The sequence below is a fragment of the Convolutriloba macropyga genome, chromosome 5, assembly GCF_964194025.1.
Source record: "Convolutriloba macropyga chromosome 5, txConMacr16.3, whole genome shotgun sequence".
Taxonomy (NCBI): domain Eukaryota; kingdom Metazoa; phylum Xenacoelomorpha; order Acoela; family Convolutidae; genus Convolutriloba; species Convolutriloba macropyga.
Genome location: NC_134472.1, coordinates 53,604,971 through 53,677,059, shown reverse-complemented (window position 1 = coordinate 53,677,059; position 72,089 = coordinate 53,604,971). Strand labels below are relative to the sequence as shown.

Sequence of the window (72,089 nt, the reverse complement as noted above, 5' to 3'; positions counted from 1 at the left end):
AATGCTCACACGATACATGCTAGATTATGAATAATACGAGAACATTTTGCTAGATTATGAATAATACGAGAACATTTTGAAAACAGACCGAAGTAACAAAAAACACTACATCGTAAACTTTGAAAACAAAAAATAAGTTAAACAACTGAAGTACAAAAACCAAAAATCGGAGTTAGCATTTATGGCCCATAGAATTACATGCCCATTCTCTTGTCTAAACAAAAAAGTTGAAACGCTCAAAGAATCGAAACACAAAACAATTTGGAAAAAATGTTAAAATATTGTTAAATCTGCGTTTATGAAACAAATTTTTACTGAAATTCAATAAAAACGACAAAACAACTGTACATAACACAAAATCATAATCCTTGCCGGTGCACAGAAAAACTTTCTAGTAATTAAAATCAAAGCTCGCAAAAAAGGGACAAAAAAGTCGGATTGATATATGAAAAATTCTCTAAAACAAAAATAACTAAATTAAAAAGAAGAGCCTAATGAATGAATTGTCAAGAGAACGTTGCCCAATATGATTGTTTTCTAGAAGAATCTTCTCTCAAAGATTAAAAAATCAACGAAAAAATTCTCAAACTTAAATAAAAATTAGACAAATGTGCATATTTTGAACATGAGACGCATTAAATGCTCTCTTGTTTGTGATATCAAACTTTGTGATATCCACTTCACAGATCTACATATTGATTCAGCTTTGACGAAAAATTATTTATAAAAATCAAATTATAAACAGAAATTGAGCCAAATAGACAAAAAAAAACGGCCAAAACTGTTTTCCAAATGCGCGATTCTGAAACAATTTTTAAAGTCGAAATGTCATTCACTATATAGTGCTGGTCCATACTGTAGATACTTAAACAACGTGGTTAATCACAGGACCACATGTTTAACTTAAGAGTTCAACGACTAGCTCTACTCTTGGTATATAGTTGGGTTTTAAGAAGGTTAAAAGCAAATATGAACTAACATTTTATGTTAAACAGCATCAAATTTGAACCGAGCATGAAGAGATAGAATCGTTACATTAATTGAAGTGAATAAGAATGAAATAGCACAAGTAAGCACAAGTTGATTTATTCTATGTAAACTTAGATAGAATTAAGAGAAGTTAATATTTTATGAATTAGAGAGTTCTTGGTTCAGAAGTAGTCAAAAAATATTGTGAGTTAACAGTTACCTCAACAAGTTGAGATTTGAGCGAAGGGGGACGCTACGGGAGTATGCTTTAAAGCTGGAGTTATCGGGGTTTGATTTATCTGGAGTTTTAGTTCAAGTGTTGTTGGTTGAGCGTGCATCTCCTATTATACCTATTAAGTGTCTATCTAGTATTCTAATGGGCGGAGATAACAGCGACAACAGCATTATCAGTAAAAAAATTGGTATTCTTAGTGGCGTGATATCAAGTCATGGTAATCGCAACTCGAGTTTGTGATCTTAAAATAGTAGTTAGAAAAACTACTTAGTCATTTGTTCACGTGTTAAATTGGACTTTGTCCAAATTAGGTTTGTGCTTCATGCATTTCTCAAAATAGCACAAAGATTATCAAGCAGACTTTCAGGTTAGCTTTATCAGTAGCTAGCCAAGAAAAGAGCTAAGGAAAGAGAGAGAGAACGAAGGAGAGAGTGTAAGAGATGAAACGTGAACGAGAAAGAAGGAAAGACGCCCCAACCAACAGAGAGAGAGAGAGAACTAGGAATATTTTCTATAATGAGGTCCAAGTTTTCAACTTCTAGTCTTCTAGCCTTTTTAGTAATTGAATCATATAGAAACTCAAAGTTCAAAATTCAAAAGAAAAATTTCCACATGTCACAGTGAAAAAATTTTAAAAACCATTTTTTATCTCTGGAGTTCCGTCATGTACCGCAACTTTTGTTGGCCAGTAATGATCGTTAAACTCAGATTAACAAAATCTTGCTAAAATTCTTGATATAAAAAAATCCTTATTTCAAGTCCTAACTAGTTTCACTGATAAAGATGAATTTCAAAAAATTTCAGAAAAACTGAATTTTATATCAAAAAAATTGCTACGAATCGTGCGATTAAATTCTTGATAACCAATACATTACCTCTAGAGACTATACAACAGCTGATTATCAAACCTTGAGGTCACTGGTGCCAGAAAAAAATTAAATTCAAAACATCATTTCAGCAACCTATTATCAAACCCTAGAGGAGGTTCCTTGGCTCTTGAGACTGGAGAAACCTAAAAAATTACAATTTCTAAACTGAAAAAAAGAAAGGTCTTCTAAAAAATTGCTTAAATTAGTGATATTAAAATCTTGCAAAAACATTACAATAAATCTAGAAACCATGCAGTAACCTATTACCAAACCCTGGAGAAGGTTACTTGACTCTTGAGGTTGGAGAAACCTAAGAAATGACGAAAATTTTCAAAAAACTTTAAAACTGTTGCTAATATTTGTAATATTAGGAAGTTAAAACTAATCAAAGGCCAAACAAATTTTCAGTAACTTATTATCAAACACAAACGGAGATTTTCTGACCACTGAGGCTGGAAAAACCTGAATAATGACAAATATAAAAATAATTGAAAAACATCTGACCCCACCGGGATTCGCAGCACTGACCTCCCGATCCATAACCAAATGCACTTACTACTTGGCTATAAGTCCCTTGTTTTTGCTATGCTGTAACCGACTTTATACTAGCAAAAAAATTTACTTCGGAGTGAGAGCAATAGAGATAACTCAAAAAAGAAGAACGAAAGCGTGAAAAAGTCACTTGAGAAGTCAAAGAATGTTCTAGAAGAAAAGCGCAAAAAGGTCAAGCAGAAATTTTGCATAAAAAAGACCAACATGCTTACAATAACTGCTATGAACTTCGCTCAAGAGCAATTAAAAATTGCTAAAATTTGGAAGGCGCGTGAGGTGAGGGTAACAGATGATGACATCACGCCACATAACAGCAGCTGAACACGGTATCAACAAAAGAGTTAAGGAAAGAGACAGGGAGTGTGTGAGAGATAAAACTTGAACGAGAAGAAGAAGCAAAGAAACCCCAACCAACAGAGAGAGAGAGAGAGAGAGAGAGAGAGAGAGAGCTAGGAATATTTTCTACGATGAGGTCCGAGTCTTCAACTTCTAGTTTTCTAGCCTTGTTAGTAACTAAATCATATAGAAACTCAAAAGTTCACAATTCAAAGGAAAAATTTCCACATTTCGCAGTGAAAAATGTTCAAAATCATTTTTTGTCTCTGGAGTTCTGTGATGTACCCCATAAAAAAATGACACAAATTTTCAAAAAACATCAATGAAAAATTGCAACATATAGTTCTTAAAATGGTCATAAAAATACTTACGTCTTGCAAAAGACCTTTATGAACGTTAACCAGCTCAGATTTTAGACTGGTCCAACAAAAAATTCGTAAAACGAAAAAACACGAAACAACATTTTGGGCTCAAAACTCGACCCAATGACCTTTTAGCCTTAAACTACGGCCTCAGTAGATTCAACACACTAAGCACTTGAAGGACTATTAAACACGACTAAGGGCCTCTGATAAAACTTAATGTCCGCTGGGCGCCACCTCTTTATCCCGTTTTTTAAAGACGAAAATTCAAATGGGTCAGACGAAAATGGGTAAGATCGGCCAAGCGAAAAATCGCAATAAAAAGACCAACAGGATTAATATAATTGCTACAAACTTCGTTTAAGAGCAATTAAACATCGGCAAACGCTCCAAAACATCTATCTATTCTGTCCCCCCCCCCTCCCAACTTAGTAAGCATAAATTTTTTATGACCCCCAGACGTACGTGCTATTATCTTACATAGTAACGTGCTATATAACAACATAGAAATTGTAACTGGGGGTCATAAAAAACACTGGGGGGCCGAAACAGAATAGATCCCAAAATTCTAGAAGACACTCTGCACAATAAACTTCCACGAAAGACTATTTATTAGGCGCTGCGGTGCACCATACGTATCCAACTGGCACAACTGAGACCGAGTAAACGAATGGTTGCGCTCAATCTTGTGTCCGTCAGCAAAAACATTACGAACTGCTGTTCTGAAAATGACGAAGACCAACACGATGTTTCAATTGAAAAAAATCCAAGGCCATTAAGATTACAGTCCCAAAGGAAAGACCAGTGGATATTTAAGCTCATACATTGTTGGTTGAAACTTTATTCTATTCTGTTGCGAATCAGTCCAATCGTTTTGCTATCCGGGCACGATTTTCTTTTTAGATGAAGAGAGATAAAAGTGTCAAACCAGGATACAAAAAAGTCTATAAACTGCGAACGAAATAGTCGGCAAGAAAACAATTTGAGATCAGCTGTCAAAAACTGTAGCCCAAATTTTTAGAGTTACAATCACGGAATAAATAACGTCAAGATGAATTGACCGTTAAGTTATGCGATCAACCTGTGGATCCAAATAAAAGTTGCATTGCATTTAAACAATTTGGTTAAAAAATAGTATTTTATGAAAATTTTATTATTCATCAGACATTAATCTACAACATTAATCTACATTTGTGTAGCTTTTTATACGAAATTAGAAAATACATATAAACTTGATATAATTCAGTAGTTTTATGAGCTAATTATTGGCATAAACTCTCTAATAGTTGAACGACACACTGGACATTGAGGGGGTTCGAGGGGCGAAGAACTAGTCTGACTAGTCAGCGCAACACTACATTGAGAACATAGACAGAAATGTGTACAGGGTAGTATCACTATGGATCTCTCTTCTGTTAGACATACACAGCAAGTCTTTTGTTGATCTTGTTGTGACCCACTTTGGTTTCGTAAAGAAATGTTACCACGGCTTTCCACTGAATAGCCAAAACGGTACCCAAACTTCGATGACATGTTCCTGCAAGATACCAGAGCTAATTCAACCAAGGTTCCACCAAAAACAAGACATACGGTGAATAGACACAGAGTTAATGCAAAATTTCCATGTTGGTAAACTTCAACTAGAGATAAATAAAGTTGAAGGAAATTGTCAATAATAAGCATGCATAAACTATTCAAAACGCAAACTAAATCAACAAAAGGACGAGTAATAAACTTCCCAAAATGAAAAACATTCGAAAAAAGATTGAAGATATAGTTATTTGGGAAAATACTAATGACATATGAGGAGATTGAAACAGGAACGTCAATTATCAAATGCCACATGAAGTGAATACAGAGAGACAAAGATATGGAGAAGTTATCTGCTAAACTATTGAGTATGCTAAGAACGTCGTATATAAATTGAGCCAGATTAGCGACAAAGCTGATGACCATTTGAAGCGCAGACAGAATAATGCCGCCAATAAAGATTGCATCTTCCATTAATAGATGAGCTGCCTCTGAGACAAGTTCAAAACATGTCGTCGATTCCGTCAAATCGAGTGACATCTTTTGCAAATTTAACTGAAAATATTCATTCATTTTTCGATTATTAATCAGACATATTTTTAATATTTTAAATCTTCGAAGGTCTTCTCACGTAAAGTTTGCAAACAGAATTGGGGATAAAATATTGCTAACTTCTTTTTTTCATCATCATCATCATCAGTTTTTTTCTGTGAGCAGGTAGTCCACTTTTCACAGCTCTTATTTTCCTAGCAACTTCTTTTGTTACATGTATCTACTGCACGTTAGATGTTTTTCAATTTCAAACTTAAATATTTCGTTTTCCCAGAATTTGTCCAGTCTTGCTTTGAAAGAATTTACTTGGAATTATTTGGGACATTATTTTTCTCCATGTGGTTAATTAAGTGGTTAATTATTAGTAGCTAATCAGGGCGACACAGATAATTTAATCTATAGTTAGATTCATATACAGAATTCTAAAGCAAATGTCACTGGACATTGATTATGAAAACAACAAAACGCAATTTTTTTACCGGGATACTAGCAAATTTACTAGAGCTAATCTTAACAAAAAAATTGCATCCACGGATTGGAGTTTCATGTATCAACAAAACAATGCAAACTCAACTTTTGAAAAATTTTCAATTATGTTTGAAAATATTCTGAATAGTATAGCTCCCATCAAAATAGGAGAGCCATCATCAAAATCAACGAAAAAGAAATGGTTATCCAGAAAAATTCTGTATCTAATCAACGAAAAGCACAGGCTTTTCAATATTTGGAAGATAACAGCAGACGTTGACTCATATAACTCATACAAAAGAATAAGAAACCATACAAACAGACTACTTAGAAGAGCGAGCCACAATTATTCACAGAAATTGTTCGAAAGTCTTCCCGATTCAAAACAACAGTGGAAATTCATTAAAACAAAAATAAAACACGAGGATAAAAACGGCGAAATTTCTAGAATTCGGTTCAACCAAGATATCTTAAAAGACAAAAAAGAAATCGCTAACACAATTAATATTTGTTTTTCTAAACTAGGTTTATACGAAGGCGAGACAGAAAAGATTGAGCTACCGGACTTTGCTTTTGACAAAACTGAGTTTTCCTTCAGACATATAACGAGAAAAGAACTGTTTACTGTAATTGATCAATTACCACAAAACAAAGCAGCAGGTCCTGGATTACTCACTACATGGTCCTTCAAGCGTAGAAAAATGTCTATTGGAACACATCTACAGTTTGCAATAAACGAATGTATATCAAAAAACATTTTTCCTGACATACTTAAAAAAGCATGTAACTCCAATTTACAAAAAAGGGGATCCACTGGAAGCAAGAAACTACAGACCAATTTCAGTTACACCGACTCTTGCGAAGATTTTTGAAAAACTTTTGCTCCAACAAATGCTAGAACATGTTGAAAAGTATGAAATAATCAATAAAAATCAGTTTGGGTTTCTGAAAAGAAAATCTTTGAATGACACAGTAATATCTTTGACAGAATCAGTGAATAAATTGTTAGAAGAAAACGAAACCGTTGTTAGTATATTCTTGGATTTAGCCAAAGCTTTTAACTCAATATCTCACAAAATTTTTCTCTAAAAAATTACTAAATATGGATTTAGTACTGAATCAATTGCAATGCTAGAATCGTTTTTGTCTAACAGAAAACAATGCGTAAAGAACGGCGTAGAATATTCGAACTGGGTGACAATAAATCACGGAGTACTTCAAGGAACAGTTCTCGGACCTTTAATTTTTTTAATATATATCAACGACTTCCCTGAAAAAATGAAAAAAAGAGAGGACGTTTTACAGTTTGCAGATGACACATGCATTATTTGTCATTCCAAATCCGATGAAAATCTCTTATGCGAAATTAACAGTGTATTTGAAAGTACTGACAGTTATATGAGGCAAAATATGCTAACTTTAAACAGAGATAAAACAGAAATTGTGGTTTTTTCAAAAAATGGTGAATCAAAAATTGAACAATTTCATTATAATGGAATTTTCATAGAGCCAAAAACATAGAGCCAAAAACGACAATTTTCATTGTCGTTATTTATGTATAATGATTGATGACAATCTAAATTTTGACATTCAGCTGAACAAAACATTAACAAAAATGGCAAATGCTATTAGGTCAATTTACTTAGTAAGACATTTTCTACCACTAAAAGCAAGAATCGTTCTTTTTAAATCACTTGTTTTGTCCCATCTCAATTTCAGTGCAATTTTTTTTAATCGTTGTCGGTTATGTCACTTCAAATAGTTAATAAACAAATAAATTGGGGAATAAAGGTTTGCCACCTGCGCAAAAAGTTTGACAGTGAAAGAGATCTATTACTGAAAGACAATATTTTACCAGCAGAGCTTTTCATTAAAAAAGTTTGCCTTCTTAAATTTTTTGACCTCCTCTCACAATATAAACAGAGTAGTCGAAAAACCAAAAACTCCTCTTTCAGGATTCTTGAAAAGTACGAATTGACCAAAAACTACAGAACTGTCCAGTTTTTTCCAAAGAATAAGTGCCAATCCAAATGGAGTGACAGGTCACTGATCAGAAATTTTTCTAGGAAATGGAATAATTTGCCAATTGAAATCCGAAAAGAGAAAACTAAAAAAAAATTTAAGCATCGAAATGGTCAAACTGCATGAACGTGTTCCAATAGATAGACAAGTAACAGGCTTTAGGAAATTTTTCTACTGAAGTATAAAGACCAAACTATTCATATATTTACGAGGCGATTTTGAAAATGTAAATATTTAACCAAACGTTCTTGTTGTGGTTATAACTTTAAATTTACATTTTTGAAGATTAAAAAAAAGAATGATATCATGATGCGGTACAAACCAGAAAACGTCTGCACGTGGCAGATCTGTTGTGACTGTCAACACTGCAGAGGGATATGGACTAATTTTCTATAATTGTTTTGATCGGGAGAAATCCCTTCTGTATAGAAAATCCCCAACAACAACAACAATATAATAAACAACAGATTCTTTGTAGTTTCCTCCTCCTTGGCTAGTTTCATTTTCGTTGCTATGTTTTGTCGCAGTCTTCCCGGTAAACTAAGATGTGTTAGCATCTGAAAACAGGTTGCAACCTAAAATGCTATCGGAGCAATACCGAGATATGTCAAGCCCTGCTCGTAATTTGTTCTAAAAACGCCATTAGGGGTTGTTTTATTAAATTGCATTTGATGGCGGATGAGGATGGCTTGGTTAGGGAGCCAAAACAAACGATTCTATCAAAAAATTGGAAAGTAAGACGACTCCAATATGATACTCAAACCAGTCGACACAACTGTTCCAAAAGTACAGAACTGTCTTGCAAACACGTCCCTGGCAGTACTTTTCAAGGAATTCGGCTATTTTGTGAGAAAAAAGGTACATTAAGAAATGCCCCGCCCCAACAATGGTTGAGTATTGGCTGGTCCGGGGCCCTCCCAACACTAAGTCTTCATATAGCATTACGTATTGTTTAAATCTATCAATAAAATGATTATATATATGAACATCAGCTGAGGAAGTAAAACAAAAGACATACAGCATCCGAAAACAAGCAACTAATGACGAAAGTAGATGAGTCAAACTAACAGCCTCCCTTCCTCAACCACAACTCCCATCGAAGCATCAACAATTGCCTGCCGCCTAAGCGTCCTTGACCCGCCAATGCAGAGGATGGAACAACTCAGGAGAGCAAAGCTGATTTTTGTCCTTAGATATATGATATCAGCTATCTTCTTTTCGCGCATAGAGCTTTAATGCGTTTTTTCAGCGCTTTTGAAGCTGATGGGCTAGCTCCACCAGTGCATTCGAAGACAAGCGGACAAAATGTTGCTTTCTCAACCTCAAGTTATTCTTTGTTCGTACTTGTTCTTTTTGATAGATTCATGATACTTGTAGGGGTGACTTGTAAGAGAGCCGAAGTGAAAAGAGCCGACTGAAAGAGAGCCGAAAATTTATTTAAATTATTAGTCAATAAAATACGATAAACTTTGCAGCCAACTAATTTGCCTTCTGAAATGAAAATACCAGATTCTCAACCAAACATAACCGAGTATTTGAGAATGAAATTTTATTATTTTCCAAAAAAAGAAACTGAAAGCGAATTAATAAATAATTATTTTGAATTTATCGAGGGCCATCGCCATGCCTCATGGGACTTGATATAAAACTATCACAACCGAACATGAGACCAATTAATTCACTTAAGTAATTTTCTTGGTAATCAACTAACAATTTAGGGTAATTAAAAAATACCTTTTGCTTTCGACTCTTTTTAAATCAAGTCAGGTTTCTGCCCTCTCTAACGTCGGCTCTTTATAACGTCGGCTCTCTTGCACATATCCCTTGTAGGCTTCGCTACTGCTTTCAGGGCAACTTTTTGCCAGCGGTTTGAAAATTTTGACATCAAAATAGGTTTTGTTGGACATCGATTCCCAAAGACCATTGGCTTTGATATCTAATCTTGCATCATCATCAATTGTCGTTGATTTAAGAGCAAAGATCTCCCACCTGCAACGGCTGAAGATGAGGTTTGATCTCGACATCATGACAGACATCACTTAACAAGTTCGCAATGGAATCGCGGATATCATTATGTCTCATTCGCGTGTATCCTCCTTTCGGACTGTAGACGGCATGTGCATCTGTTAAGTTTCCATTGCATGCGCATAGTGAGGGCATCTTCACTGTTTCCCAGCCACTGTGAAGGGCAATGCAATCACGAAACTTGCTTTTTGTTAGATCAAAGAGATATCATTTCAATGGCAAAGCGTCTAACCAGCTTGATGCTCCCTTTTCACTAGAAAATGGTGTAAATTGGTGATTTGTTATCCCAAATCTTGTGTTTTGTTTATATATCTCAAGACTAATTCATTTCTCGAGTTCTCGAGTTAAAGTGCTTTTTATTTGAGTCTTCCTACCGACAAATTTGTTAAAATTTTCAAAATGTTAGCTTTTTTAAATCTCTGTTGCCAGTGTAATACCCGTGCACTGTAAACGGTAAGGGTTTGGGTTGGGGGGGTTCTTTCTTAAACATTTAAAACCGCGGGATTACGGATGAAAATTTTCTAAGTTTAAGACTTTAAATTAATTATGAAGATGTAATATTCAAACGTTTTGATACAGAGTTAGAATTATTGATTGGAATTCAAGAAGTTTCCAAAGATGAGGAGATGAAAAGATATTTAGAGAAAGGCAGCCCAATTAGATGGGGTTTTGTTTTTATTGTGTTCTTTGGTTTCGGTCTTATCAATGGTTGAATAATCTTATGTTTTTCACCCATCTTCTTTCATCTCTTTGGTATTTTCTCATAGTTATTTTCATCCGCACGGGTCCCTGTTAGTTAAACTAACAGATAACAGCTTTACCTGCCTGGCAAATCCCGTCAAGAAAAAACATTCCTTGGCATCTCCCGTCAAGATGAAATTCCGGTATGATTCCCATCATTTTTTTAAATCCTTTCTTTTTATTGTTAAAATCTGGTTTACTCTTAGTAACAATCTCTTTTTGATCTCCCATTCATTGAAAAAGTTTCTAAGAGTGCGTTCAATATGTATTTTATGAGCATGTCATAAATTAATTTTTATGGTTTATTACATAGGTCAAGTGAGCGAATCTCGCTCTTATCGAACTCGCTCTTAATTTTCGTCTTTGCTGATTTGATAGCAAGCTCTTTCTCCTTTTTTCTTCTTGTATGATCTGCTGCTGTTTTAATTGGCTGCTGCGGGCAAGGGGGGGGGGTTAAGGACTTGACAGTTGAACTATTCTGTCACATTTCTTACAGCGGTCTTCGGGTTTAAGGATGTTCAGGCCGCCCTTCCTTATCGGCAACGAGATGTTCCTGTATCTTTAGTCGTCCGCGGGATTCTTTAATAGATTATGTAGTGGCTCATCGTTGATTGAAATTTTACATTCATTTAAAAGGACTTCAATATTGAATGTTTTACGTGCCAAGAAGATCAATTTATGCTGAAACGATGAAGTGAACGATTAAAAAACATTTTGATGTGAAACATTAGCATGAGCTACTAGCTTTTTCAACAGCAATTTCTGATGTTTTAGTGATGCTTCTACGAATTTTTTTCTGCCTTATCAGAACCCGTTACACTACCAAGCACTCTACAACCATCAACTATTTCGACTTCATCGTTAACAAAAATCTGCTAAGTTTCACAAACAGAAGTTCTTCAGTAAAGATGTGGCATTTGGTAAGATGATAACCGAGAGCAGTACCATGTTTTTTCAATGATTCAAAAAATTTTTAAAGTTATCAAGAGAGCGAACACCGTTGCTATCCTCCGGATACCACTTTTGAACAGTGAAGCAATCGTCAAGAAATTCAATTAGGGGGATAAAGAAAAATCCAGATATCGAGATCGCAAGGGGATGGACTTGGAGTTTATTTTCATGAGAGAATATTGTTTGTTTGCTGATGATTAAATTTGATGGTTTACGATATGAATTACATATAGCAAACGCTATTTAATAAGTTTATCACAAAAAAGAGGTTTAGGAAAGGCTGTTAGTAAAAGTGAAAATATGATGCAAAAATCAGAAAACAAGTTAAAGGCTGAAAGAAAAAAAGGATTTGAAAAAGTTGCCACAATATTGTCTAATGAAACAATATCAAATAGAATGAAGGGAAAAAAATTGGAAATTAATTTAAATTCAGTTGAAAGTTGCAGCGGAAAAGCAATAGTCATTTCGAACTTAAAATGATTTCACAAAACTTCGTGCTGATACCCAGGTTTACTTGAAAAAGATTCACAACCGGATAAAATGATTTCCAAAGTATATGCAGTAGTCATTGAATGCATCCCTGAAATTCTAGGAATTAAAATCAATTAATGACAATTTTTTAAAAATAATTACAGTTAGATAATCAATTACAACAATTTGTTGGATATTGCATTCGCTCCGCTGGAAGATCAGGAGGTCAAAATTTCATGACAGATGTTGAATAAATGCTGCAATGAATGGTGATTCATCTGAATAACGACAATTTCTTTCCCCATTATTTTCTTGATTGAGCATTGGCTAACATTTTTGTTTGTTTGCAGAAGTCAAGCTTGAAAATATTAGTTGCTAATCAGGGCGACACAGATATAAATTAATCTATAATTAGAGTCCTTTAATTCAAAAGAGATTCTTTGTAGTTTCCTCCTCCTTGGCTAGTTTCCTTTTCGTTGCTATGTGTTGTTGCGGTCTTCACGGTAAATTAAGATGTGTCAGCAGGTGAAAACAAGTTGCAACTTAAAATGCTAGCGGAGCAAAAGCAAGATACGTCAATCTCTGCTCGCAATTTGCTCTAAAAACCGCATTAGGGGGTTGATATATTAAATTGCATTTGATGGCGGACGAGGATAGCTTGATTAGGCAGCCAAAACAAACAATTCTATCAAAAAATTATCGGGAAGTAAGACAGCTCCAAAGTGATACTTAAACCAGTCAATACAACTGTTCCATAAGCACAGAATTGCCTTGCAAAATAGTCACTAGCGATACTTTTTGAGAAAGAAATCTGTTATTTTTTTAGGAAAGGTGAAAAAATGATGCCAAAGCAGAAAAGAAAAGCTCTTTTAAAAGCTGAATAAAAGAAACGATTTGAAAAAATTGCCACAATATTGTCTAATTAAACAACATCCAATGGAACGAAGGAAATAAAAATAAGAAATTCACAGAATTTCAATTGAAAGGTGCAGCGAAAATGGAATAGACAATTTTAACTTAATTTGATTTCCTAAAACTTCGTCCTCATAACGCAGAATAATTGAAATTGATTCAAAATCGGAAAAATTGATTTACAAAGTATACACAGTTGTCATTGACAACATCCCTGAAAGTCTAGGAGTTGAGTTGAAACATTAACGAAACTTTTTTTAAGTACTTTCGGTTAGTGAACCATTTACAACAATTTTTTTACACTCAATACGCCCAATAAGTTGCAATTCGTAGTCCAGAGTCTTTGCAATTCCCAATGTTTTTGTTTGTGTTTCCTGAAGGTGTTTTTTAACTCATTTCTATTCTGTTCGTTCCCCTATTTGTTGGAATTGACCAAAATTTGATTTAAATTTACGCTAATAGATTTCGAAATTCCACTTTTTTGCATTTGAACAAATACTTCAATGTTGAATCCCAACCCCGGTACTCATTAAGCGTATTTAGTTGCGGTTTTTTATTTAAGTTTTTTCAATTGTCTTTATTTTTTCAAGCCTGAGACATGCATCGAAAATATCCGATTCAACGTTATGCGCTGTACGACAACATTCAACGAGGTGTTGTCACACCTGAGAATCTTTCTTTTGATGTTCAGAAAATCTAGTGATTACATGTTGGATTCTTTGATCAACATAGATGGAATTGCATCCATTACATTTAATCATGAATACCAAATGTGATTTCAATTTTCTACCAAAAGAGCAGGTTCCTAAGTTATTCGCTATGAAAATACTAAAATTTCACAGTTTTTCAGTGTCCTCGCAAATTTTTGAGTGATGTTTCTTTTGAATTGAAGAAAAAAAATCGAATGATTTACAATTTTTGAGATCATTGTGTCGTACTGCTCAGATGAATCGTTGCTTATTACAAGCATTTATTCAACTTCTGAGAAACAAACACACACACATATGTATATAATAATATATATATATATATATATATATATATATATATATATATATATATACATATATATATATATATATATATATATATATATATATATATATATATATAAAGCTGCTACTTGCCAAATATACATATATAAGCCATTATTTGAAACATGTGATTTCAACACAACAGAAGTTCCTCAATTATCATTACATTCACGCCTCTCATTTCAATGTCCAAATCAACCATCTAAACACGTCGGTCTGTCTCTCAGGCTTCCAGGTCGTTTACTCTCTACCTCATGCTCTGCCGTCGCATTAGATGCTTTTTTGTGTGCTTTCTCGAGCGTTCCGGATGCTTATTCGAAAATTTTGGGCTTTTCGACAGTAGAAACATCAAAATTCTCCAACTGCTGAACTGTAATGATTTCGTTCTGCAAATTTGATGTGATCATTGTTTCTTCCGAAACAACAGCTTGCTGCTCATTTAGTGAAGTGTCCCAAAAACATTTTGAGAATAACAAGTCTCAAGCAGAGACAGTGCTTTCGCGTACGTTGGGATATTGCAATTGGACAAAATTCTCGCTAATAGCGTCTGTTAATTTTACAGCCTACACAAGAGGATCAGATTTGCATCGTATAAAGTTTCTCAGGTACGCTGTTTTGCCTCTAAACAGCCAATCTGGGAAGTTAAAATTTCTATAGTCTTTCCGCTGTGCAAAAATAGGTAGTGAGGTTTTTCACTTGTGCTGGTACAAAGTAAACGTCTAATTGAAGAAAAATCTTCCTGGGAACAGCTTCCCAGTGATTCTGAGGAAGTTTTCTGGAATCCAAAATGCAGATAACAGCTTTCCCGATAACTCCATTGTAACGTTAGCTGTGCCCGTTGCCTTAACGGTGGTAGGCTATGTACGGTATTTGGCAATTCCTCTTTTTGAGCAGAAAATATTGAACTCTTGCTAATCCAGTTGTCCTACACGATCTGAGTGGATAAACTCTGGATTGCCAAACAAATCAGAAAATGCGAGAGGCGCCTAATAAAAGCCTTTGCTGTAGTAACTATGATGGGAAGGCAAAAGGAAATCAACTGAACTTGTCTATAATGGTGAGCACGAAGACGTTACCATCGTCAAGGTAAGGAACGTCCGTTCTAGCTTATTTCGGTCATTGAAATTGTCTATAACTCTCTGAAACGCAGGTGCCGCGTTAATTATCCCAAAAAATAGATGATTGATTTTGTAAGGTTCCCACCAACTTCAAAGTTAGAGGCTGTGAACTGCTTATCTTCTTCCATCAATGGTACCTGATGATGAGTGGTCTTTAATTTAACCTTCGGGAAAAATTGATTCTCAGATGTGTTGTTCAGCAGTTATTCCAAATTCGGAAACGGGTATGCATCAAGAATGGTAGAAAAAATTGACTGTCATGGAATAGTTGATTACCATGCGTCGTGTTTGGCCTTTTACAACAAATGCCTTAGCTCGCCATGGAGATCTTGAGCAACGAACCATTTCTTCCTTTCGTCTGTATTTTCGAAATTTCGTTCTGTATAAACTCAAAAGCATCTTTGTTTGAGTGTCTTGTTTTCATTGCGATGGTCTTAGCTTTACAGACTTTGTCTAAAACTGTCTTCCGGTCAATAACCTGAGTCAATAACCTGAGTCAATATCTTGGTCTAAACCCGGTACTTTCAATAATTCGTCACTTTATTAAACCCGTTACTCTGATAATTCCATTGATTGTTAGAACATCCACAGAGCATTGCTTCCATCAAGACCACTGCTCTTGAGTTGGCTCCACCGGAACATCAAAAGGTCAAAACTTCATGACAGATGTTGAATAAATGCTTGCAATGAGCGGTGTTTCATCTGAATAACGACAATTTCTTTCCACATTGTTTTCTTGATTGAGCACTGGCTAACTTTTTTGTTTGTTTGCAGAAGTCAGTTTTCAAATTATTAGTTGCTAATCAGGGCGGCACAGATATAATTTAATCCATAGTTAGAGTCATAAAATGTGCAACAGATTCTTTGTAGGTTTCTCCTCCATGGCTAGTTTCATTTTCGTTGCTATGGTTTGTCGTTGCTATGGTCTTCGCGTTAAATTAAGATGTTTTAGCAGCTGAAATCAGGTTGCAAATCAAAATGATATCAGAGCAATACCAAGATGAGTCAATCCCTGCTCGCAATTCTCTCTTAAAACTCCATAAGTGGTTGCTTTAATAAATTGCTTTTAATGGCGGATGAGGATAGCTTGGTTACAAAGCCAAAATAAACAATTATATCAAAAAAATTATTGGAAAATAAGAAATCTCCAAGATAGTACTCAAACCAGTCGATACAACTGTTACAAAAGCACAAAACTGCCTTGCAAACGTGTCGCTAGCAGTACATTTTGAAAAAAAAGTCTGTTATTTCATTTTGAAAGGTGAAAATATGATGCAAAAGCAGAAAACATTTTAAAGGCTGAATAGATGAAGCGATTTTGAAAAAACTGTCATAATAACGATTCAAAGAAACAACAACAAATGGAATGAAAGAAAAGAATAGGAAATTCTGTTATATTCAGTTGAAAGGTGCAGCGAAAAAAGAATAGTCAATTCGAACTTTATTTGGTTTCACAAAACTATGATCGCTCATACCCAGGTTTACTTGAAAATGAATCACAATCGGATAAAGTGATTTAGAAAGTATACACAATTGTTATTGACTACATCCCTGAATTTCCAGGAAATGACTTAAAATAATAGCGAACATTATTTTAGTTAGAAAATCATTTACAACAATTTGTTTTGATTCAATACACCCAATAAATTACAATTCGTAGTCCGGAGCCTTTGCAATTCCCAGGAATCTTTGCATCGAGCATATCCAACTCAACGTGATGCACTGTACGACAACATTCAACGAGATGTTGTCCCACCTGAGAGTCCTTCTTTTCACGTTCAGAAATTCTAGTGATAACATGTCGGATGGTTTGGCCAACAAGATGGAATTGCACCCCTTACATGCAATCATATATACCACATGAGGTTACAGAATTCTACCGTACGTTGATTTCAGGTAGGGCAAGCAGTTTCCTAATTTATTCCTTATGAAAATGTTTCAATTGTCAAAGTAGCAAATTTTTGAATGATGTTTCTTCTGAATTGAACGTAAAACTTCGACTGATTCACATTTTTGTTGAGATTATTGTGTCGTGTTTCTCAGATGAAACACCACTTATTGCAAGCTTTTATGTAACATCTGAAAAATAAACACGCAAAGATGTATATATATATATATATATATATATATATATATATATATATGTATATATATATATATATATATATATATATATATATATATATACTCATTATTTGGAACATGTGGTATCGAAACAACAGGAGGCACTCAGTCGTTTTAATATCCAAGGTAACCATCTAAATACGTGGCTCTGTCTCTCACGCTTCCAGTTCGTTTACTCTCCACCTCATGCTCTGCCGTCGCATTAGAAGCTTTTTTGTGTGCTTTCTCGAGCGTTCCGGGTGCTTATTCGGAAATTTTGGGCACTTCGCCAGTAGAAACATCTAAATTTTTCAACAACTGCACTGGAATGCTTTCCTTCTGCGAGATTGATGTGTTCATTATTTCTTCCGAAACACCAGCTTTCTGCTCATTTAGTGAAGTGCCCCAATAACATTCTGAGAATATTAGGTCTCGAGCAGAGACAGTGCTTTCGTGTCCGTTAGGATATTGAAATTGGACAACATTCTCACTAATAACGTCTGCTATTATTACAGCTTCCACAGCTTCCACAAGAAGATCAGATTTGTTTCGTATAAAGTTTCTCAGGTACGCTGTTTTGCCTATAAACAGCCAATCTGGGAAATTACAATTTTCATAGTTTTTCCAAGGGAATTGCAAAAACAGGCAGTGAGAGGTTTCACTTGTGCTGATACAAAATAAACCTCTAATTGAAGCAAACCGTCTCAAGAATAGCTTCCCAATGATTCTGCGGAAATTTTCTGGAATCCGAAATGCAGACAGCAGTTTTCACGATAACTCCAATATAGCCTTAGTTGTGCCCGTTACCTTGAGGGTGGTACGGCTATCTACGGCATTTAGCAATTTCTTTTTCTGAGCAAAATATTTTGAACTCTTGCTACTCCAGCTGTCCTCCGCGATCTTAGTGGATAAACTCGGGATTGCCAAACAAATCAGAAATTGCAAGAGGCGCCTAATAATAGTCTTTGCTTTAATATCGTTGCTGGGAAGGCAAAAAGAAATCAAATGAATTTGTCCATAATGGTGAGCACGAAGACGTTACCATCGTCAAGGTAAGAGTACGTCCGTTCTAGCTTGTTTCGGTCATTGACATTGTCTATAACTCTCTGAAACGCAGGTGCCGCGTTAATATCCCAAAAAATAGATGATTGATTTTTCAAGGTTTCCCCCAACTTCAAAGTTAGTGGCTGTGAACTGCTTACCTTCTTCCATCAATGGTACCTAATGATGAGCGGTCTTTAATTTAACCTTCGGGAAAAATTGATTCTCAGATGTGTTGTTCAGCAGTTATTCCAGATTCGGAAACGGGTATGCATCAAGAATGGCAGAAAAAATCGACTGTCATGGAATAGTTGATTACCATGCGTCGTGTTTTGCCTTTTACAACAAATGCCTAGCTCGCCATGGAAATCTTGGGCAACGAACTATTTCTTCCTTAAGCAGATCCAAAATTTCGATCTGTATAAACTCAATACCTTCTTTTTTTGAGCATCTGGATCTCGTTGCGATGGTTTTAGGTTTTGTAGACTTCGTCGGAAAACATCTTCGGTGTGTTTTATAACCTTTTTTATGAACTCGTTACTTTCAGAAAAAGCAGCCACATTAGAACGTCCAAATTATTCTTTTTTCCACCAAACTTAAGTAGTTTTATGTTATGAAAAAACATCCAGGCCAATGATTGCTTTAAAAATTCAGTAACTAACTGCAGAGAAGGAAACAGTATAGTAAAAGTTATTCATGCTCACTAAAGCACTACCAACTCCAAGCACTTCAAGAAATTCTTCTCCGCTTGCGCAACGATTTTTTGACTTCATTGGTTGTTTTGCTAATTGCAACTGATCACAAACATCAGCCGTTATAAACAAATGAGTGCAACCGGGATCAATAAGTATTCTAACAGAAAAAAGCAGTCTTGGCCAATAGAAATGTTTTCGTAGATTTAATTTAGAGACCTTGTCTTCACACTGCATAGTACAGAAGCTGCTTGCTCTTAGTCATCCGAAGCAACAGTTGCAGAGCTGACTTACACGCTGCTGCCCAATGTCCTTGTTTGCCGCATTTCAGACACGTATTTTGTCGCGCTGGGTATCTAGTCAGTGGATGATTCTCCAGACCACAAAACCCATATTTAAGATACGATGCCTTATAGGTTTGAGCTTTGAGCTCATCTTTTATTGACAGCAGCGATATTTCTCAAGGTTGCACTAGATGTAGATGGCTGAGTTGGCATTGAAAGAGCGGGAGACATCTGCAGATAATTCGATTGCATTAGCGAATGAAATGCATTTCTCAAGCTAAGCTTCTGAGTCCACCAGTTCCAAAAGTCGAACACGTATTGCATCAGATTTAAGACCAGATACCAAATCATCGCGAAAGAATATGTCCTTGTGTTGCTGCACGGTGAGGTCTGTGCATTCACAGCGCTCAACAGGAGTCCGTAGTCAGTGTAAAAACGCGGTTATGCATTCATCATTTCGCTGCTAGCACGAAAAGAATTGATGTCTGGCGTAAATAATTCTCGAAAGCTTCTTGAATTGAGCATCCGGAAAACCGATTGCGTCGTCGAAAGTAGTTGCTCTCGAGAGAATTGTAAAGACTTCCGCCCCTGCGTATGATCTGAGAATTGTCAGCTGATGAGAGTTTTGCATAAGTCCACTAATTGTTAGAACATCAACAGATAATCGCTTCCACCAAGAACATTCCTCTTGGGTCGGCTACGCCGGAAGATCAGGAGGTCAAAACTTCATGACAGATGTTGAATAAAAGGTTACAATAAGTGGGGTTTCATTCGAGCAACACATTCTTGATTAGTACTGGCTAATTTTGTTTGTTTGTTTGCAGAAGTCAATCTTCAAAACTTTTATAAACGGTTACAAGACAATAACTTTTTAAAAAAGTCAGCCAGTACACAATCAAGAAAACAATGTTGAATGGAATTGTCATGTTGATCAGGTGAACACCGCTTATTTCAGTCTTTTATTTAACAATTGAAACACAAAAACGAGCGCACACATATATATATATATATATATATATATATATATATATATATAAATATATTTATATATATATATATATATATTTATATAATTATAAGGAACATGTGATTACGATACAACACAGGGTGCTCAATTATCATTACTTTCACAACTGGTATTTAAATATCCGACTTAACCATCTAAATACGTCGGTCTATATCTCAGAATGTTGGACTTGAACAACATTCTCGCTAATATCGCCTGTTATTTTTACAGCTTCCACAAGAAGATCAGATTTGCTTCGTATAAAGTTTCAAAGGTACGCTGTACTGCCTCTAAACAGCCAATCTGGGCAATTGAAATTACCGTAGTATTTCCACAGGAATTGCAAAAGTAGACAGTCAGGAGCTTCAGTTGTGCTGTTTTGATCTTATGCTCTCTTCTCTAGCTTCAATTGACTTCAGTGCGTCATAACAACCATTCTCAAATTACTTTTCAGGAATTGTTCAAACTCCACTCATCAAAAACTAGAATTATTCACAATTGTAGTTGCTAAAACTCATCAATTAGTATGTCAGCGGGTAACCAATTCCTTTTTGCTGCGCTAAATTTTTTCAAATCAGCTTGAAGCCCGTGACTTCTTCTCATTTTGGCACTCTCAGATGAAACCCCGTTCTCTGTATCTATATCTACGAAGAACTAAACCCGGTAAGTAGCTGCATTTGCTTTAGTTTTCGCATACAACATATCTGTTATATGAAAGCGAGACAGTCAAAGGAAGAGTGGAAAGACATTGAACACTATCAGACTACTTGAAATTGAGACAAAACCAGAAAGAACTCTCGAGGACAATTGATCGGGAAAAGAGTCATGATATTTAGAAGTGTTAATTAACAAGCACTCACGACTATCAAAGTAACTAACGCTCTTCCAGCGGTGAAGAACCAAGCTTGTAGTTCTTCTTCGACACAAAGAATAGGCATACACTTACAATGATTTCGTCGGTTCTTTCAATAGTTGAAAAAATTACCAACGGCTTCTGCCGACGAATTCCGGTCATGTGTACGTCAATTAATGTAGTGGCTCCAACAGATTTTGTCAAGGCTCTCCCTTCAGCCTATTAGAATACCCTTGTTAGAGACAAATTAAACAAGCTATATTTTACTCGGATATTAAGTTAAGGGCTGTGACTTATAGCAGAGCAAATAAATAGGTCCATATTAATTATGTTTAAACAATGACACAAAAGTTGAATACTCGCAATTGCGGATTATAATAAATCGCCAAAAGTGAGCTTTGGTTGCACGATCCATGCGTATCTCTATCAACAAACCACGTGGACTCTCTATAAGCACAAAACTGCCTTGCAAACGTGTCCCTAGCAGTACATTTCGAGGAAGAATTCTGTTATTTGATTTTGAAAGGTGAAAATATGATGCAAAAGCAGAAAATATTTTAAAGGCTGAATAGATGAAGTGATTTTGAAAAAATTGCCATAATAATGTTTTAAAGAAACAACATCAAATGGAATGAAAGAAAAAAATAGGAAATTCTGTTATATTCAGTTGAAAGGTGCAGCGAAAAAAGAATAGTCAATTCGAACTTAATTTGATTTCACAAAACTATGATCGCTCATACCCAGGTTTACTTGAAATTGATTCACAATCGGATAAAGTGAATTAGAAAGTATACACAGTTGCCATTGATTACATCTCTGAAATTCCAGGAAATGACCTAAAATAATAACGAAAAGTTTTAAAATTATTTAGAGATAGCTAATCATTAACAACAATTTGTTTTGATTCAATACACCAAATAAATTACAATTCGTAGTCCTGAGTCTTTGCAAATTCCAGTAATCTTCCCAGGAGCATATCCAATTCAACGTGATGCACTGTACGACAACATTCAACGAGATGTTGTCCCACCTGACAGTCCTTCTTTTAACGTTCAGAAATTCTAGTGATAACATGTCAAATTTTTTCAAATATTTGGAAAGTTTAAATAAACTAATAAGCAAAGACATTCATATAGCGTTGCCATGATTACGACAAACAGTTCATAAATCGTGGAAAATTGTTCTGCAAGAATCCCTAGTCAGAAAATTTTGCCGCAATCTGATCGAAATTTGGAAAGAAAGATACTTTCAAAGTTATTGTCAGAGGATCAGTGAAGTCAAAATGCAAAATTAATTTGTCCATTCAGAAAAACGCTACTTTTCTAACCAGAAACCTCCGTTAGCTAGATGGACTCCACGAATTGATTAACTACGAGTGCCAGTTATCTCTTAAGAATTGCATGCTAACCAAGAAAGTGTCTGCAGAATTGTTAAAGGATGTTGAAAATTATTCAAATCGACAATACCAGCTTACAATATTTAAAAAAATTTGCCTGGATAACCAAATTGCCGATTCAGATGTTTTTTCTTAGTGGAACCCGTACTGTTATTGCACGCTGGATGGAGTGTTAATAGAAGCATCCTCTACAAAGTCGCATCTAGTATTTGATTTATCAAAAGACCGTTGCCAAAATTCGGATAAAAGTGTCGTCCAAATTGATTTAGCTGTGTTCATCATTTTCGTGTTTAGACGCATTTGTCCTTGAAGTTATATTGTGATCATTTTTTAATGGAAGCGATAAATTTACACAAAAAATTTGATCAAATTCTGCCTGTACCGTGAAAATATTCCAAGTTTGGAGCTTTATATTGTAGTTGACTTTAAACAGACCAATGCAGCTTTGGCATGTCTGTCCTTGTCCAGATCTTCAGATGTCAATTATTGGATTTTCTCAAAAAATTACATCTAAGGAATAAAACTATTGTAACTGTGCATGTTCTTGTGAACTGTTTTGATATTCTTCTCTCTTCTCTAGCTTCAATTGCCTTCAGTGCGTCATAACAACCATGCTCAAATTATTTTCAGTTTTATTTCACAAAATCCACTCATCAAAAACTAGAACTATTCACATTTGTAGTTACTACAACTCATCAATTAGTATGCAAGCGGCTAATCAATTCCTTTTTGCTGCACCAAATTGTTTCAAAACAGCTTGAAATTTGTGACTTCTTCTCAATTTGGTACTCTCAGCTGAAACCCCGTTCTCTGTATCTGCATGTACGAGGAACTAAACCCCGTAAGCAGCTACATTTGGATTAGTTTTCGCGAACAAATTATCTGTCAAATGAAAGCAAGACAATCAAAAGAAGAGTGGAAAGACCTTGAACATTATCAGAATACTTGAAATTGAGACAAAACCAGGAAGAACTTTCGAGGACAATAGATCGGGAAAAGAGTCACGGTATATAGAAATGTTAATTAACAAGCACTCACGACTACCAAAGAAACTAACGATCTTCCACCGGTGAAGAATTAAGATTGTGGTTCTTCTTCAACACAAAGAAAAATCAAACAATTTCAATTATTTCGTCAGTTCTTTCAATAGTTGAAAAATATACAAATTTATTCCGCCGCCCTCAGATGCGACCATAAAATTACATGAAATTACGTTCGGAGTTTTTGAAATGAAAAAAATCTTGGTCAAATATTATGTCAATTCCTGCATGAGGTCAGACCCAACACAATCTGCGAAATCTTAGCTCGAGCAGTAACGGCATTATTTCAAAATATCAAAAATACTCTTAGTACTCATCTGAAGAATAGCAAGCATCATTTATCAAACCACTTCACAAAAATGTTTTAACGGGTGACGATATATACTATCTTCCGATTAGCCACTTTCAAAGTTTTTTGAGAATTTTTTCCTCATTTTTTGTATCCAAAAATTAGTAATATAGCCACGGGTACTCAGCATGGTTTTATGAAGACACTTATTTCATCTTCTTCTTTTGTTTTCAACAATCTTGACGGCAAGGTAGCTTGTGTTAGCATTTTGATATCAGAAATGTTTGCTTTCGCTTCCGGTCCGCATCATAGATTACCGATAAAACTGGCAGCATTAGTTTTGATGTCGCGTTTTTTGAGCTTGATGACCAAATTGTCCGTAAAGGATCTTCTTTCTCCTGGCGTTTTGTTTTAACATCAGGGGTCACACAGGAAAGTTCCATGGACACCTTTTGTTTATTTTATACTTGGACGACATTGCTGACTTTCTGCAAACTCCTCATGAGTACCTGTATGCCGACTATACAAAAGTGTTAATCGTTGATTATTTCAACTGTCAGCAACGTGACCTCAAAAGTTTTAGTGAATGGTAAAGCAAGAATCTACTGGAGTTTCATCCAGAAAAGTGTAAAGCAATGATTTTTAAAGGCCGCCACTCTTCTTTAATTCTTGAAGCTGTGGAGGTTTTCTCACTTTAGAGATGATTGACCTGGGAATGCTAGCTACCGAAGAAATCAGTTGGGCAACTAATATTAAACGTTCACCAATATGTTCACCTCAGGAAAATTTTGTACTAAACAATGATTGTGTCTCTTAGTTTCCTGCTCCCCCGCTTAATGTGTTACAGTTGGTATTGTGACGAAGAAAAAGTTCAGCGCAAAGTGTTGCGCTTGGTTTGTTAGGTCTGATTATTTATTGCGCCTTATGTATCCAATTATTAATCAGATTGCGAGCTGACTTTATTCTACAACGGAAAAATTGGCAAAGAGCTAAAGAGAATGACTTTAAGCCAAATGTCATTAGAAGGTCAACAAGGTCCCAAAGATTGGTCAACACACTTTTGCAAAACTAATAAAATGTTTCTTGAGTCAAACGATTCACATCACCAACTAATTACCATAAAGTCAGTTTAAGTTTTTTTAAAAGTTTTTCGATAAATTTTCTAAAGCCAAAATAAAATCCTTTAGAGACTATCCTCCATATACAAGTTTTTAGTTGTGAAATGCCGTTGTGAACTGCGAAACGTAAATTGCTACTTTGCTGTGTAAATTTTGTACTGTCATTTTCCATTTTACTAAGTATACGTCTTCTTGGAATTTAGATTTTTTACTATTACTAAAGCTACAAGGCGGATGAAAAGTTATGTGACACTGATGCAGCTGCAAAAAAGCAGATAATCAACATTAGCGAAACAACTGTTGATCATTATGTCAACAAAATGGCAAATAACATTAAGCATTACGGATTGTTCTCAGTATTATAAGATGTAAATGTTTTTTTTGCGTTATGAGAAAGTTACCTACGGAGAAACCTACAGGGATGAGTTGAACGTTGGTTAGTCCGCTGTCTCATGAAATAAAGTGCGACATTAACATCTTTTTTAAGGCGGACAAAGAAAACCCACGATCTTTAAACTTGAAGAAATCAGGAAGGTTTAGTGATACAATAATAGAAGAAACCAAGCCCAGCTGGCTGTCAGGTGGCGTCAGTCTATGATTTTGCATTAGTGCACAAGGTGGATATTTTTATGCAATCTCTATAATATCTTCCCTCATTTGGCTGGAGAACATTTACAGTCAATTAGTGCTGTCTGGCTATATATAATTGAACACGTATGCAAGAGAAAAGCAGTACAAGTGACTAAGGCGGAAATGTTTGAGGCATGCAAACACTGTTACCAGACAAAAATAGAACAGTTACCATTCAAAGATTAATACATACAAGATATCAACTGGTTTTGCTTTAACTGTGGCTCTGAGCGAAAATGGAAGCTTAGTTTAAAATAAGATCAAAACTCTAAAAGAAATTTGGTGTTCATAAAATTTGCATTACTAGCGAAGACAGAAACGAGTTTTGGAGGAAAACCAAAATAGCATTGAATTCAGATTTGAAAAATCATATGAGCGATAAAGTTCGTTTTAACCAAAATATGCAAAGATGAAAAGATTATAGCACTCTTAATTGTCAGCTGCATCGGAAATATTCAACATCTGTGTAGTGTTGAACTATAGCTGTTTGCCAAAATAAAACAAAAAACGATCTGTGAAGGCAAATCCATGAAAAACTTAGAGGCATTAGCAATTACGTTTCGATAACTGCAAACTTAACAATTTTGGTTTAAAATGTCTTTCTAAGATTATTACTATAAAAATGGAACGTATGTGACCATTTTGTCCTAAATAGGAGTCAAATTGGATGACAAAAAAGTTCCTACATACAAGTAATGGTACTCCTTTTGCGCCTCAATATCCATCAGTTGAATCAGATGGCAAAACACTTTAGAACTCCCACGTCTCTATGTAAAGTTTTTAGTACAAAATACCAGCTATGGTTCTTTATGGACCAGTGATTGAAAAAAAGAACCAGTGTGAACAAAAAAGATACGTAATGATTCAAAGGGTTAATGATTCATAAAACTGAGAAATCAACTCATCAGCTCTCGTTATCTTTCTGCCTCAGTTTCTTGACGGAAATAACACCGCAAATTTGGTTGTCTTTTCATCCAAAGACATTGCGTCGTCTCTTCAATATATTTCAACTTATCTTCGAATTTGTTCCAAATCACCTTGTCCTGCAACAGAAAAGCTCTTCAAAACAATTGACGCTGGAACTTGTCAAAGAATTGGACCACTAAGTAATCTCCTTCCTTCTGATGTAGAACCTACCCCTCAATTCAACTAATGGGACACCATATACGGAATTGAATGTTTCCTGCTTTGTGATTCCGATTTTTCTTGAGGATTCAAAAACAATCTTACTCTGACTCCATAACATCTAATAATACAAAAAATAGTACATAATACATAAAAACATCTAATAAACACCTGACTCCTGACTGAAATTTGCCTCTGATTGACAAAATGATATGACACTCAAAATCGCAATCCCTTTTTATCTGCGATCACTACTTTCATCCGCACACTGTTTTCCCTGGCAGCCCCTCATTGACTCTCTCTATTTTTTCTCTCTGGCCAGTTCGAGAAATCTAGTGAGGGTATAAATATCTGTCGCCGATTTTCCCATCATTAGTCCTCAAATTTTCTGGTTTCATCGAAAAATCAAACCTCATGCTAAATATTTGACGAAATATCCGTATCTGGAGTTAATGTGACTCACAACTCATTGGTTATCAAGCGTTGTGATCCGATAACTTGTCCATGGTCAAACAATTCGTCATCATTGCGCAGCTCAGTCCCTTCAGCTAGTTCATGCCTAAGCCAATTCTCCAAACTTTCTACCTTCCTGAATTTCGACAGGTACCCCTCTGTATAGCTTCCACAAAAACTTGGAACTTGCCGTTACTGAATTTTTAACATCTTTCATCTTTCGACGGCAATTTGACCAAGTGGTTTTCTTTGTCATTTCAAACAACTTTTCTCACGTCGCACCATCTCCTGCCGAGCATCTAACTTCCGGGAGCAACCAGGGGTCTGAATACTACTGGCCGATTGACCTGATTGTTTGAACTCAAATTCCCAAATTAGCAAACGTACAGTCGAGAGAGGTATATTAAATGTCTCCATCTCTTTCTCACGAAAGATTCACAATCTACAGGCTTATAAACGTGATCCATGACCTCTGGATCGACCCTCTGCGAACCTAGCTCTTTTCTGAACTCATGTGGTTCTACCGAGGAGCATCTTAAAAATGATCCTCCTTAGTCAATGTATTCGATTTTACTGCTAAGGTCTCAGGATCGTTGACTTTCTGCACCTTACCAAACAGTCTTGGGGTTATCCGCAATCGGATAGAGCAAATACTGTAAATAACTCGAAATGATTCCATATTGAGCGAAAAAGGCGACCGTTGAACTGTTTTCATTAGGAAAATTTTGCATATTGGTGCCCTCTCTGCTCACCACTTCTACACAATGAACTGGATCAAAAGTCCCTTTCAACTCATTGTAGCTATGAAAGTTGCTTGTCAACTTGTGAACCAACGGCGTTACTCTGCAAAGTTTCACATGACCTGTTGTAGCCTCTCATAACTAATAGATATCACAAGCTGGGCTTAACATTTGGATCATCTCCTGTGAATTAACTGTCTTAGCCAATTTGTCACATTTTCCAATGAGTTATGTGCGACCCTATTTGGATCACGGCCTCTAGTCTCATCTACAAATTGGGTCTACCTCAAACAAAATGTCCCTATTCGCCGTTTCAATTGTTCTGAGTTTATCCTCTATGAGGCACTCCGCAATGGTTCTTTGGCGGGACTCAATCTCCTTAAAATTAATATGACCACCTTCAAAAGATAAAAACCCAGGCGCGCAGAATTTAATGTCCTTGCTTCTTAACTCTTGAGTACATTCAACAAATTCTTTGCTCACAGAAGCAAAGTACACTTACTCGTCCTTTTAAATTGAACTTTTATAATCAGAAACTCTCATAAGCAAGATGTCACTTTTTCCAACAGCCACTGAAGAGTAGTCTACACAGTACACAAAACAGTCAAAACAGTACACAAAACCTTCCGAGATAATTTTTTTTCGCCCGATTTCACAAAAATTTCCTGCATTGGCCTTCCGTTGCCTTAATAGATCTGGAACTTCTCTTTAAATATGTAACAATTTTTCATGGCACTGTCGTTTTTCTCCCTCTTTTTGTTAAAAGATCTCTCTATCTTTGCCTATTTCCTGATGGTTGACTTTGGTTGCTCTCCATCCCATATCGTTTCCTTCTATCTGTTGCTACGCAGTGTTACGATCTATTACCTCTGTTTATATCTTAGATTTTATTATAATCTTTTCCGTTTTGTGAAAGGTTTTAGAATCAATCCTTTGTAGTCACTGTCCCTTCTCCGCTTACTTTTCTTACGCATGTGATATCAATTGCTGTGCTTGCTCTTACTCAATTGTAGTAAGTCTTCAATTTGCTCAAATGTATCTGTATATGGATTTTGATTTAAAAAAACTATTTTCATTAGCTCCACTACAAATTCAAAGTTCTCAAAGTTTTTATCTGAGTTTTTGTACAAATTTTCTCTTATCTTGTCATCTATTTCATCTTTCTGTCTGTCTGTCGGATTGTTATACTAACACATTAATGCAGTCTTTTCCATCTCACGCTCTATAAGAGTTAATTCCAAGCACTGAAGGGAGTCGTTTGTCACAAAAGTAAGGCAATCCCACAAAGTCGCAAACAATTTGACAGGCCCGAATTCTCAAAAAGGAAAACTTCGACCCCAATGCCTATTTCTTGGTCAATTTCACTTTATCTACAACACCAAAGGTAAAAAAGTTTCCATGGCTCCCAATTCGTGAACATCCTTGCGGGACAAACTCTACAAATGCGAAAAACTCCTATCTATACTTTCTAATTTACTCTCCCGCTGATTACTTTTCTTCATGCTCTGCAGCTGTACCTTCGCCTACTGCTTTTATCTGTCTTCTACGCCAAGAAAATCTTTCCAACTCTCTATGCTGTTTTCCGTTACTCTTTCTCTTCTTTCAACCACAACCGGCCTTTGAAGTTCATTGGCTCCTTGCCAATAAAAACAATCTGGCTTGTTGCCGCAGTTCGACAATTACTTGAGTATTTTGCAAAGTACTTCCTGGTATCTCCCTCAGAGTCAAATTCCTTGACTCCCGCTCCAACATCTTGAAAAAAACAAAGCCTTTGAAAAATACTTTCTCTCTCTCGCTCTCATTTCGGCTATATCTGCTTGTCTTACACTCGAAACTGCCACTTGCGTTATCCTGTCTCATTAATTTTCAGTATCTCGATATTATGAGCTAAAGAGTTCTCAATATTATGAACTGATCTTCTTCCTTCAAAAATCTAACCATTAGCTTTGACAGTCCTGTTATAATTTTTTTCACTCCGCTATTTTCTCCATTCAAGCACTCAGCCTATTTCTGACTCTCACTGCTCAGTACTCTCTCTACCTCGCCTCACAAAACTATTGATCTCGGCCGAGGTCCTGTAGCAACTTTCTCTCTCCCTCAGAAAGATAACACACTACTATAAATCTCTTTCCTTACTCAGCCTCAACTAACTTTCAATCCTGTTCAAATGTTTCTTGCTACGTCCTTTTTTGAAGAAAAAGTGAATGATAACAAGATCCCCAGCCGAATTCCCAATTCAGTGCCAAACTGCCTAACATCACTCACTCACTTAAGCACTTTCTCTCAGTAGAACTTTACCTTGTCTCCGTCTACAGTTCTTTTTGTCTTCTCTTGTTGTCGTACCAGTCGACTACTCTTCTCCTCATCTTCTTCGCTCACTCCTACAACGTACAACGGTCAGCTGAAACCAACAGAGCCGCCGAACCAATCCAACTGCCAGAAATACTCTGGAGACTACCCAACAACGCCCCCTTCAAACTTCTGTATTGTGCTTGGGCAGACTAGTTGAGGACGGAATTTGTTCAAAAAGTATAAGAAAACAAAAAGGTGGTTTATTGGCGCTCGAACATCTCTTTGAGGGTTCTTTTCTACTCATCCTGCTCTATTCGCCTATTTCATACTAAAGCTGGAAAAATTAATTGACCCAAGTAAAAGAAATCAAATGAGTAAATGAAAATCAAAAAAGTTTTTCAGAAGAAACCAGTATTCATCGATATTTTTATAATGAAAGATGGTTTGCAAAATTATGTTTGTAACCAATTTCACTGAAATCGAGACTACTATTCTCTATCACCACAAATCTTTTCACAATTTCCTTAAATGTTAACTCCTGAGCCATGGCTCTGTTATGGTACTGTTCTGGTAATGCGATAGTTCTGCTCCTCATTAACTTATCGAGCATTGTAAAATAGTTTCCAAAAAAGAATTGTTCCGTGCCTCAAATATCGACTACTTTAGTTAGGCATTTCTCAGGCACCATACATCATTCGTACATCAAACAATTACTACAGCACTTTTATCAATTTAAAGCATCTGAATACATAACAGCAAATTTAAGTAATACTCTTAAAACGATTACTGAGAGTCTAAAGTTGTCCCTGTTATAATGATACAAAACACAACACAGTTTAAATGAAGAACTCAAAGCAGTTTTCAGTAATTCTCAACAACATCAAATTGGTTAAATGTGAACCAACAAAAGCTTTCATCAATAAAGTGGCCATCTCATCAGAAAATCTCCTTAAACGCCATTTCGATAAACGTAAACATAGCTATTATGGTTCAGATCGCCTTTATAGGTGTATTCCAAAAAGAGTACAATGAAAGTATCTGGCCATTTTGTTCTGCGTACGAGTCACAATTAATGACAAAACAACTTGCATTTCAAAACGTTCGGATTTTGTTGCGCCAATTATCATATTGTTCCTCCAACATCTAGACTATTTATCGTGGTATTAGTATCTATCCTATGCGTTCAGAAATCAACTTTAAAACATATGAAATGTTAAAAATTTTAATTTTTTGCCTATCCAGACTACATCAGGGATGTTTTTCCTTCAATTTCCTTGAATTTTGAAATTTGCAAAATGTAACAAGTTGGCTTCTTCGGTTCTATTTTTAATTTTGCAGTAGGAATCAATCCTTTCTCATAGAAAATCATCAAACGATTTTAATTATTCAATACAGAAATTCCTGTCTTTAAAAAATATCACAAGATTTGAGGTGCTCCAAGAGTGTTTTTGGCATGGCATTGTCTTTTTCCTCAATAGGTGATATCCTTTATATTTAAAACGTGAGCAATGGTCATAATTCTTGAAACTCCGATTTCAAAAGATTTTTTAAACAAAATGATGTTTAATATTTTGAAACTTGTTTTGTAAATACCTTCAATTTAGTGCTGTTTTGTTTTTTGTAGAAACAAAATTCGATTTTTGACGACATGGTAGACTAATAGAAGTACCTATTTATTCAAATAGATAATTAAATTCAACTTTAAAAATCTTAACAGAACCCAAGCTCTTCAATTCTGTTTTGACAGAAATTTATCACTCAGATCAAAATTCATTAACCTTATTGACATTTCAGCCGTTTTAGTAGGTTCAATGCAATATCAGAGAACAAACTTATTTCAGTTTTTTGTTTTCTGAAAAAAATGGTTTTTGATGATTTTCGACTTTTTTTCTTTTACGTCACTTTGGTGACATTTTGTTACTCTTTTCTCCATTCTGGTAATGAAATTATTGTATTTACTTGTTATGCTGTTTGTGGCAACTTTGAAAACTTACAAAAATTCAGCGAAAAAATTCTTTAGCCAGCCGTATCTTATTTGCAGAGTGCTCAGGGATGTATTGTTCAATTCACAGAGTAAAATAGTTAGTCCCATCAAGTAGGCACGCAAGCGAACGTTCGAAACTTAATGACAATCAAATTATCTACAGTGCTCAGATGTCTGCATGTTTTAAGTTTAATATTTGAGTTTTGAAACGTTCGGTAGCTTTTCAACTTTTTGGGAATAACTATATATTTCAGTCCAGTGGCAAAATTATTGCAGCCATTTCAATTTTTCAAATATCATCGGATAATCATTTTTTCATAGCAACAAGGGATTTTTAAACAAACGATTTTTAATGATTGAGGAAACCTCTTGAACTTTGAATTTTCCGTAGTTTTTACTTTAAACTAAACTATTTTTGTAGCAGCAAAATCTTTTCTTTGTTTCAGAGGATACTAAAATTGTCCAAAACTCTAGGGTGATAATGTTTATAAAGATTTTAATTCTTGATTGAAAAGGTTACGTTGAAAGATTAGTTACAGTTCTGGCAAATGCTTTAGAATATAGGTTTGTAAAAAAGTATCCGTATGAAGTAGCTAATAAGACTAAACAAACATAATTTTTTTATTACATTTTGCCTGGACTGTTCTTTAGATTTTTAAACGTTACTTGAATCACAGTCTGCTATTGTTTGCGATTGTCAGAGTAACGTTTCTCAAAGAGGGCCAAAAGATTTTGAAAGAGTTCCATTACTTTTTGATTTAAAAAATATTTGTTCTCAAATTAAAGTAACATTATATTATTAACAACGCTGCTTAATCAGCAGCTCAATGTTTTAATTTTACACAGTATAAAGCTGTAAGAGACTCTGACTCAAATTTATAATGCAACATTTGTTAAAAACGTTTTAAGCAAATCACGACCTAATGAAGTAATTTTTCTTGAAGCGGTGGCATTTGTTCCAGTTTATCTGCTCCTCATTAACTTATCGAGCATTGTAAAATAGTTTCCAAAAAGGAATTGTTTCATGCCTCAAATATGGACTACTTTAGTTAGGCATTTCTCAGGCACCATACATCATTCGTACATCAAACAATTACTACAGCACATTTATCAATTTAAAGCATCTAAATACATAACAGCAAATTTAAGTAATACTCTTAAAACCATTACTGAGAGTCTAAAGTTGTCCCTGTTTTAATGATACAAAACACAACACATATTAAATAAAGAACTCCAAGCAGTTTTCAGTAATTCTCAACAACATCAAATTGGTTAAATGAACCAGCAAAAGCTTTCATCTATAAAGTGGCCATCTCATCAGAAAATCTCCTTAAACGCCATTTCGATAAACGTAAACATAGCTATTATGGTCCAGATCGCCTTTATAGGTGTATTCCAAAACGTTCGAAACTTACTGACAGTCAAATTAACTACAACGCTCAGATGTCTGCATGTTTTAAGTTTAATAATTGAGTTTTGAAACGTTCGGTAGCTTTTCAACTTTTTGGGAATAACTATATATTTCAGTCCAGTGGCAAAATTATTGCAGCCACATTCAATTTTTCAAATATCATCAGATAATCATTTTTTCAAAGCTACAAGGGATTATTAAACAAACGATTATATAATGATGGAGGAAACCTCTTGAACTTTGAATTTTCCGTAGTTTTTACTTTAAACTAAACTATTTATTTTTAGCAGCAAAGTCATTTATTTGTTTCCGAGGATACTAAAATTGTCCAAAACTCTAGGGTGATAATGTTCATAAATATTTTAATTCTTGATTGAAAAGGTTACGTTGAAAGATTAGTTACAGTTCTGGCAAATGCTTTAGAATATAGGTTTGTAAAAAAGTATCTGTATGAAGTAGCTAATAAGACTAAACAAACAGAATCTTTTTATTACATTTTGCCTGCACTGTTCTTTAGATTTTTAAACGTTACTTAAATCACAGTCTGCTATTGTTTGCGATTGTCACAGTAACGTTTCTCAAAGAGGGCCAAAGATTTTGAAAGAGTTCCATTACTTTTTGATTGAAAAAATCTTTGTTCTCAAATTAAAGTAACCTTATATTATTAACAACGCTGCTTAATCAGCAGCTCAATGTTTTAATTTTACACAGTATAAAGCTGTAAGAGACTCTGACTCAAATTTATAACGCAGCATTTGTTAGAAACGTTTCAAGCAAATCACGAACTAATGAAGTAATATTTCTTGAAGCGGTGGCATTTGTTCCAGTTTATCGAAGATACAGTAACTGTTAATTTTAATTTGGGCTTTCAATTTGCACCGATTTATTTTGAACCTCTGCTTTCCTTCCAAAAAATAATAAAAGATTCTACTACTGCATTTTTGTTATTTATTTCCAAACTTTCTCCTTGAGTATTCGAGAAATGCGTTGTGGAAAAAAATATTTCTATTAACATCGGGATTGCGATAGTCATATTGTGAGAAAAATTGAATTAAAAAAATTCTTCATACGTTTTTTATATTGAAAACCGTCTTTTGCTACAAAAACCAAAATCACACGGCTGGTCAAAATATCCTTACAATAGTGGAATATAGCCTCCACTGATTTCCATAGTCCCATTGGGATTGAAATTCTCCGTTCTATGCTCTTGATGCTGACTTTGTTGATTTTAAGTCGTTTTGCTGAGCCACTGCTGTTTAAAAGCATTTTAAGCAAAATGAGAATTGAAAGCTGAGCAATTTTTTCATCAGAATGACAGTGAAACTCGCCGAGAGAAGTCAAAAAGATCTCATGCAAGAAGAATCTGTGAACTAAAGCAAAGCCACACAATTTTTTGCTCGCCTACGTAAGGAAACATAGCAGGACATGTCCTTAACTAAAACTCAAAGACTTTTCATTGACCAGGTAATCATCAAACGCTTTTAATTATTCAATACAGAAATTCCTGTCTTTAAAAAAATATCACAAGATTTGAGGTGCTCCAAGAGTGTTTTTGGCATGGCATTGTCTTTTTCCTCAATAGGTGATATCCTTTATATTTAAAACGTGAGCAATGGTCATAATTCTTGAAACTCCGATTTCAAAAGATTTTTTAAATATAATGATGTTTAGTATTTTGAAACTTGATTTGTAAATACCTTCAATTTAGTGCGGTTTTGTTTTTTGTAGAAACCAAATTTGATTTTTGACGACATGGTAGACTAATAGAAGTACCTATTTATTCAAATAGATAATTAAATTCAACTTTAAAAATCTTAACAGAACCCAAGCTCTTCAATTCTGTTTTGACAGAAATTTATCACTCAGATCAATATTCATTAACCTTATTGACATTTCAGCCGTTTTAGTAGTTTCAATGCAATATCAGAGAACGAACTTATTTCAGTTTTTTGCTTTCTGAAAAAAATGGTTTTTGATGATTTTCGACTCTTTTTCTTTTACGTCACTTTGGTGACATTTTGTTACTCTTTTCTCCATTCTGGTAATGAAATTATTGTATTTACTTGTTATGCTGTTTGTGGCAACTTTGAAAACTTACAAAAATTCAGCGAAAAAATTCTTTAGCCAGCCGTATCTTAATTGCAGAGTGCTCAGGGATGTATTGTTCAATTCGCAGAGTAAAATAGTTAGTCCCATCAAGTAGGCACGCAAGCGAACGTTCGAAACTTACTGACAATCAAATTAACTACAATGCTCAGATGTCTGCATGTTTTAAGTTTAATATTTGAGTTTTGAAACGTTCGGTAGCTTTTCAACTTTTTTGGGAATAACTATATATTTCAGTTCAGTGGCAAAATTATTGCAGCCACATTCAATTTTTCAAATATCATCGGGTAATCATTTTTTCATAGCTACAAGGGATTATTAAACAAACGATTTTTTAATGATTGAGGAAACCTCTTGAACTTTGAATTTTCCGTAGTTTTTACTTTAAACTAAACTATTATTTTTAGCAGCATAGTCATTTATTTGTTTCCGAGGATACTAAAATTGTCCAAAACTCTGGGGTGATGATGTTCATAAAGATTTTAATTCTTGATTGAAAAGGTTACGTTGAAATATTAGTCACAGTTGTGGCAAATGCTTTAGAATATAGGTTTGTAAAAAAGTATCCGTATGAAGTAGCTAATAAGACTAAACAAACATAATCTTTTTATTATATTTTGCCTGGACTGTTCTTTAGATTTTTAAACGTTACTTGAATCACAGTCTGCTATTGTTTGCGATTGTCACAGTAACGTTTCTCAAAGAGGGCCAAAGATTTTGAAACAGTTCCATTACTTTTTGATTTAAAAAATATTTGTTCTCAAATTAAAGTAACATCATATTATTAACAACGCTGCTTAATCAGCAGCTCAATGTTTTAATTTTACACAGTATAAAGCTGTAAAAGACTCTGACTCAAATTTATAACGCAGCATTTGTTAAAAACGTTTCAAGCAAATCACGAACTAATGAAGTAATTTTTCTTGAAGCGGTGGCATTTGTTCCAGTTTATCGAAGATACAGTAACCGTTAATTTTAATTTGGGCTTACAATTTGCACCGATTTATTTTGAACCTCTGCTTTCCTTCAAAAAAATAAACATAGCCGGCAGATTGCCGGAATAGCTGCGAAATAGACTTGCGTGCCGTAAAATACAGATGGAAGAAGATACAGAAGTGAGTTGATAATAGTTATCGCCGCCGCCTTTAAAACTTACAAGTTTATTTCAAAGGAGGTTGTTTTTGGGTGCAAAAAAAGTTTCCCTGTCGCGTCTCGAACCGGCGATCTCCGGATTAACAGCCAGTCGCCTTAACCACTCGGCTGTCGGACCATACAATCTGATTTCTTACAATGAACTTTGTTTTAGGAACAGATTCTGTTTCTGAATAACCGCAATTTAGGTCACGCAGAAAGCGTGAAATCAAGCGCGAAAAAGCCATTTAAGCAGTGACGAGACAGAATGTTCTAGAACAAATGTAAAACGAAAATAAAGCGTCAGACGACGAAACAAAAAAAAACCAAGAGCACCGCAATATAGCTACGCTCAGCTTACAGCTTCGCAGCTATAATAAAAGATTCTATTACTGCATTTTTGTTATTTATTTCCAAACTTTCTCCGTAAATATTCGAGAAATGCGTTGTGGAAAAAACTACTATTAACATCGGGATTGCGATAGTCATATTGTGAGAAAAATTGAATTCAAAAAAAATTCTTCATACGTTTTCTATATTGAAAACCGCCTTTTGCTATAAAAACCAAAATCACACGGCTGGTCAAAATATCCTTACAATAGTGGAATATAGCCTCCACTGATTTCCATAGTGCCATTGCGATTGAAATTCTCCGTTCTATTCTCTTGATGCTGACTTTGTTGATTATAAGTCGTTTCGCTGAGCCACTGCTGTTTAAAAGCATTTTAAGCAAAATGAGAATTGAAAGCTGAGCAATTTTTTCATCAGAATGACAGTGAAACTCGCCGAGAGAAGTCAAAAAGATCTCACGCAAGAACAATCTGTGAACTAAAGCAAAGCCACACAATTTTTTGCTCGACTACGTAAGGAAACATAGCAGGACAAGTCCTTAACTAAAATTCAAAGACTTTTCATTGACCAGGTAAAAAATTGCCAAGGATTTGATTCAGAAAAAACACTTCAGAAAAAAAGAAAAACGATTCAAATTGCCGCACATGAACAAAAATCAGAATTGAGGCCATTTTTTGATTTCAAAATTTCATTGCCTCAATGCCATTCAAAATGATAAATTGTATCACTGGTTGAGAAAAGCCGGTGGAACAGCCGGTTGAAAAGATGAGGGCCACTCATCACTAAACAAACTCTATTCTTTATACTTCCAACTTTCAAAGTCCTATGAAGTTTTTCGAACATTGAGCCACTGATTGGAATCCCTACAATTTGACATCAAAAATTATGAAAATGTGTGAGCAGATCTTAGAAAACATAACCCAGCGTCGTCTGCCAGGAACACTTACCATTCAAGTAACAGCTGAAACTTACTTAAAAAATTGAAGCCCAACAAAATATTTATAGAAAAACCAGTTAGGGGATCTAAGCAGGGGAAACTACTGACAAAATGAACCAGTACTGGATTTAAATCAGCATCTTTTACTTGTGAGTCTATTGTTTACTGAACTCAAAAATAGGAAAACTTCGATAACTTCTTTATATAATGCAAGTGCACCTAAATACAAGCTCTTATTCTATCCAATTTCACCATAACAGTAGGTAATCCAACATACTTTTTGCTTGAAATTTCTGCTATCCATCTGAAAACGAACATAACAATAGTAATCCAACAGACATCTATTTTTTGAAGAAATGGAAAAACTGCAAGAAAATCGTAAAAGTGGTCGCAGAATACCCCATTATTTCTCATTTTTCTCAACAAAAACACTTTTATACCAACAAAATTGTAACCAATCGATACATGAAAATACGATCAAGTAAAAGATTATTTGAATTACCAATGAATGGAATAAAATACAATAATTGGAAAAAACCTGAAACATTGGTAAGCAGAACAACCTTCAAATTTGCATAAAATTCATATTAATTACATATTAATTACGCAAAAGCTTCTAAAAATCTATTTAACCAAAACTACAATTATTATTATAGCCAATTTAACTTAAAACAACTAGTTAACACCAAGAGAAACTGCTTGAAAAAGTGCACATGAACAAAAAATCAGCTCACTTACAGAAAATTATTCAATCCTCAATTTCCCGCTCTCGAAAACAACGGTATCTCTCCAATTTTGTTCAACAATCCAACCACTCCAATTTTTTCACGCTTTTGATGATCTTCAAAATTCCTTCCAATAAAATTCATTTATAAAATATTTCATCAACTCCTCTACGCACTGGCTGAGATGAGGCGGTTCTAAACAAACAAAACTCTCTTCTACACAATTCCAACTTTCTACGCCTTATAAAGCATTTAGAAAATGAAAACTGTGATTAAAATAATTAAACGGTGATTAAAACGGTGAAATATGAAATTTTTGTATATTTAAGGCATGGAATAAATTGTAACAGACTACATTAAGATTTTAATACCCTAGTTCTTATACGGAACGAAGATTACCATGAATGCACTAATTTTGACTTCTAAGTGTAAACTTTTGGTACCAAACCACTTCGCAGGCATTAATCAAGAACTGCATCGTTGCATTCTCTTTGGGACTTCGTCAAATGTTTGACTTTAAATTCTGATTTTAAAACAAGTACACGCTTGTGTGACTTTAAACAGCAATTCAAAAGTTTTGCTTCAATTAAAGCTACGGCTCAAATTTCTTCCAAGTCAGAAGTCAACAACATCAGATGGACCGCAAAAATATGATCACTGTCTAAATTTAAATTTGACTTTTAGAACTGTTCAAAAAAACATTCCTTGTCCTTCACGAGACAAAAGAGGGATGAAAAAGTATATAAATTAATCGGGGGTTATAAATGTCACAATATAATGATCTGGCCAAATGTTTAATCAACAGAGGCATATATTGTAGAACAGATTATGAAACCTTTCTTTACCCTATGAATAATTCTCGGTGTTGAAAACGATCTACCGGGTAAGAAAAGCTCCCCATTACTTGAAAACTTACAAAATCAGTTCATGAAAAAGTAAGGAACGGCGTCTATAAAGTTTTAATCAATCATGTCAGCGTCACAATCAAACATGCCATGGCCAAACTTGTAATGATTTTTTAACTGAGCTGAGTTGGCACAGATATGTTGACAAATTCCACATTTGAGAAAGGGTAATTTGTTTTCCACTTTGTCCTCGTCTGCTTTTGTCACTCTAGCAGACTCTTTGCACGCAAATGTAGGGCAGGCTTTTGGGGCTACAAAGGAATACAGAGATAACCGGGTTTTCGGATACATGAATGTTTTCTAATCGATTCCACCCCCCTCCCCATTTGGCCCAATTAGACTCGGTATAGTTATAGAACGTTACCATGTAACGAATAGTAGTTCCTTTTCATATTTTTTTAAGTCATATTCGTCAAAAATCAAACAAAAAAATCAAAAAGTTTGTGTTCCTCGATTGAAAATTTTGAAATTAAAAGCTAGCACTTTGATGTCTGTATCATTGGCTCGCTTTAAGCAACGAGAATTGTAGAACTGCAGACTAATTGAGATCTAATTTCGTGCGAACGTCAAATTGAGAACTTACATGCATGTTTTGGTGAAGAATCAGTGGTAGATGTAATCGCTTCAGGCCTCAAAGTCTCAACGACATCATCATCCATCACTTCAACTTTGATGTTAGTCGAAGCCTGCATTCCAGGAATTTCAGTAGCCGTGGGAAACACAAATACCACCGGGTTTAAAATCTTTGATGAGTTCGGTCCGGGTTTCGGAGATTCTGACATCTCGGTTTTCATTGCGGTGTTGCTGCTGGAGTGGCAGGTTAAATTAGTCGGCTTCATAGACTGACTCTCGGATACCATTGCCAACCGATTGAAAGCGGACACAGGTTGTTGCGTTGGGGTTAACCGGCTGGGGGGAATTTTGAGGACTGGCAAGTGTGAAATCTGTTCTGCAAGACTGATTTGACTATTTGTAAGTGTCCTCGGAGCTTTCGGCTGTCTTGGAAGGTATCGTTGCGGATTCAAATTCGAGGTCATTTCCATCGGATGCGGAAACGATGGCGCAGCAATTCTCTGATCAAAGGCTCGGCTCTGCCCCAGCACGTGAGTAGCTGGTTTATTCGTACACTGATTAACAGGAGGGGTCTTTATGTAGTAGCTCTGGAATTTCTGCAACTCCAAGGAACGTTTTCTTTCTGCCTCGGTATCGTCCCAAGGATCTCGTGGAGTTGGTTTTGGGACAGCTTCGATGTGACCCGAGCTGGGCGATGAAGTTGACTGATATCGGTTACTGCTTTCAGGGATATTCATACTATGCATTCCAGTCACATGCGGGAGGTTGCTCCGATCGAGAGTGGGGCTAGACTTGAATCCAGGGTACCCATTTCCATTTCGCAGCGGGTTTTGTATTAGCGAAATAGAAAACGTACCCAAGCATTTAGTTGAATCTTTGTTGATCAGAAAAAATTCTGTTGATTTTATTTCATCTAATGTTTGCAAAACATTTCGATCAACATTGACCGAAAATCTGTATTGACTTTCGAACATCTTGGAGTTTAAACTCACTTCAAAAATATGTTTTTGCTCCTAATTTAGAGGGATGCTAGAACTGTACTGAAATGAATGAAAAGCTGTCTGCTTTCTAATTAAGTGTTCATATAGAAGTCTCTAAATATTGCGCGGTAAATGACTCTTCAAAGCACCGGTAAAATCAAGTACAGGACTGAACTAACTATTGAAATAAAACGTGAAAAAAGAGCAAAGTTAGTCAGAATCGTGCGAACTGAAATCGATCTCTTCGTATTTTTGAAAAACTACTGCGAGAAAAAGTTTCCCAATTGATGCATTAAATTGAAAACAAATGTAATACACAATGGCTCGTAAATATAAACTGAACGACTAGTTTTAGGTCATCAATTTACAACTCTTGAACCAAATTAATTGGGGACAATTGCGAAGATCCCTTCCTCTGACAACGCATGTGTGGGACAAGATGCTTCTCAGAGCATGGCTGGTGTCGACGTCAAGGGTGCCTCTAGCCGTTGTATGGCTGGGTGATCTGATAGACCTTGATGTTGTGGTCCGTGTATCCGGCGAACAGGGTAGATCCATCAGAGCTCCAGGCCAGGCAGGTGACATCAGGGGCACGTCCACCCACAGCTTCAGGCTTCAGGTCCTCAATCTGCATCTTGCTCTCCAAATCCTGCAAACAGACCAATACCAATATGCTTTGACTAACTTTCAGCTGAAAAATGTTGGCAAAGGCATTTAATTAACCCAGCAGGAAAAACTATTGCTTAATTTCAGTACACCTGAAAATTATATCACCACCGCAGCATAGTAGCATCTATTGCTACATCCATTACTAGCACTCTCCCTCCTACACTTGACCCGCTGAAGATCACCCGATCATATTAATAATTTAATTATTAATTCTCTGAGTCTGACCACCCAGGTTGGGGGCGTATTTTATTTTCAAACACCAACCGCAATACTAGCACACTGATTTGACCTGTAATGACCCATATTTTGTACCTGGGGCACAAAACGTCTTGGTCTGTGAGGGCGGGGGGCACTGAGATCCCCGTTTTACATCTATAACAGGGTGTTGATGTTTTTGGAGTCAGCAACTTACCCAAATCTTGATGGAGGGTCCGCAGGCGGCACACAGCCAGTACCTGTTGGGGCTGAATACTAGGGAGTTGATTGGCTCAGTGTTGGGGAAAGTGTACAAGTGGCGTCCCTCGTTCAAGTCCCACAGCATACCTAAAACACATTATCGTATGTCAAAATAATAAAATCGAACAAAATTTTCAGCCTATAAATAATTTAAAAAGACGAAGGACAATTTCAATTTGATCTGGTCAGCTGAAAATTTGATCTTCAAAATTTTATAGTCGCACAGATGAAGTGTATTGTACTGCGGCGCCTTTAAGTTCTTTAAACTGATTTCACTGAAAAGAAAGATTTTACACTGAGATAACAATTAACTGTAGAAAATTTTTGATAAAAACAGTTGTTACAAAGTCAGAGTCAGACACAAATTTTGTGCACCTGACATGCTTCCTGAAACTCCGTGAAGTTTTTATCACTGATTTTTAATGGTTGGTCCCTTCTAATGTGGAAACAAACTCCCGGCGTCTTTTTTTTTTTCGACTGACGTAAAGCGAAGGTATAGAGAAGGTAGAGAAAAACCCAATGCTGGATTCAGAGATGGTAACTAGCCTTGTCCGTCGCGTCCTCCGGAGGCGCAGAGGGATCCGTCGGGTGACACGGTGACCGTGTTCAAGTACTGTCTATGTCCATAGTGGTTAGTCTTCAGTTTGCAGTTGGACAGACTCCAGACCTTCACGATCTTGTCCCACCCAGCAGACACAATCAGGGGAGTGCTGGTATTGGGCGAGAATCTAACACACGACACCCAATCTGAATGCGTATCATCCTGAAACGAACATCATTTTCATCAACATTGTAACTTACAAGTACCTGATTTTTAAACTTTTTATCATTATTAAACATCAATTAATCAAAACCAGCACTAAAACAAAATCATGTCCACTATTAAGTCAAGCACATTGTAGAACTGGGATTTTCGAAACTAAGTTATAGAGGCTCGTCGATGTCACCAACATCATTTCATTCCATGAATAACTGAAAAAACAGTAGTCTAACATATGCCATTCTTCGTGTAAAGTTTAAAAAACTCATCGTTGAGCATCAAAAGACATAAGTTAATTTATGCCCAATATGATTCGGTGACCTTTCCAGGTATCGCTGTTACAGGATAATCAAAGTAATCAATCCATATTATTTCATCAGCTGCATTGTTTAGGGAACCGTATGGAGTTAGAAAAGTATGGAGTTAGAGCTTAAAGCAACGTTCACACAAAACCTTACAAGAGCTCTAATATTACGTAGTTGGTGTATCGGCCCTATTAAAACGCCTAAAAAATCAACAAATAAGGTAAAAGTCAAAAGTACACAATTAAAAATATTAGAGCACAAATTAGAGGACTGTGTTAGATAAAAGCACGGTTAAATTTAGGGAAGTCATTACTGATGTTTTAGCAGTGCAGGCATCCACAAACGATTTGATAGAAAACTTCAATTTTACTATTAAATGCATTAGACGTTTGCTTTTATTTGATCTCCAGTAATCGTTCCCTCAACAAACCGTTAAGGTGGGTTTAGATAACCATTCTTTTACACGACTTAAGGGATTTATTTGCATTGAACAATTAAGAAAAACTCATATTCAGACTACTAACTTTTTGAAATTCAAAAACACGTGGTTTCAAGAACTTGTTTGGCTCTAACCAACATTATTTGTTCTCAACCTTCAGATAAGTTGCACATTAGGAAAAGCAAATTAAAAGATCGCTAAATCTTTTAAATTGATCCAGGGAGCAATTGATGAAAAAGGGGATAGAATACCATGAGATAACAGAAAAACTAAGAAATTCGCTGTACAAATGTTTCATCATAAGCAATGTGTGCATCAATGCTAATGCTTTTTGCCATTCATTTTTGGATAGGCCCCCTAATTTGAAAACCTAGAAGGGCACGGAATAAAACTTTTCCAACGACTACGGCTTCCATGATCTGCATCAATTCGGTCTTCTACATATTTTCACTAAAATTGTTGTAGACACAGAAACGTTCCGTCTTTCAAATTCATTTGCATCCGCGATAGGCATTTATATTTTCAGGCCACTCCAAGATAGTAACAAGTCACTTCAATTAGCAAGGCAAGTAATTCATTTATTTATTGTCAACACTCGAAAACGTAGCAAAAAGTAACAAAATTAAAATTTTGAGAGCAGAAAGGTTAACTTGGCTAGTCTAAAAAAGAAAAGAAGCATCTAGCCCGACAACAAGAAATCTAACACAGAGAAGAATGTATTTGACGGCATCCAATCAGCATTTTCCTCATTAGAGCCGAGATATTGATAAATCTTGTGGTTGGTGGTGGCATACCTGGATGGTGTACTTGCAGATGCCGAGAGTGTTCCACAGCTTGATGGATCCGTCCATGCTTCCACTCACAATCTGTCTGTTGTCCATGCTGAAGGCCACGCTCATCACATTGCTAGTATGTCCCTGGAACTTCTTCGTAGTCTTCCCACTGAACAAACAATCCACAAGTTAAACGACGAAACATAAGTTCTCCGTACCCTAGGTTTTCATAAACCTAAGTTAAAAACGACTGCTTCTTGTCGTATCAGTTATAAATTTTACGTCATACTGACGAACGGTTCCTGGCATATTTTGTTCTATTTTTATTTCATTAATACAAAAAGTATGAGATTTTAGATAAAAAATTCACGCACGTTTTAAAACGTTGTTGTTAATTATCTATTTAACGAAAGTAACTTGACTCTGGTCAGGCATAATCTTAGTTGCGTAAGCTCTGTATATTACATTCAACTTCCGAATCAGTGATTATTGATTTTTGAGTTCGTTCAATTGTAAGCAGACAGAACGCTCATGTCATTACGGGGAGCATATTTTTTATCTAAAAATCCTCATAATCAAAGGTTTATTTTTCACACTCGTTCTCTATCATTAAAACTGGTTAAATTGAAACGCAACAAAAATACGAAGCAAAACAAAATGCATTGAACATTTCCAGGTTTGCTTTCAGATTAAACTTTTGGTTTCCTTTTTCAAGTGCATTTATTTTTATTCTATATTGTATATGGACAAAAGAGTCCATAGTTTTTTGCGTTCAATATTTTTCTAATTTACAATTTGACTTAATTGATTTCTCGGCCCAAAATATTTGTGCTGATTTGTGGAGGAGGTACTAACGCGTTGAGATCCCACAGTCGGAGCATCTTGTCCCAGGAGGAGGTGAGAGCGAACTGTCCGTCGCTGGAGATGGCCACATCCGAGATGAAGTTGTTGTGTCCAGTCAGTCTCTTCTGGGGCTTTCCATAACATCCACTCGGGTCCTCTTTGTTAAGCGACCAGCAGATCAGAGACTTGTCTGCAAATACACACTTCACCTCACACACAATCACAAGATTGAGAATAGTGCGCAGATTTCTTATAACAGAAAAAGATTAGGATCTGCCCTGTCTCCTGAGATTAAAAATCCACAATTAAAATAGTGGTAGGCCATTATTACAATAGGTTACAGCCCAATGTACGCTCAGGTGCCATTAGCATAAGAATGTGAGGTAATTGTCAACTATAATTGGCGACTGACCCCTTGAGGATGAGAATAGGAGGTCGGGGTATTGGGGGTTGGTGGCGATCTGGGTGACCCAGTTGGTGTGTCCCTTAAGGTAGCCCTTCAGTGTCAATTGCTCGTTGTTGTAACTTGCCATGCTTGATTTGTCCTTACACACTATCTGATACGATTCGCTATCAAACAGATCTGAAAAGTTACCCAAACTGACAACTCCACTGTATTAATTACTCTAAAAGCTTCTTCATGAATTCAAGGTAACAAAAATGAGATTAATATTTTTAAAAGCAAAAATGAAAACTACTATTCAACTAAGACGGTTTCAAGTGGCACAAAATAAATCATTTAGTTTATTTACACTATAATGTCATTTTAACAGAAAATATTACTAAATACATTAACGTATATACAGCGTTAGGTTTGAGTTCCAACGTCTATGAGAAGCAGTTTTCAAATCTTTTTTCCACGTAAAGTTTACGTAAAAACCTTTGGCGGAATGTAAGTTACACAATATTCACTAACTCGCTCCAACTTTTGAAAGACGCAATAACGCAGAACCGACAGCAACAACTACTAACACTTCGGTACTGCGGTCTTGTACAGCTGCTTTTAATATTTCAAAATAAATATCGATGAGTATATTACAAAATTGACTAGAAACTATGAAAAAGGTAGAATGGTTAAAGCATTGCAAAATGCTTGCTCAGCTGCTCAAGTAGATGTTGAGAATCATTGTGGTGAGGGAAGCCAGCCACTGCCTTTTTAGCACACTCGTAACTATTTTGCAGTTGCCCGACTTGGTCACTCAGGGCTGCGTAATTGTAATGAGCCTCGTATAAATCTCCGTTCAAAGACATAGCAGCTTGTAAAAACGCTTTGGCCAGAGCGAAGTTACCGCGTTTAAGTTCAAGCACCCCTAAATTGTTGTAGGCCTCAGCATGGTCTGAGTTTGCAGACAAGCAAAGTTTTAAACATTCAGACGCCAAGTCATTGTCTGCAGTCGAGATGGCGATATGAGCTACGTTGTACCAGATATCTGACAAAACATTATCTTCTTCAGCGAGTGAAATTGCTCGTTCGAAGCATCCTAAAGTCATGTCCCACTGCTGTGCATAGAAGCAACACAAACCCAAATTGTTGAACATTTCGGCATTGCCAACACCCAGTTGCAACAATCGTCTAAAGTAACGCAACGCCACCTCAGGCTGGTCAGTGTAGAAATGGTGTGTCGCAATACTGGCTATAGATTCGACATGGACGCTGTCAATTGTTAGAATCTTTCGGTAAATTTCCTGACTCTCTTCAACGTTGTTTAGTAACTCTTGGATGCGGGCTATGTTGGTGAGCAGAAACACTTCATCTGGAAACAATGAAATTCCTTTCTTCAGGACTTCAATTGCCGCCAGTGGCTGGTCTAACTTGCAATACACCTTGCTCAGGTATAGATAGATATCAATCATTGGCTGCAATTTCTCCGCTGACTTCCATTGCTTCTCGGATTCACGATATAAACCCATTCTGAAGTAGCATTTGCCCAGTTGCATTTTCCACCACCAATCGCCAAAATTAGTCGCCTGTGTTGCTACTGCAGCCAACTCTGTTGCATTTTTGACATCATTCTCTTGATAATAAATATACTGGAATAAAATTTTTGCAAGTTTAGGATCAGCGCCGTATTTATTGAAATTCAACCTCGCAATGTTTATGAAGGGCCCGTCGGGAGACGAAATCATGGAAGCAGTTCCCAAGCGGACGTAACGACCCGATGCAGTAGAAATTGGTCGCGCGGACCTCGCAGTTCTGGCTGTTTTGAGAGCTTGCTCCATTGTACCTGGTCGACCAGATTCTGATCCAGGTCTAACAAAACCCGAAACTGGTCTGCCCGATTGTGTAGTTGGACGAATGGCTTTGCTGATGCTTGAATTGGTATTAGTTGCATTGAAAGAGGTTCCAGGTCTCGAAACTTTTGACATTGAATGTTCGTCCAAAAGAACCTCGGCGATACCGTTCTCCTCTACCTCAGACTCATCGACGTATACCATTTGAGCCAAAAGTTGTGCTTTCAGAGCCCAGGTTGCCAAATCTTGAGGATTCTTATCAAGAATTTCGTCACATATAACACGGCATTTTTCGTACTTTTTCAGACGATACTTTGTCAAAGCTAGAAACATCCGATCAGACATGCTCGGCATCTTCTAATTTCTGAAATACCAACCACAAAAATGATTTAATTGATCTAAAAGGTAAATTACACGCAGGCACCAAATCGTGCGTTCCAGAAAACTGAGAATTTAGAAAATCAATTTGATTAGTTCATGAAATAATGGCATCTCATACAATAAAAGATATAAGGGAAAATTTATACAGACATTATAAAGGAAAAATCACATCACTATAAAAGCTGATAACACTTAGAATTGAAACTGATAACAAAGAGAAAGTATATCGTTTAAAGCCTTATGAAAAAGAAGGATTTACACAGCCTTTTCAGGTTTCGGTGCATTGTTTGAACCCTGTGCTAAGGTACCAGCTTCGAAAAACATGGACGGAATGTCAGCACCGTAGTATATCTTAGTGTTCGTGCCGATAGCTTCGTATTTTTTCAGCTCCAGGTATTCGGGGGTTAGCTTGAGACGATTTGCTTCGGCTTCCTGTTGGGCTTTGTACAACAAGGCATCCGCTTTGGCTTTTTCGCTTGCGATGTAGGCCATATCCTGAATCTCAGCAATCCGCTTCTCGCTCTCCTGTTGCATGATCTTTTGATCCCATTGGATTTTGTTGACTTGAGCATTTTTCTCAGCCTCGATGATTGCCTTCTTTCTTTCAGTTTCAGCTTCCTTTTCCACCACTTTTTGCTTCTCAACTGAAATCAGCAGCTTTGTTTTCTCAGCTTCCATTGTTTCAAAGTTTTTCCGGATAGTTTCAGGGATTTTGGGTTTGGTAACTCGCACAGCTTGGATGAAAAGGCCAGGTGCCATTTGGACAATGTCAGCTTGTAAGGCCTGCTTCAGATTTTCGTCAATTTGATCAAAAAGTTCGATATATACTTCACGCAGAGAATGCGCACTGCAGAATTGATTGACTTCGTGATGTACTTTGTTGAAGATCAGAGTTTTGTCGTAGTCAGCGGAGAAGTTTCGCACAATATCGAAGACGGCATTTGATCTAAGAATGTTAACCACTTCAATCCTATCGAAGTAGATCATGACACCACCACTTGTTCCGCATGGAACGTTCTTGACTTCATCAGTTTGCAAGGTAGTTTGCACCGATCGATATGTGGTGATGAATGGGATCATAACATGGTATCCTGGTCCAGCAGTAGTTTGCAAAAGCGCACCTCCACGATAGTAAACAGCGACATGTCCTTCCTCTACCTTGTGAATGGATATCCCCATCATTACGGCAATGACGGCTAACGTCCAGCCTAAAGCGACCGCAACGTTCATTACTTCCCTGTAAACAGTTACAGCCCTGCATTATTTCTGCGCTGTGAACAGTTACAATTATTTGTTAAACTGCTTAGTGATTAGAGACAAAATTCAAATTTCTTATCATTTTGAATAAGGGTTTCATTATGTCTGCAGTTGATATGTCAAATAGGCGAATATCGCATGCTGTATTACGAACTACGCGTCAAGTTATTGCTACAAACCAATACAAGTCAACGTCTTTCAATAAGGCGTGCAGTCAATGCTACATAATGAAGAAAAGAATTGGGGTCTTTCCCATTATAGCCCCCCATGAAATTATATGGGGGGCTATAGGTTTGGGGGCTATAGGTTATCTGACTACTAAGCTTGTGGGGGGGGGGGGGGGGTGGGGAGGGAGGCTATAATGGGCAAGAACTAAGAATTGTTTCTCAAAAACGAAAATAATGCTAAGCAAAAATTCTTCAAGTATGACTCAAAGCATTGCTGATTACAGAAAAGTGGCCGAGTGATCTCACCAGTTTCTCTGTAAAAGTTTGTAAGTTTCATGCATTTCGATGTTTTTAACCTCTAATGATTAGGAGCGGATTAATAAAAAAATCAGTAGGCCAAAGTCATAATGAATCAAACCAGCCCTCAGAAACGGAAAACTTATCAAGTGAAAATTCAAAGAGCTTATTTTGTCTCTTCATTTTCAATTGCTTGCCAACTTTTTTCCGTCGGAATAATTTTTCCAATTTCCGTCCCCGCAATTAATGCCAAATGTTCAATCGATGTTTTTTTCCCTTCAAAATTAAGCCCCTTAATTTTTTGGAAGCCGGTCAATTGAACTTTTACTCAATCAATTTCATTGAAATTATTTACAAAACTATTGAAACACGGATGGGAACTTTTCTTGTCAGTTTACAGTTCAATTCATCTAAATTCAAAACTTTTCAGATTTCGTTTGAACTAATATCTAGCTGTTGACAAATTGTTTAAAGTTTTCTGTAACCAGCAGTAAGTAGCGTCAGGTCAACATTATCGTAACCCTTTATTTTGCAGTTTTAAAAAACTTTGCAGTGTACATTCTACAATATCTTGAAAAAGTTGAAACTATTTTAAGTATGACTCAAAGTTCTGCTAATTACAGAAAAGGGCCAATTGCTCTCTTCATTTTTTCTGCAGAAAGATTTGTTAGTTTCTTGCATTTAGATGTTTTAAACTTCTGAATATTAAGCGTGGTTTCACACAAAATTCAAAACAATAGGACAAAATTATAATGAACAAAACCAGATTTCAGAAATGCACGACTACAAAACAAAGCTACAAATAAACGAAAGGTTGCTTTTGTTTGTCAATGAGTTTTAGTCTCTATATTTTAAAGACTTGAGTTTTTCTTGACCAGTTCAAAAAAGAGCTCACAGAACTCGTAAAAAATTTTTAAAAATTTTAGGTTCCCAACAATTTTTGATGTAAAATTTTATTGCCAATTTCCATCGCTACAATTGCAGAAGAAGGACACTTCAATTTGACTAAAGGTATATTACACACAAGCAGTTATATATTTAGGCAAAACGCGTAAAAACAAATATATTCAACTTTTAAACATAATTTAAAAACAAAATTAAAATTACTGGGCTCTGTCATTTTTTCCCACTGCAACCAAAATTCTTCTCATTGGAATGGTTCGATTCCGGTAAAGCTTGAAAACTTACAGTCTACAAAATATCTTTTAAACTATCTTACACCTCTGTTGATTTGATGCTTAGTATTTGTAGAGATTTCTTGTGTTCACAATTTCTTGTGTTTTTGAATGTTAGCAGGCTCCGTGAATGGGATGTTTTGATGCCAACCATCTTCCTTCATCACATCAGGTCGTAGCATTCTAATTGATTTCATTTTCAGAGCATTTTTTTGTGTTTTGAATGTTAGCAGGCTCTGTGAATGGAACGTTTTGATGCCTACCCTCTTCCCTCCAGCTGCTCGGACTTGGTCTTGGGTACTTCTCGTACCAAATATGTAGACGAGGGTCAAGTAAAGGGTTGTGTTCACTCCTATCGAGGTGCTAAACTGCTAGATCTCTGTGATGTTATCAATAAATACCCAGACCAGAAGCTGAACACTGTTGTAGTAATTGCCGGCTTCAATGATCACCGTAGTAGTATTGAAACTTTCATAGAGCATTGGAAATTCCTCATTCAGCTGATTATTGTTAAATTTAGCCCAAATAATTTGATTGTTCCCAAAGTTATACCCACCAGCTGTAATCGCCTCATTCTTGTGCCCTAAAGTTGTTTATTGTTTCACCCTCATTTAGAAATGTTCTTCAACCTAACCTGTTCTGTAAAGACACCGTGAACTTCTCCTTTCATGGAAACCAAGTTTTCACTATTATTCTGTTTAACATCATTCAATACTTTAAATATCGTTGCTGTTACTACTCTCCTGTAATTAACTTAATCTAGTCCCCCTCAGTGCAGCCTTCCCAACTCCTAGCCCGCAGCTTGATGGCTGATCAAACCCATTGTCCACTCTGCAAGGGTCCCCTACGTAGGGGAGGCGTCTGGTGACATACATGTTATAAATATTTGCACGTGAAATGCAGTGCTCTAGCCGCAGCGAAAGATTGGACCGAAAACTTCAGCTGCAAAAACTGCTCTGAGATCACCGCAGCCACCGAAACAGCAATCGCAACGCAGCCACCACATAACGCTTTGATCGTTCCCGACACTGCACTCATAGATCCTGCAACATCGCACGCCCCCGAAAGTTCCGTCGCCGCAGCGTCGATTAATTTTTGGGACCACTTCCAGCCTCATCACGCGGTAACAGTGCGCCAAATATACCGCGAGGTCGTCACTTGGAAGCCCTCGTTCTTCACGCTCGGTAAGAACAAGACAGGGGAACAGTTCGCCGAAGCCCTTCACAGTGTCCTGTCCCCGATTGCCGTAAACACGGATAGATCCGATATATCTCTGACCCTCTGTATGACACTTCCGCACCTAACCCTCAGTCGAACAAAGAATACGGACGATGGATCGAACAATAAGACCATCAAGCGTAGACTGCAAGCATGGTACAGCTGCAACTTCTCAGAACTGTTCTGTGAAGCGAAGGCAATCCAAATGAGAATGAATTCAAGGAACAAACAGCAGCAACCTGACCTCAAGATGTTCAACGATTTCATGTCTCGTGGTAAGATCAGTAATGCTATTCGCGTTCTTTCGGATCAGCACAAAGGCGGCGTGCTCGCACCTACCGATCTCATAGAGGGTAGACCGGTCCTCGAAATTTTACGCGACAAACATCCTGAAGGTCAACCCTTGGAGCCCAACTGCATTCAGAGCGAACTTCCACGCACGCCTCCTTACCATCCTGCTGTCTTCGACAAAATCAGTGTCAGGCTCGTCCGAAAGCATGCAATGAAGACTCATGGCAGTGCCGGGCCTTCAGGTCTCGATGCCGATGACTGGCGTAGACTACTTTCTGCTTTCGGACAAACCTCCACGAACCTGTGCAAGCTTGTTGCCAAGTTTGCTAAGAGGCTTGCCACGTCCATAATACCACCGGATGATTTGATTGCATACAATGGTTGTCGACTAGTGGCTCTGGATAAATGTCCAGGTGTGAGACCTATTGGTATTGGTGAAGTAATGCGTCGCATCACCGGACGCATAATTGTCGACTGCATCAGGCAAGGTCTAACATCCCTCGGTGGAAACATGCAACTGTGCCTGGGCCAGAAATGTGGCATAGAACATGCCATACATTCGCTTCGCCACAGTTTTGATGATCCCGAAAACGAAGCAATTCTTCTAATTGATGCCAAAAACGCTTTTAACGTGCTCAATAGACGAACAGCTTTAGAGAACGTGAAAGCCTTATGCCCATCTTTGCATGTTACCTTACAGAATTCCTATAGCCACCCGTCTCATCTCTACATCGGTAAGTTGACCATACTGTCTCAGGAAGGTACGACACAAGGCGATCCCCTTGCGGTGGCAATGTATGGAATCGCAATCCTACCACTAATAACAAGACTTCATAATGACTCTTTGACCCAAAAATGGTATACTGATGATGGTAGCGTCGTCGGTAAGTTAGAAGATATCAGGGCACTCTTCGACAAGCTCACTGAGCTCGGTCCCAAGTATGGATATCTTGTCAATCCTCCGAAGTGTCAGTTGATAATTAAGCCAGGAGGCGAGCGCCAAGCGTCAACTATGTTTGCAGGCACAAATGTGGAAATCACGCAGGGCGCTCGAGTCCTGGGATCAGTTATCGGAAGCTCTGAGGCCAGTAAAAATTTCCTGAAAGATGCAGAAAATAAATACACAAAAAGTTTAGACAGACTTGGTCAATTTGCTCTCACCTCTCCCCAGAATGCCTATGCATGTTTGACGAAGGGGGTTCAACAGAAGTTGAGCTTCCTTTGACGTACTACACTTTCCATCGACGGGGTTCTGGACAAGGTGGAGGAGCGGCTTGGCCGAGTCATACCGAACATCGTCGGCAAAGAAGTAATCCAAGAGGAAAGAGAACTTTTTTCTCTCCCTCTCAGAATGGGTGGGCTTAACATCGCCCTCCCACAAGATCTTCACAAAAATCTTGAGCAATCAGTTGAACTCTCAAGACCATTGGCGTCATTCAATAATATTCAACAATGTGAAGTAGAACAAACCAAGATCAGTCTCAGACAGAAAGCAGACAATCAACGTGAACTCATCTCGAAAAAATCCAGAATCGAAAACAATCTACCAGAAATGAAGTATACCATCCAGCTGGCCTCGGAGAAAGGAGCATCAAGCTGGCTTAACCCGCTTCCGTTGTCAAAACATGGTTTTGACCTCACGAAGACTGAGTTCCGTGATGGAATAGCACTTCGCTACACCTGGGAAGCGAAGAACACGCCAGCCATATGCCCATGCGGGAAAGAATTCAGCCTCACCCATGCCCTCCATTGCGCCAAAGGCGGTTATACGCAACTACGACACAACGAAATTAGAGATGTGTTTGCAAACCTGATGGATGACGTTTGCCACGATGTACAGATAGAGCCAAAACTTCAGTCGCTCGATGGAGAAATTTTCTCGAGTAATTCCACCACCACTGATGATGACGCTCGACTGGACATCAAGGCAAACGTTCTGTGGGGCTCCCGCTTTAATCGCACTTTCTTCGATGTGAAGATTTTCAACCCTCATGCGAAGAGCTGGCCTAAGACCATAAAAGATGCATACAAATATCACGAGAGCATCAAGCGAAATAAATACGATGAGCGAATCCTTGAAACCGAACACAGCAGCTTCAATGCACTGGTTTTTGCTTGTTCGGGTGGTCCAGGTCCATCAGCATCGCGCGTTATGAAACAACTCGCAACCAAGATCAGCGAAAAACGCGGAGAGCCGTACGCCGACACTATAAGCTACATCCGAACGAAAATCAGCTTCGCACTTCTGAGGAGCTGTGTTCTCTGCTTGAGGGGATGTCGTGCCCTCAAGCCTCTTGTTCTCAGTGAGACTTCGATTGGCGCCGTCGTGGAGGAAAAAGGCTGCACTGAGTGTTTGGCTGCTTATCTTTATTCATTTGCTTATTCCTTGATGATCCATTTTTATTTTAATCCTTCCATTCTAGTTCCCTATGTGTGCTATATATATATATATATATATATATATATATATATATATATATATATATATATATATAGGTGCTTTCCTCTCCACTTTTTATTTATTTTTGTGACTGGGCCGTCTTTACACTGTCTGGAGGGGAACAGCTTGGAGTGCAGCATCCGGCTACTAAGTGCTACTTATCATACCCTATTTTTCGACCTACATCCATCGATGCCGGATGGTGTACACGGCCCTTTTTTTATTTTTTTCAGTTCAAAATTAAGCCCCTTAATTTTTTGGAAGCCGGTCAATTGAACTTTTACTCAATCAATTTCATTGAAATAATTTACAAAACTATTGAAACACGGATGGGAACTTTTCTTGTCAGTTTACAGTTCAATTCATCTAAATTCAAAACTTTTCAGATTTCGTTTGAACTAATATCTAGCTGTTGACAAATTGTTTAAAGTTTTCTGTAACCAGCAGTAAGTAGCGTCAGGTCAACATTATCGTAACCCTTTATTTTGCAGTTTTAAAAAACTTTGCAGTGTACATTCTACAATTTCTTGAAAAAGTTGAAACTATTTCAAGTATGACTCAAAGTTCTGCTAATTACAGAAAAGGGCCAATTGCTCTCTTCATTTTTTCTGCAGAAAGATTTGTTAGTTTCTTGCATTTAGATGTTTTAAACTTCTGAATATTAAGCGTGGTTTCACACAAAATTCAAAACAATAGGACAAAATTATAATGAACAAAACCAGATTTCAGAAATGCACGACTACAAAACAAAGCTACAAATAAACAAAAGGTTGCTTTTGTTTGTCAATGAGTTTTAGTCTCTATATTTTAAAGACTTGAGTTTTTTTTGACCAGTTCAAAAAAGAGCTCACAGAACTCGTAAAACATTTTTAAAAATTTTCCCAACAAAAAAAGGTTCCCAACAATTTTCGATGTAAAATTTTATTGCCAATTTCCATCGCTACAATTGCAGAAGAAGAAAGGACACTTCAATTTGACTAAAGGTATATTACACACAAGCAGTTGTATATTTAGGCAAAACGCGTAAAAACAAATATATTCAACTTTTAAACATAAATTAAAAACAAAATTAAAATTACTGGGCTCTGTCATTTTTTTCCCACAGCAACCAAAATTTTTCTCATTGGAATGGTTCGATTCCGGTAAAGCTTGAAAACTTACAGTCTACAAAATATCTTTTAAACTATCTTACACCTCTGTTGATTTGATGCTTAGTATTTGTAGAGATTTAGATAGATTGTTCCATTTTCTGACTGTTGGGTGGAGCAAAAATTTTGAGATAATTCATCGACCTGTGGTCCTGTAAAACAAATTTCTTTGTTTGTCTACGTATGTGATAATTTGTACAAGGAAGTTTCAAGTAAATTTGAAAGCTAGCTTTCGATTGGTTATTAAATTGTAAAAATAGACAGAATTGAGTGCATGTCTTTTCGTTGTTGACTACTAAAAACAGTAATTGCTCGTTCCCCAGATTAATTGCCTTTCAAGCGAACTCAATTAGAGGGACTAATTTTTTCATAAAGTTTGGTTATTAGAGCCGAGTAGTCTAACCGCGATAGCACAATCGAATTGAGGAGAGTTCCTAAGGTTTCAATTGGGAGTTTAATGCTTATTGATTTTAATTCCCTCATCCATATTAAGAAGATTTTATAAATTTGGGATTCAAACTTAAAATTATTGTCACATTTTACGTCAAAGTAATTGCATTCGCTTTTTTCAATAACAGTTCTATTGTCACTTATTAAGATTTCAAAATCTTTGGCTTAAGTCAACAGCTTTCCTTAGATTTGGTAGACTCTGTCTTCTCTGCGTTCTTGTTCAGTTCGTGATTTTTAAACTATGAAACAGCTTTGTTTAGAATTTCCAATAAATCATGTTTAGCTGAGTGATTGAATTCATCTGAAGAAAATAACACAACATCATTAAAATACTGCATAATGTTGTTTTAGAATATATTGAGTTCTTGAGATTGTCAACGTATAAAAAAAAGGTAATAGACCAAGCACAGTTCCCTGGGGCTCGACTCTCTTCACTAAGTACCGATTGGAGTAGACGTTATTGAGGCCGACTCATTGGTAAGTGGTTGCATATTTTTCAAATAAACATTGTGCTGAAAGATTTAATTCCATTTCCAACCGTTTTTTGTAGAATCATTGAAAGAGAAATTAATCAAAAGTTTTGCACATGACCAATACAGTCACACGCAGTATTTTTTTACAGCAATTTGGTTTCGAATTGTTTGGGCAGTGAAAGTAACGCATCACTAGTTAATTTTTTTTTCCAATACTGTACTCATTACTTTATGCTTCAGAAGATGTTATGATATTCGTTTTAAAAATATTTTCTCAGAAATTTTGGAAAATGCGTCAGTGACTGATATACGTCTGCAGCTAATATCTATTAGCTGATCACTTTTTAAATGAGAAGCAAAAAAATTCACCAATTTCAACTGGCTGGTAGAAAATTGACGCCGTTTACTTTTGCTTAGTATTTAAACCAATTTTAACATGCTTTGTGCATGGTTCCTGGGGGTTTGATTGTGTTCAGCTCTCGCATGGCCGAAAGCATGCACACGAATTCATTATTTTGGAAAGCAAGTGATTCTTAATCATGTGTTGTCTTTACAAGAGGAAACTTTTTGCTGCTTCGGTAAAATTGCCAAATTAATGAGACGGAAAATTAGAAATGCTGCTATTTTATATTTTTCTGTAATCATTTATCCATAAGAATTTTTTTAAGCTGTAATTTTTTTAGAGTTAGAGTTTCAATCATCCAAGATCCGAAGTGTTCACCTTTTATGGAGCCTCTCTTTTGTGTTAATATATTTCCATTTTTTTGCATATTAGCGTCTTGGCAAAACGTTTCTAGATTGAATGATTTACTACTCATAAACTTTTTTTGAGAAAATTAGATCAGTTACTGCCATTATTTTATCTTTGAAACATCAAGTGTTTGTTGACGCTTTTTGAAAGACAACAGACACTTAAAAATGAACCATTTGTCTTAAAAACTGCTCAAATTATCATTTTCCTAAAGTTTTGTCTCACCGGGGTGCATGCTCGTCTAGTGTTAGAATTATGTTCCTGATAAGTATTTGAAGTTTATCTACAACTTTAGAAAAAGAGGAATACAAAATATGCGAGTCTGCAAAACTAAAACTGCCTGAATTTGATTGCTCACTGTTTTTTTTTGCTAAAGGCCAATATTTTTTGCGGTCATTGTTTTGCATTTTTGATAGAAGATAAAAGCTGAGATCTCGAGTGTTTACTCTTTTAAAAAGTATTGAAAATGAAACACGCTGCTGTTAGTTCATTGTCAATTATCATAAAGTCAATACACTCTTTTGACAGGCTGCTCAGCTTTGTTTTGTTGTTCGGTGAATTTACACTCAGATCATATAGAAAACTAACTATGTCCAGGTAGCTTTTCTTGTGATTGTTTGGAAAACTGATGTAATAGTGACCCATTAAAACTAATGAATTGCATTAAACAAACGCGTTGTTTAAATTGCAGTTCAGAATTTCAAGGAAATAGTTCATCAACTGTTTTCTTAGGTGATGATGCAACGTTTACTAATTATTTCATTTGCATGTTTTATTACATGTCTTTTTACACTCTACACAAATTGACTTGAAACTACTTGACTTAAAAGTATCTATGTTGTCAAACTCTTAAACTTTTAGTACAAAACTAGCAAGATTTCTTGGTTGAAAAATTGCAATGCCGCCTCCTGTGATCTTTTTTTACGTGTTCTATACTGAAGAATCATCGTTTCCAGTCAGCCATGTTTCGGTTATTGCGACCATTAGGCCCTTGTCTTAATCATTCAACAAGTTTTTTTATTGAGTTCTTTTTTTCCTTATACTTTGCTCATTAATGTACAAAAGTTCCAGATTCAAATCCTTCTTATTTAAAAGTTTTAAAACTCGATCACACCTCAAATCAGTTCCAGTTTTTTTCCAACAGCACATATATAATTATGGTGGAGTCAGTTTGCGAAATGATACGCAATGGGATTCGTGCATTCTTCCTGTCTTAAGATATGTAAATTTGGTGAAGCTAACAGCAAAAGTCACAGATATGGCAATAGAGAAAGTAAGCATGATTCGAAGAGTTAAAGTTCTAATCCAGGCAGCTGTTTGGCCATGGAAATTGTTATTAGAGAAGTAACCAAATCCTTTTCCGATAAACTGCAACATGCCATTGTGGTCATAGCATCGAGAAGCTCGCTCATACACTGGTTGCGCTTTGATTTCCCAGTTGCTTGTTTGTATAGATTTCTCATCACATATCGTTTGAAGCGTCTCTACCAACGCCGTTTTCTGATGGATGGACGCAGTCGCTTGATAGAAATGAAGAGCTTTGGAGAACAGTTGGCAGAAGTCTCTTATATTGAGCCTGGATCCCTGAAAACTTTTCAAATTTGTTGAAAACCTCTAAAATTTTATTGTTAACTTTTGTCCGATTTCCAATTTAATCCAAGGAGAGTAACTGTGGATAGAAATAATATTTTTGAACAAAAATTGTGCGGAACAGTCTATATGATCTTTTCATAGTTACCTGACACCTCTTTCAAATCGAACTGAGGTCACATGCAATCATTCACTCCAATGAAAACGTATACTTTCTCCACATCTCTATGCTTCGTGTTTGTAGCCGACTCCAATAGCGATTTGACATTGCATTCACCAAATGCTCTTGCAATGACATCGGGCCCAATTTGCTCACCGTTCAATGGGCTCGTTATGGAGTCTGCAATCAGTAAGGCGTCGTCGTTTCCTTTTCTCTGAAGAGCAAGTAGTCGGGGCTTCTCCGGTTCGTCATTTACATAATGTTCATATTCCGTGGTAGCAGGGGGAATCTCGCAGATTTTCCGCTTCTTTGCATCTGGTTTGGTTGTGACAGCTTCTGTTACTGTTTTTGTTCTCTATCATGGTTGCTTCTTTTTAAATTTTAGTTTTGTTTTGGTTTTCAAAAAAACTGACATTGATCGTTGGGTATTCCGAATTATTTACCTTCGTGCCGCTGGAAAAAATTTAATAAAATTTTGATCAAATTTTTGTTAGTTCATCTTGAGGGGATTTATAGAGTTCGTTTTTTTGTCGTCTTTCTTCATAGGCAAAAAGTACTCTAAGGTTAACATGCCGAAAATGGTTTATTTCAGCATCAGAGGTCAGTCGACTGATTTCTAAAGGAGTTTATTTCTGTCTGACTAGAGGAGTTGAGTTCTGTCTGACTTGCTGTCATTGACAGAAGTAAACTCACAAAACCATATTTTGACAGTTTACCTGCTTTTTGAAGTAAATTTTAGTCACCATAATAATAACAGACTTTTTTTAACAGATTTGTTTTAAGCAAATCATTATACGGATTAAAAAAGTTTTTTGTTAGTTTACACTTAATTTCATCTTATTTCAAAATTTCTCAATTTCGGTTAGAAATAGTATCTAGCAAAAGCGTCTCAAATTTTGGCATTTACACTAATGAACAAACGAAGTCCTGTTTTATAATTTAAACTGTACGCAACTGTAGTCCTAATTAGGCCTTATCTTAGCGGCTACATTTCATTTTTTTTCAAACGATGCAAAAAGGAAAGTTATGCTAATTACAGAAAAGTGGCCAACTGCTCCCTGCTTTTTTTTCTGTAGAAAGTTTTTTTAGTTCCCTTCCTGTAGATGTTTTAAACTTCTGACTATAAGGCGTGGTTTGAGATAAAAACCAAAGCAATTGATCAAATTCGCAATAAATAAAACCGGCCTTCTAAAAGGGACAGCCTTTGAAGTAAATCTACAAAATGTTGCCTTTGTTTGGCAGTGGTCATTGCCTCTATTGTTTCATAAAGACTTTTGAGTTTTTCCTGAACGGTTCAATAACAAATCCGAAAGAACTCGTGAAAGATTGTTTTTGGATTTTTTGTTGCCGACACCTTTCCATCAAAAAAAATTTTTGTGGTTAATTTCCGCCGCTAAAATTGCTGCTACTTATTATGCCTTTACACTCATTGACAGAAGTAAATTAACAAAACCCAATTTTAACTGTTTAGCTGCCTTTTGAAGGGCAGTTTTCGTCATCATAATAAAACCAATATCTTTTGGTTTTTAAATCGATATATGCCTGATGATGAGTTTTTTTTAAGTATTAGAAAAACTCACAATCTTAATTACATAGTAAAGGCAGATGAAATTTGGCCAAGTTTCTCTAAGAAGTAGGAAGTTCCATTTGCCGTTAAATTCGTACGAAATTTTTAATTTTTGCTCCATCATATGGAAAAAATGATTTAAAAAAAATTTAGTATAAAAAAATTAAAAATTTAGACTTTCTAACTCGCCTTCTCTAATTCGCAAGGGCTTCACCCACGGAAAAGAGTGTAGTAAAGAGTGTAATTAGAGTGCATATTCAAAAGTGTAATAAGGGTGTACTAAAGAGGGTAAAGTGTGTTCAAAATAGTGTAATGTTCTCACAATTACACTCTTACACTCTTATCTCTACTAATTAAGAGTGGCATCGGCTTTGCACACTTATTCTCGCTTAATAACGGTGGAATACGGGTGTACACCTCGAGCCGGGGTTCAGTCTGATCATTACTCCGCAGTTAATGATCAGGTTAAACAGACTACTGATTAGTGTAAACAGATTTTGCGTAGAATTGAACACTCCGCTTCCACCAAAAAAAATTAACTTTTCTGGATTTTCTCTGAATAGGCTTTTCGTTATTCTGAATTAAAATAAAAAATCTTGATATATGTGTATAAACCAATAAAAAAGTTCAAAATTGCCATGACCATTTGATTGTAAAAAATGGAAGTCGATAAATAAATTGAAAACTATTTCTCAAATAAACGCCTCCTTGGATAAAATCAACTTAAGTAAAATAAACTTTTTACAAGACAAATTGATTTGCGAATATAATTTCATCAGTTTGCGATTCGTTAATTATAGACTCAAAATTCTTCGATTTTCATTCAAATTAGAATTCAGCCGAGACGTCTCATTTAATCACATTTACACTACTGAACAAAACGAATTGCAGTTTTGGTTATTAAACTGTTCCTCTTTCAAAACCTAATAAGGCTTAAAATTAGCTAGCCGCTTTTTTTATTCCATATCAAATGACGCAAAAAAGTCAAATTCAATTAACTTGGATTCAGGCCCTCTAATGAGCCGATCCGGTGAACCTGAACTAACGTGTTTGCAATTAATTGCATCATCGAGTATATTGCACTTCATTAAAGTTATCAAAAAAACAAAATTGATTTACGAAATTAAAGTGCTTTTTATCAGTTTACAACCCATTTCATTCAAATTCAAGTTTTGTTTGAATTAGTATCTAGTAAAAAATCTCAATTTTTTGGTGTTGACAGTAATGACAACGCGAATTGCAATTTCATAATTTAAACTGTACGCATTCGCAGTCCTAAGTAAGCATAATTTTAGTGGCTACTTTTCATCTTCATATTAAACCATGCAAAAAATTGGAGATATACTGAAACTAAGTTCAGAAAAACGACAAACCTGTCTGCAAAAACAATCCAGTAAGAAGGTGGAGAGCGTTCTGAAACCAGCTGTAACTAGAGTCCACGTGCAATATAGCAATCTGACAGATTTTCATCAAACTTTTGAGAAAGTGTGCATTGTGTATTCGACATTGTTTTGGCGAAGTTGAACATATTTCAAGCATGACTCAAAGTACTTCTGATTACAGAAAAACAGTTCGACTGTTCTCTATAGTTTCTTTGTAAAAGTTTGTTAATTTCCTCGATATAGTTGTTTTTAACTTAAATGATTACGATTGAATTGATAAAAATCAGAACAATAGGCCACATGCATTTGACATGGGGTTGGGAAGTTTTCTTGTCAGATTACAATTTAACTCATCTAGCTCATCTAGACTCAAAAACAGCAAGTTCCGTTTGAAGTAGTATCTAGCTCAGCCGATTCGTTTTTTGGCATTTACACTAATGAACAACGAATTGCCACTCTATATAGTCACCAGTCCGTTTCTAAAGTCCTAATTAGGCATAAATTGAACTAGCCGTTTCCTTTTTGTTTTCAAATCAGACAACGCAAAAAAAATGAATTATAGGGAAACCAAATTAGAAAAACTAACAATGCTGGCAATAAGGAGAGTTCGCCAAGTTGTTGAAAATTTTTTGCAACCAGCAGTAACTAGAATCCCACATGCAGTCAGGACAATTTCATCGCATCTCCTTCAGTTTTTTAAAAAGGTTTGCGTTGTACAACCGACAATTTTATTGACGAAGTTGAACCTATTTCAGTTATGACTCAAAATACTGCTGATTACAGAAAAATGACTAAGTGAGCCTGCAATTTTTCTGTAGAAAGGTTTGTTAGTTTAATAAATGTAGAAGTTTTTAACTTCAAATCTTTGGGGTGGGTTGATATAAAAACCAAAAACAATAGAGCAAAAGCAGAATAAACAAAAACAGCCCTCAAAAATTGAAAAGTTATTGGGTAAATCTATAAATGTTGCTTTCCTTTGGCACTAGGTTATTGTCTGTATGCTTTTATAAAAACTTTTTGAGTTTTTCTTGCACGAGTCAAACACATGTCTCACAGAAGTCGTTAATCATTACATGGAAATTTTTGATTGCCAACACTTTTCCGTTGAAATTGTTTCTAGTCAATTTCCGTCCCGCATTTGTCCCAAAAAAATAAACCGTTTTTTCCCGCTTCAATAGGGACAACACCCCTTCAATCTGTAAATTGTGCCTCCGAAAATTGTTTCTTTCATAGAGCTAGCGGAAAACTTCCATAAATTAACACTGTTGCTTTTTAAGATTATTCATGCTACCATTTGTCATCGTTATTTACATTAAAACACAAATTGAGGAAATATGTTTGCGCTCTTTAGGGTATCCTGAAGCGTATTCGATAATATATTTATGCTTGAAATTTCATATTTATTTCCTCTTAGTTGTAGCTGATGACACTAGAGACAATTGGTGGTTTTTTCTCGTTTTCGGATTATAACGCATTCAGCGCAACACCACACATAAAATAAGCAATAGTTATAAAAGAAGAAACCTACAAAATTGTGACCGAAATTACGTTTTGTGCAATTTACGTTTTGTGTAAAGATCAGCTTGGTTATAAGAGTTCTGGTCACCTAGAGGAAAACGAGCCACAGACAAATCGGAGGAAGCACTTAGATTTTTTAAAAGAGTTTAATGACTTCTGTGACAACCCATTGGTGTTGTATTTAATATATCATAAGATTTTTCACATACAATTCATACGATTAATCACATTTTTCCCTCCGATTATTAGTTCACGATTGGTATATCTATCTTCTGTTTCTGATTTCCATTTCTTCGTTTCATTTCAGTCTTACGTATTTTTACTCCCCGCTCATTAGGTGGCAAAAAGTTTTTGTAATTAAACCTACTCATTAGTTAACGATGGGTCAAGCTATTTCCCCGTTGTTCGGACGAGTTTTTAAATTATAAAAGAGTCAATTAGGGAGTGCGTGCTAATGTCATTGTTGCCCATCCCCAAATGGCGATAACTGATAAAGATTGCATGAATTTATTGAATGCTATGGACAGCCCCTGCACTGGAAAGAACGATTGTCACTTTATACGGACAACCAATTGAGTGTTCTCTGAAAGTTGCCGATATTCCACCAAGGACTTCGATTGCAAGATGTACAAATGTGATTCACAATTTTGACCAGCTGTTGTAATTTTTTTCCTTTATCTGCTCCTTCAGGTGTGTATCTTGCATTTGTAGCAAAATCAGTGCGAGAGTTTGATTGCAGCGGAGAAGTGACATTTAAATCAAATGCAGCAGACGTTCACGCTTTGCAAGCCAGCAGAAAGATGTCTCCAGGGCTCGATTGAATTTTTAGTAAGAGGCTCTTTTTTTACTACTCGTAAGAGGTTTGCATAATGTTCAAGCACACACTAATTTATCTCTAATGTCTTGCAATTGCGTCTTCTCGACCGTGACACAGAATGGCATTATCACCATGGATGTCAAGAGCTGCTACTTTACAGAATGGGAAATTCACTTCTGCGATATAAACAAGGGCACCCACATTTTATTTAGGACTAACTCTAAACTCATTCAGAGCCATCTGAAGCCCATCAGTTGGAAAGCGGAGAGCATACAATGATGCTTCAGCATGTCGAATAGACAATGAGAAAAGTCGGGCGGGTTCTTTTTCAGAAGCTACATTCCCTTTGAGACCTTGAAACCTTTCGTTATCAAGAACTTGTTCGATCGTCTTTGCAAAAAGTTTGGAATGGCCGGTTGTGCTATACTGGAATGTAGTTCCTGAAAAATATTGCAGTTTTTCGTGTTTTCACCGTTTAATTTTAAAACAAGGCCCTAAGAGGACAAAACAAATCCATCGTATGATCCTTACCACTGGTTCGGTAATGGCAAACACCAAATCCTGATAGGGTTATGGGTAGAATTTCCGATTCCAAAATTTGTCTGCAAGAATAGTTTCGTGGAGGTTCTCATTTTTTTGCACTGTTTGGCATCAAGTTTTTCTAAGGACTTTATAACTCTGAATAGCTAGGCGATTCGCAACACAAGAAGTATACCGTTATGGGTGGCGTAGTTAACCTAAATCGCACTTATGGTCATCAAGTTAGACCAACTTGCCAACTAGTATCATTATTTTTCCTATTGTTTTGTTAAGTTTCATGCAGACGAGTTCTGGTGATCCTTACGCGGCTCAAAGGATCATTTCATTTTATTCTAACTTCAATTCTGCCTAAATCTACCATAGACCACATTTCGCACTTATTGATCTTTACGTTGAGGCCGCGATCAGGTCTGAGCTCGCATAGATGGTTTCAGGATCTAATGATTTTTTGAGCCCAACATCATCTAGATACTAGGAATATTCTTGTTGACTGTTCTTGAATTTTCTTTATGTTGGGCCCGGATTTCTGAGAAAAAGCAAAAGGCTCAATGAATCGACTGGTTGCATAAACATTTCACTGCTAACAGCAAATTTGTCATAGAATATATAACCGTGTTGCGAAAAACAGTAATTGTTAAAGCGACAATGCCAGGCATTGAATTGACAACCACTTGTATCGTTTCATTGAAAATTATGGAATTGAATGCTCTGCAAATTCCCCGAGGAACCTGACGAGGTGAGTTTTTTTCATACAAAACTTTATTCGAATCAATAATGGCGTTTGCTCCACACTTCAGTCCATCAACCAGTTGCAAGCCAGAGAAAAAATTTTTTGCTTCTGAAATTGCTTCCTTAGCTAAATATTTAAATTTTAGCCTCCTCTAGACTTCTTCTGCTGCACTAGGGCAAACACTACTTTATTCAACAAGGCTGATAGGATAGCTCTCTATAGAGCTCGCTAAACAAATCCGGGAACTTCCCCCACAGTAACTTATGTTTATTAGCTTAGTCAGTACTTTCAAAGCATTTGGCGAGTGATCTGAAGCGGTACACTGTATAGCATGCAAAAAAACTTCGGGGAACGTTTTTGAAGGACCAGTTGATGTAAGCATGGAGAACGAGTTCAGTTCTTTCATAACATTTGACTCAATGAATTAATAAGATTGATAGGAAAGTTTTTGAAGTAAGCTATACTTTTCTCTGAGTTGATTGACTTTTTCAGAGCATCAAGAGTTGCCTTATTGACCATGCAAAACATTTAGAAGCCAATTTTTTGCTGCTCTGCCGTATTGACCATGAAAACTCAAATTTCTGAGCTTTCGGTTTTGTCTATGAAAGTTTCTGGAGCCATGTTTCTCACGCTCAAATGTTTTTATAAAATATAACATTGCAAAATGTAAGTAACTGCAAGTAATTTTCCCTTTTGTTGACTGCATTATCAGATATATAGAAAAAAAAGAAAATCAATTAAAATTGGCTGTGAAATTAATCGGTTGACTGTGAGATCTATGAGACCGTAACTATATTCTGAAAAGTATTATTGAGTGTCGTATTGTTCGTTATAGTTAATAAAAATTAGGTTTCTAATTAACTGAATTATCTCTTTTTTGTGCTTTTCTATGATGTTTATACAAATGAGTTGCTGTGTATTTTTGTTGGAATTCTGTTGTTTCAAACATAATTTTGCGACATGATTGAGAAGACCGCATTCGTTACATTTCTTACCACTCCCGGAGCTAACCTGACGATGATTTATTGTCAAATTCTGACCTCAATTTGGACAGACAGAGGCCATTTGCTTCGTTGTTGAATGTGCTTCTGTTCCGCTGTTGAGTGCGTGCATTCGCGCTGCGGAACCTTTTGAATTGTTGGATTACATTTACACCGCTGGTGTTGTTAGACGAAATCCGTTGTTGGTTTTGGTGGCTCATATCCATGTTAACAGCAATGCTGAGAGCTCTTTCTGGTGCGACTGTATCTCGCAAAAGTTAGCGATGTATGTCATCATCTAGAATATTTGTAATGAAGATATCCAGAATTACCGCCTCATCGCAGTTCCCAAAGTCGCAATTTTCGGCTAGCCATTTCAAAGTGCTATAGAGTTGTTCGACTGTCTCTCATTTTTGTTTTCTTGAAAAGAAAACATAACGATCAACTGTTATATTACGGGGTCGGATGAAGGCTAAATCTAACATTATCCACAAGCTTAGCGTCGTGAGGGTGTAGATGTTACCATGTAGACAATTTTTGTGTTAAAAGTCTGCGGCCTTCAGTGCCGAAACTAAAGTGAACAAAGAAGACGCATTTCTGTTCGCAGAGTGTCCACTGTCGTTCCCCACAGAGCAGAATTGCCTCGGTTTTTTTTGAAATTTGAGGTCTCACTTTGAGTTAGTTATTTCGTATTTGTCTCTCCTTTCCCGTTTGTTCAGTTCGTCTTTAATTGGTGCCTCATATTTTGCTTCAGGAGGTAGTCAAACTCGGGTCGTTGTTGGCTCAAGCAGTGTATCTAGTGTTATATTCTCTCATGCCAAAAAGGCTTGTTTGACTTGTTTTGCCATTTTTCCCATCTGATTAGGGGATCTTTGGTTGCTCTCTCCCAGAATAGCTTAATGGACAGGGGTTTTTCTTGGGATTATTGAGCTGCTGGCTGCGCTATGTGATACAAAATCCGTTCTCAATTTATTTGCAAAATTGCTAAGCGAATTACAATTTAGTTTTTTACCCAGAGTTGGGTACTTTCGCGATGCGAAATTGCGTTTTAATTTGTTTGTTAGAATTCTGTCAATTCTGAGACAAGTTTTATTCAGTTTTCGCTCCGCAAAAAAGCAACTGTTGACTTTGCTTGAATGATCGGCTTTATCAATTTAGATTAGCTTTGTATGAGCTTTTTTTTGCGCAGCGATTGAACTGAATTAAATTCCAAAGAAATGAAAAAGAATAAACAGAAATTTGATCATCAGTTTGATCATGCACTAAATATGTGAACAAAAACAGATTGAGAAATTTTAAAGTGTATTAAAAAGAAGTTGTCTGCAAGTACAGACTATGATTCATATCAACAAATATAAGAAGGTTTTAAGAACTAACGATGATCTTCAACATGAACTGAGATAAAATTAAGATTTACAAACCAAAAAGAACTAAAGAAAAGATAGGTAAAATATAAATGAATGGCGCCACAAATTACCATATGAGTGTACCCTGTATGAAATCATTATTGCAAGTTATTTAGTGGTAGTATTGATACGCATCGTTAGTTCAACTAGATGATAGTCCAATTTTTTGTGTCTTCAGATGTCCCTACTATCGCATTGGAAAAGAAGAGAAAAAAGGTGTGACGAGATTTAGCAAAGGCTTGAGCCAAAAATTTAGCAAAAAGTTTTCTGATCTATTCTGTGCCCCCAGTGTTTTTCACGCCCCCAGTTAGAAATTGTATGCTGTTATGTGGCACGTTACTATGTAAAAATTTATCAAGTACGCCTGGGGAGGGGGTAAAACATATAAGCCCACTAAGCTGGGAGAACAAAACAGATTATATCCGACTCCTCCTGTTTGTATTGCACATTTTTACAAAACAGTTAATTTCCATTTGTTGAATTTTTTATCGTATGATGAATTGAAAATGTATTTTGCAATGCGTGGGTCATATTTGGTAAGAGACAAACAGTGTTGATGTCACAACTCGCTACCCCCTCTTAAAAGCCATCTGAGCAATTCTTCTGAGGGCAGTTACCAGGTGGCTGACTTTTTCCCTCAAAAGCCAAAAATAAAACCTTTGCCTTTTTGGTAATGAAATAAATACCAGCTGCTACCCATTTCGAAGTAAAATTGCCAACTTTGAAGTCAAATAATGGAAAGTCTTGAAAACTTTTTTTAACCACAACTCAAGGCCACTACTCATGCGGTGTTAGTCAAAGTTTTTTCTGTTTGTGCCCCAACAGAATGTTGTGCGCACCCCGTTAAAGAGCACGTGCCATTATATAGTAAATCATTATGTAAAAATATGGAACGTGCGCCTGGTGAGGCGCAAATAATATGCACCCGCTAAGCTGGATAAAGCACAAACGGAACAAATCCAGATCATTTAGTGCTAAAAAGAGCGAAAGAAGCAGTTGTTTGAAACAACGAATGGCAATTCTGGTTCTTTTTAGATAATTTGGGTCTTTCAAATATAGCCCCCCAAAATTATAGTCCTCATGGTATGTTTACAATGATTGGGGGGCTATGGTTTATCTGAATAGTGAGCTCGGGGGGGGGGGTTGGGGAAAGACCCCTTATCAACCAGACAACCAATCTGTTGACGAAGATATTTCTTACACATTTTTGAACAAAACTGAGAGCTTTTCTGTTTGTGCCCTCAGTACGTTATGCTCTCACCAAATACAGAGAACTTGCCATTAAATAGTAAATCACTAAGTAAAAGCATGGCACGTGCGTCTGGGGGCGCAAATAATATTTACCCAATAACGTGGGAGGCACAAATTGAAAAGTTCCCAAAACTCAGTTCTTGTAACAGTCGCACATATATTTTACAAACGTCTTCGCAAAAAAAGAAGAAAAAATACTAAAGATTAAATGAAAAAAACCGAGAAGTCACTCATAAGAAGTGACAAAAATTTCATGCTGGTAAAACTACTGCGAATTGGGACTCGCATACAATCAGCGTTGATAGCAGGTTTCCGAGGCTCAACAAATCGCTTTGAGCCAAAGATTTTAAGTTGTAGAGTTTTTGTGCAGGTATGATACAAACGGCAAGCTATAATGCGACAAGATTGATGATAGCAATGATAAAGAATTGAATTGGGGAAAGTTGGTTGCAGTAGCAAAAACAGAAAAATTTCGATAACAGCAACAGGAAACGAATTGTAAACAAAAACCTAAAGAGCATGTGCCATTAATTAATAAATCATTATGTAAAAATATGTAAAGTGGGTCTGGGGGAGGCCCAAATAAAATGCGCCCACTAAGCTGGGTAGGGCACAAACGGAAAACATCCAGATCCTTTTGTGTTAAAAAGAGCAAAAGAAGCAGTTGTTTGAAACAACGAATAGCAATTTTTGCTCCGTTTGGATAACTTGGGTCTTTCCAATATAGCCCCCCCCCCCCCAAAAAAAATTATAGACCCATGGTATGTGTACCATGATTGGGGTGCTATAGTTTATCTGAACAATGAGCTGGGGGGTTCTAGGAAATACCCCTTTTCAACCAGACAGCCAGTTTGTTGAACAAGATATTTCTTACATATTTTTGAATAGAACTCGAAGTCTTTCCCATTACAGCCCCTAACTTAGTGGTCAATTAACCTAAAGCACCGCAATTTTTGTAATTATACGATTATCGGGGTGTTTATTTTCATGGCGGCTATAATGGGGAAGACGGAAAACTCGGATCTTTTCTGTTTGTGCCCCCAGTACGTTATGCTCCCACCAATTACAGAGCACGTGCCATTATATAGTAAGTCATTATGTATAAATATGGCACGTGCGTCTGGTGGGCGTAATTAATATAAACTCACTAACCTGGGGGCACAAACGGAAAATTTCTCAAAACTCATTTCTGGTAACAATGGCACATTTAATTTACAAACCTCTTTGCAAGAAAAAATACAAAAGATTAAACCAAAAAAACCAAGAAGTCACTCGTAAAAAGTAAGCAGCAGATTTATATCAATAAAACTACTGCAAATTTGGACTCGGATACAATCAGCATTGATAGCAGGTTTCCGAGGCTCAATAAGTTGCTCTGAGCAAAAATTTTTAATTTGTGAAATTCATTGTGCAGGTCTGATACAAACGGCAAGCTATGTTCCAACATCAATAAAGATTGCAATGATAAAGAATTGAATGGGGGAAAATTAGTTGCAGTTGCGAATCGAGACCAAAAATTGTGAACAGGAGCAGGAAACGAATAAAAAACAAAAACCTAAAGAGATTAAGAATCTTTTCCGTTTGTGCCCCCCGCTTAGTGGGTGCATATTGTATTATTTGCAACCCCCACCCGCACGATCCACATTTTTTTATCATAACGATTTACTATATGATGGCACGTGCTCTGTAACTAGGGGCGCATAACGTATTGGGGGCACAAACGGAAAACATCCATAATTAAAAATGGAAAATCACCCTCATTTTGAAAGTTAGTTAATGAAATTTGTTCAACAAAACAGTAGGAAACTCATTTAGTTACTGCAACCAATGCACCAAATAACAAAATTTTTAAATTATTTAAACGAGGAAATAACGATGCTTCAAAGCTCAGTACGGGGAAACATGTAATTTGTTAACGTCCACGTGCCTGATTTCCCGTCGTCGTGCCTGATTTCCTCAGGACTTGATACTCAAAATCTCCAAAACAGTGCCTCCGTTTTGCCAGAATTTTTCATGAAGCGTTCAAAAATTGAGTAGAAGTTGTTCTTGAGCTAAAAAAACGTGCTATACGTAAAATTTCAGCAAGTACTCCTGGGGAGATGGCTAAAACATAAAAGTTGTCTAAGCTGGAAGGCCAAAATAGAATATATCCGGCTTCTCCTGTTTGTGATGCATATTTTTACAAAAGAGTTAATTTCGTTTAATTCAATTTTTTATCGTATGATGAAAAGAAAACGGATTTTGCGCTGCATGGGTCATATTTGGCAACAGACACATAGTCTTAATGTCACAACCCTCTACCTCCTCTTAA

At 36.3% G+C, this 72,089-nt stretch overlaps 4 protein-coding genes across 4 annotated transcripts; all 4 read right to left on the bottom strand.

The window, feature by feature from the left end:
* Positions 1 to 39,585: 39,585 nt before the first annotated feature.
* LOC142340090 (uncharacterized) lies at positions 39,586 to 41,363 on the bottom strand. Its single transcript, XM_075390503.1, has 2 exons — positions 40,343 to 41,363; positions 39,586 to 40,010 (listed from the first exon to the last, which is right to left on the bottom strand). Exons 1-2 carry the CDS (start codon positions 41,304 to 41,306, stop codon positions 39,814 to 39,816), a joined length of 1,161 nt encoding a protein of 386 aa, XP_075246618.1. The 5' UTR covers positions 41,307 to 41,363; the 3' UTR covers positions 39,586 to 39,813.
* A 213-nt stretch (positions 41,364 to 41,576) lies between these two features.
* On the bottom strand, positions 41,577 to 46,169 carry LOC142339469 (small ribosomal subunit protein RACK1-like). The gene is made up of 6 exons (XM_075389511.1): positions 45,970 to 46,169; positions 45,570 to 45,747; positions 44,736 to 44,883; positions 42,984 to 43,200; positions 42,394 to 42,524; positions 41,577 to 41,961 (listed from the first exon to the last, which is right to left on the bottom strand). Exons 1-6 carry the CDS (start codon positions 46,088 to 46,090, stop codon positions 41,794 to 41,796), a joined length of 963 nt encoding a protein of 320 aa, XP_075245626.1. The 5' UTR covers positions 46,091 to 46,169; the 3' UTR covers positions 41,577 to 41,793.
* Positions 46,170 to 46,239: 70 nt separating this feature from the next.
* On the bottom strand, positions 46,240 to 48,175 carry LOC142339466 (tetratricopeptide repeat protein 8-like). The gene has a single exon (XM_075389509.1). The coding sequence runs from the start codon at positions 48,141 to 48,143 to the stop codon at positions 46,632 to 46,634; it is 1,512 nt and encodes a 503-aa protein (XP_075245624.1). The 5' UTR covers positions 48,144 to 48,175; the 3' UTR covers positions 46,240 to 46,631.
* A 62-nt stretch (positions 48,176 to 48,237) lies between these two features.
* On the bottom strand, positions 48,238 to 49,428 carry LOC142339468 (erlin-1-like). The gene has a single exon (XM_075389510.1). It carries the CDS (start codon positions 49,398 to 49,400, stop codon positions 48,426 to 48,428), a length of 975 nt encoding a protein of 324 aa, XP_075245625.1. The 5' UTR covers positions 49,401 to 49,428; the 3' UTR covers positions 48,238 to 48,425.
* Positions 49,429 to 72,089: the final 22,661 nt, after the last annotated feature.

Excerpts from the sequence above, each read along its gene's own strand:
- LOC142340090 (XM_075390503.1), bottom strand. The coding sequence starts at position 41,306 with ATGTTCGAAAGTCAATACAGATTTTCGGTCAATGTTGATCGAAATGTT. Across the intron at positions 40,011-40,342 it reads TTCTTCACCAAAACATGCAT|CCCCAAAAGCCTGCCCTACA; the intron begins GTAAGTTCTCAA and ends ATTCCTTTGTAG.
- LOC142339469 (XM_075389511.1), bottom strand. The coding sequence starts at position 46,090 with ATGGCAAGTTACAACAACGAGCAATTGACACTGAAGGGCTACCTTAAG. Across the intron at positions 43,201-44,735 it reads TCTGCAAGTACACCATCCAG|GATGATACGCATTCAGATTG; the intron begins GTATGCCACCAC and ends TGTTCGTTTCAG. Across the intron at positions 42,525-42,983 it reads CGGAGGACGCGACGGACAAG|GTATGCTGTGGGACTTGAAC; the intron begins GCTAGTTACCAT and ends AATGTGTTTTAG.
- LOC142339466 (XM_075389509.1), bottom strand. The coding sequence starts at position 48,143 with ATGCCGAGCATGTCTGATCGGATGTTTCTAGCTTTGACAAAGTATCGT.
- LOC142339468 (XM_075389510.1), bottom strand. The coding sequence starts at position 49,400 with ATGAACGTTGCGGTCGCTTTAGGCTGGACGTTAGCCGTCATTGCCGTA.